The sequence below is a fragment of the Oreochromis aureus genome, linkage group 10 (genome assembly GCF_013358895.1).
Source record: "Oreochromis aureus strain Israel breed Guangdong linkage group 10, ZZ_aureus, whole genome shotgun sequence".
In the NCBI taxonomy this organism is placed as follows: Eukaryota; Metazoa; Chordata; class Actinopteri; order Cichliformes; family Cichlidae; genus Oreochromis; species Oreochromis aureus.
The window spans coordinates 24,837,768-24,909,215 of record NC_052951.1 but is presented as its reverse complement, the minus strand read 5'-3'; the positions used below and the strand labels follow the sequence as shown (position 1 = coordinate 24,909,215).

General features: G+C 38.6%; 4 protein-coding genes across 5 annotated transcripts in view; 1 reads left to right on the top strand and 3 right to left on the bottom strand.

Moving 5' to 3' along the window:
* ddx46 (DEAD (Asp-Glu-Ala-Asp) box polypeptide 46) overlaps nucleotides 1-3,509 on the bottom strand; it is a 14,749-nt gene extending 11,240 nt beyond the window's left edge. The window contains exons 1-8 of the mRNA XM_039617996.1: nucleotides 3,350-3,509; nucleotides 3,019-3,177; nucleotides 2,094-2,216; nucleotides 1,609-1,696; nucleotides 1,261-1,429; nucleotides 813-1,054; nucleotides 203-313; nucleotides 1-38 (exon numbers count right to left, since the gene is read on the bottom strand). The exon at nucleotides 1-38 is cut by the window's left edge and continues 128 nt beyond it. Of these exons, the coding sequence (XP_039473930.1) occupies nucleotides 1-38; nucleotides 203-313; nucleotides 813-1,054; nucleotides 1,261-1,429; nucleotides 1,609-1,696; nucleotides 2,094-2,216; nucleotides 3,019-3,177; nucleotides 3,350-3,366 (947 nt within the window). The 5' untranslated portion in view covers nucleotides 3,367-3,509. The remainder of the gene's footprint in view (nucleotides 39-202; nucleotides 314-812; nucleotides 1,055-1,260; nucleotides 1,430-1,608; nucleotides 1,697-2,093; nucleotides 2,217-3,018; nucleotides 3,178-3,349) is intronic.
* A 2,730-nt stretch (nucleotides 3,510-6,239) lies between these two features.
* camlg (calcium modulating ligand) lies at nucleotides 6,240-13,023 on the bottom strand. Its single transcript, XM_031730158.2, has 4 exons — nucleotides 12,697-13,023; nucleotides 10,746-11,188; nucleotides 10,553-10,618; nucleotides 6,240-8,768 (listed from the first exon to the last, which is right to left on the bottom strand). The coding sequence occupies exons 1-4, from the start codon at nucleotides 12,845-12,847 to the stop codon at nucleotides 8,577-8,579; spliced, it is 852 nt and encodes a 283-aa protein (XP_031586018.1). The 5' UTR covers nucleotides 12,848-13,023; the 3' UTR covers nucleotides 6,240-8,576.
* Nucleotides 13,024-15,445: 2,422 nt separating this feature from the next.
* On the bottom strand, nucleotides 15,446-41,116 carry sec24a (SEC24 homolog A, COPII coat complex component). Of its 2 annotated transcripts, none has more exons than XM_031730155.2 (23): nucleotides 40,731-41,116; nucleotides 37,261-37,881; nucleotides 31,013-31,213; nucleotides 30,131-30,193; nucleotides 29,353-29,516; nucleotides 28,755-28,942; nucleotides 28,411-28,513; nucleotides 26,696-26,822; nucleotides 26,418-26,527; nucleotides 26,003-26,115; nucleotides 24,754-24,872; nucleotides 24,371-24,426; nucleotides 23,953-24,159; nucleotides 23,374-23,497; nucleotides 22,889-23,047; nucleotides 21,943-22,116; nucleotides 21,591-21,701; nucleotides 19,836-20,011; nucleotides 19,449-19,586; nucleotides 19,178-19,282; nucleotides 18,533-18,625; nucleotides 18,293-18,396; nucleotides 15,446-17,192 (listed from the first exon to the last, which is right to left on the bottom strand). In XM_031730155.2, the coding sequence occupies exons 1-23, from the start codon at nucleotides 40,789-40,791 to the stop codon at nucleotides 17,078-17,080; spliced, it is 3,432 nt and encodes a 1,143-aa protein (XP_031586015.2). In that variant the 5' UTR covers nucleotides 40,792-41,116; the 3' UTR covers nucleotides 15,446-17,077. The 2 variants fall into 2 exon arrangements, with proteins under 2 accessions (XP_031586015.2, XP_031586017.2); XM_031730157.2 differs by having other exon boundaries at nucleotides 26,696-26,819.
* Nucleotides 41,117-42,967: 1,851 nt separating this feature from the next.
* sar1b (secretion associated, Ras related GTPase 1B) lies at nucleotides 42,968-54,030 on the top strand. The gene is made up of 7 exons (XM_039618354.1): nucleotides 42,968-43,142; nucleotides 46,443-46,518; nucleotides 49,441-49,560; nucleotides 49,856-49,921; nucleotides 50,104-50,207; nucleotides 51,798-51,929; nucleotides 52,249-54,030. The coding sequence occupies exons 2-7, from the start codon at nucleotides 46,461-46,463 to the stop codon at nucleotides 52,363-52,365; spliced, it is 597 nt and encodes a 198-aa protein (XP_039474288.1). The 5' UTR covers nucleotides 42,968-43,142; nucleotides 46,443-46,460; the 3' UTR covers nucleotides 52,366-54,030.
* The last annotated feature ends 17,418 nt before the right edge of the window (nucleotides 54,031-71,448 follow it).

Below are 71,448 nucleotides of genomic sequence, written 5' to 3'. Positions count from 1 at the left end.
GCCGTCTGGAGATCAACCTCTTCCTCCTCTGATGAGTACTGTCAAACACATGAGCATCATTTTAGATTGTTAAAAGATGATCCCATAAGCAGAAAGCAGATTATTTACTGAGGATCTCTGTTTCATTCATCTCAGCTTCTCAAGCACAGAGAGAAGAGGTTTAACCTTTATTATACAATCAAAGCAAGCACTAAAATCTCACCTCCATGGCATCCTGGTCATTCTCCATCAGCTCTCCCTTCTTTTTGTGTGTGTGAGGTCCTTTTTTGGTTTTAACGACTGTCACCACTTTGGTCACTGTCATTGCACCTTTCTGCAGAAGAAGAGAAGACACACATATCCATCAGCAGAAGAACAAACATCCATAAAGGCAGCATCTGGTCTGACACTAGTAGATGAAACAGATGACAGGAGATCCTTTCCAGTCTATTTTTCACAATGTTTAATGGACCTTCCCAGAATATGCAGTGAAAAAACCCCAAAGCCACACGCTTCCAGTGATGAACACCTAAAGACAAAATGATAGCAACTACGCAAACATCAGGAAAATGTTGACAAACTTCAATTGCATTTGTCTATTTTTTCTAAGATTTTTAGTTCAGGTGTGTTTTTAGAGCTGATCCTAATGGCTTTGGGGAGGGTTGGGCAATAAGGATAACACTGCAAAAGATGCAAAAATCCGATCTTCAGATCAGATATTATATCTCAAAACACTAGATATCGGAGAAAACTACCTGGTCTTTGGGCCACATTATTCAATTTTAAGCCTTCTGTTTTACCTAACTAATGCGGTATTTTGTCCTCACACTCACCTTATCATTTCCTTTCATGGCTCCAATGTTGAACTTCTTCACTTCCTGTTTCACCTCCTCCATGTAGGCATCCAGGGGATCTATATCATCCTCCTCTGTCTGCTGCTCCATGGGAGTCTCCTTGTCCTTATCGTCATTACCCTCTTTTTTACCATCATTTAACTCCTCTTTCCTTTCCCCTTTCCCGTCCGCCTCCTCGTCATCATCTCCCTCCATTACAGCAGAACCCTCCTCGTCATCGTCTGAAATGAAGAGTTAATTAAGGTGCTGGACAAAGATAAAGCTACAGCAAGTATTGGTCAGTTAGCTGATAAAATTAAAGCAAATAAAGGGTGACTGATTGGTTTATCACACAGATAAAGTTTTGTTAGACACAGTTTAAACCATTTAAACTACTCGTGAAGTCCAAAGTAAAATTCAACAGTGTTTCCTTCAGTTACTTCCTCACCATCATCGTCCTCCAGGCTCCATTTCTTGCCCTGCTTCATCTCCTCCAATTCTTTCTTGATCTCTCCGATGTTTTCGATGGCCTTCTTCCTCTGCTCTTCCCTCCACTTCTCCACTCGCTCCTTCCGCTTCCTCATCTCCTCCTCCAGTTTGTTCTGGTCAAAGTCTTGCTGCATGAAAACAAAGGAAAAGCACAAATATTTTACTTCTCGTTATGTTCTTTACTTACTTGCTTGCTTATTATTTCAAACAAAGAAGCACTTTAAAGTTCTTTCTATGGGCAAAGAAAAACATGAAGAAAGGACAATGGCATTCAAGCTAGCAGAAATAAACATATCAACCAACTTACATCCTCAACCTTTTCATCTTCTTTCTCCTCTTTAATCTTTTTCTTTTCAGATATAGGCTCCAGGGTGTCCTTCTCTTTGCTTTTAGCCCTGCAAGGGAAAAAGAAAATAAGACAAAGTGTAATAGATGGGATTATGGAATTGCTCAGATTAAGCAAATCATCCATCCAATTTACAAGGTTTTATACTGTTCACCACTTCTAGAGGACGGTTTAATCTTTATAAAAATGGAATGCTCCATATATTATATGGTGTTTTTTTAACTGTGGCCAAGCTCTGAAAATAAGCCTCACATCCTGGCTGCTGATAGCAATCACAGCATCTTTACATGACATGTAAAAGAGCTACAATACTCTAACCCTAAACGCAGCCCCTTTCACAACATAATTATTTATCACTCTGCATGCCAGCAAAAGAACACAGAGGAAGTACAGAGTAGAAGACTCTGGGTGTTTTCAGTTTCAAAGATGGGAATTTAAAGCCTCACTTTTCATCCTTTTTACTGCTCTTGCTGGGGCTACCAGAGCGGGACCTCCGGGCTCGGCTTCTGCTGCCCGACCGCCTCCTGTCTCGGCTTCTCGACCTCCTCCTCTCCCTGCTCCTGGAGCGCCTGGAAGCCAAAGGCAAACATATCACATGTAAAAGGAAAAATAAAGATGGAAATAACAGTTTTGTCAGTTTCAGCTTTTTAAGTGTGCTGATGCGCATCTGAAAGTAAACCTAACAATAGCTTAATCATGATAAAATTGCATCATTAAAAAAGTGCATGAGAGTTTTGATTGTCTTGAATCAAAATGATTCTTCGCCATCACTTTGATTTTTATCCACTGTCCTACATAATAAGACAAAGTCTGACATTTCCACTGGATTTGCAAAATTCAACACATGTGAAAGTTTTAGTTCAAAAGAATGTTAAAATCTATGGATGCAATTCTACTGAAATTAAAGATAATTACCAGACAGAGCAACAGCAGTAAACAGTTTTGTTAAAAACAAAATTTGGCTTCTGTTCATCACAGACCTGAGCACTGTATGGCTTGGACATATAGCCTGTTGTTTTTTTTTCCCCTATTAAAGCATGCTATTGTCTGACAGAGAGTTTCTCAGAAAGTTTTTGGTGGACTCTGTTGTCCTAATGTCTCTGAGGGGAGAAAAAAAAAATTGAGAATGTGCCCCTCTCCAACCAGACAATTGACCTTTTCTCGTTGGCTCTGGACAACAGCTGTAATGTCTGCGACACAGTCAAGTTACTCATCTTTGCAAGTGGGAAGGACAGTATTGTTACACCGGATAAAAAAAGTGGCCAGAAACTTCAATCTGTGTTCAGGCTGTAAACACCAGAAGACTTCAGTCCACTTCAAAATGTATTTATTTACGTGCACACTTAAACTTAAGTTCAAACCACCACACACCTGGCTCGTTTTCTGTCTCTGGAGCGCGACCTGCGGCGATCCCGGCTCCGTGACCTCTCCCTCCGGCTCCGCTCGTCTTTCTTGGAGCGCTTGTCCGGGGAGCGACTCTTTGATCGGCTACCCGACCGTCCCCGAGATGCGGAACGTTTCCGGTAATGCCTGTTGATTAAAAAAAACACATGATATGAGAGATTAGCTCTTGGTTAACGTGCATAAACACCAGGACGCTATTAGCCAGCATGCTAACGCTAATCTAAAATCGCTTCCTCAAACAGAAGTTAGTCACACTCGATTCACCAGCACCAGACTAACCGGAAAAGTTCAGACATACCTTGACTCACGTCCCATCTCGAACCCACGCAGATAAGTCTCGTAAAAAAGTGAAATTAGTTCTCAGAAAATAAACGAGTCTTATGCGTTGAGTGGATGTTTGTGTGTCTGAACCCGCACGTAAAAAAAGTGCGACTCTACAACTCCTGAACTCCACGGGTAAAAGCGTGCTGCGCCACCCAGTGGTGGGAGGTCAGAATACCCTAGCCTTATCACAGGCTGTGTCGCAGGGCTTTTCATTTCAATTCAATTCAATTCAATTCAATTCAATTTTATTTATATAGCGCCAAATCACAACAATATTGTATATATATATTGTACAATAGATCGCACAATAATAAATACAGAGAAAACCCCAACAATCATATCATATGACCCCCTATGAGCAAGCACTTTGGCGACAGTGGGAAGGAAAAACTCCCTTTTAACAGGAAGAAACCTCCGGCAGAACCAGGCTCAGGGAGGGCGGGGCCATCTGCTGCGACCGGCTGGGGTGAAAGAAGGAAAACAGGATGAAAGACATGCTGTGGAAGAGACAGAGATTAATAACAGATATGATTCGATGCAAAAGAGGTCTATTAACACATAGTGAGTGAGAAAGGTGACTGGAAAGGAAAAACTCAATGCATCATGGGAATCCCGGCAGCCTCGTCTATTGCAGCATAACTAAGGGAGGATTCAGGGTCACCTGGTCCAGCCCTAACTATATGCTTTAGCAAAAGGAAAGTTTTAAGCCTAATCTTGAAAGTAGAGATAGTGTCTGTCTCCCGAATCCAAACTGGAAGCTGGTTCCACAGAAGAGTGGCCTGAAAACTGAAGGCTCTCCCTCCCATTCTACTTTTAAATACTCTAGGAACAACAAGTAAGCCTGCAGTGTGAGAGCGAAGTGCTCTAATAGGGTGATATGGTACTACAAGGTCATTAAGATAAGATGGGGCCTGATTATTTAAGACCTTGTATGTGAGGAGCAGGATTTTGAATTCAATTCTGGATTTAACAGGAAGCCAATGAAGGGAAGCCAAAACAGGAGAAATATGCTCTCTCTTTCTAGTCCCTGTCAGTACCCTTGCTGCAGCATTTTGGATCAGCTGAAGACTTTTCAGCGAGTTTTTAGGACATCCTGATAATAAAGAATTACAGTAGTCCAGCCTGGAAGTAATGAATGCATGAACTAGTTTTTCAGCGTCACTCTGAGACAGGATATTTCTAATTTTAGAGATGTTGCGCAAATGGAAGAAAGCAGTCTTACATATTTGTTTAATATGTGCGCTGAAGGACATGTCCTGGTCAAAAATGACTCCAAGGTTCCTCACAGCATTACTGGAGGCCAAGGTAATGCCATCCAGAGTAAGAATCTGGTTAGATACCATATTTCTAAGATTTTCAGGGCCAAGTACAATAGCCTCAGTTTTATCTGAATTAAGAAGCAGAAAGTTAGCGGCCATCCAGGTCTTTATGTCTTTAAGACATTCCTGCAGTTAAACTAATTGGTGTGTGTTACCTGGCTTCATGGATAGATAGAGCTGCGTGTCATCTGCATAGCAGTGAAAATTTATGCTATGTCTTCTAATGATGCTGCCTAAGGGAAGCATGTATAATGTAAACAGAATTGGTCCTAGCACCGAACAGTGTGGAACACCATTTGTGAGCGGTTCCCGAACTTTATGAAGATAATTTCATTTTCATTTATTTCACCTTATTCATCTCTTTATCTTTCGTGGAACTGAAACATTTTAAAATTTTCTCATTCTTAAATATATGATGTATTAATTGGAGGATGAGTGTTTTATTGGTTCCACCCAATGACTGTAGAACAGTCAATGGTTCCACCACAGAGTTATAAATTAAAAACCTATTTATCTTTCTTGTTTTCCACATTTTAAAGCTGAGGCTTACATGAGAGATCGCACTGGATTTGAAAAGAAAATATTTTTTTAAAAATCATCCAATGGCAGCTTTTTGTCACTACTGGGGTGAATCTGAATGCAAAATGTTCAACATAGAAAATACTTGCCAGATGATTGCTTAAATTTCAATATGAACCATAAATAGCAAAGTGAAAGAAAAGTAGTTACCATAAAGACAAGTACATATAACAGCAGATCAAATGACTCCAATAAGTTTTGGGGGGTGGGGGTTGCATATTTGTCACATGTGCATGTTTCAGATCATCAAACAAATTTTAACATTAGACAAAGATAACCCGAGCAAATACAAAATGCACTTTTTAAACGATTTCCTGTATTAAGGGAAAAAAAGCTAACCAAACTTACCTGGCCCCTACTAAGTACTACACCATTACAACCACAGCAGCATGAGCTTTTGATACAAGGCAGAATGGATCCATGCTTTCATGTTGTTTACATCGCATTCTGACCCTACACTTTCACTGTGCAAGAGTTTATTGGTTTGATTCCAGCTACAGACACAAATACCCTTTAGGGTTGCATCCAGTCTAAAACGCTGCCAAACCAAACATGCGGCGCAATCCACTGTGGCAACCCCTTGTGAGCACCTGAAAGTATTTTCTGACCCTACAATCCAAATGTTCCAGCAGAAATCAAGACTCATCTGACCAGGTGATGTTTTTCCAGTCTTCTGTTGTCTAATTTTGATGGTCCTCTGTAACCTGTAGCCTCAGTTTCCTGTCAGCTGACAGAAGTAACACAAGTAACGAGTATTGCGATTGTCACTTAAATCACATTTCTACTTCAGCAGAGGGTCTTGACCATGCTTACATGGCTATACAGGCATTTAGTTACTGCCCTGTTATTGGCTGATTAGATTAGATACATATTTTTAATAAACTGAACTTAGTAATTTCAGTTCCCTTGATCTTTCAAATTAAGGCTTTTTAAAGTGTGGCTTAATAACTGACTGCCAAAAAAAAAGAGGTGAGTCACACAAGTAGTATTTATTTGGTATGAATTGTTCGGTTGCTCGTTCATCTTTTGGAGCAGAGACTGTTTACATCACATCAACACTACGTTTGTTACTCACGTTCAAATATGTAAGATACCGCAAGAGCCATTAAAAACAGTATCTGCAAATTTACGTTATCAAAAAACAATCAAGTAGGTCAGACAAGTTGTAGGATAAATTACACCAAGTCATTCACATGGAAACCAATATTCACATTTATAAATTAATCAGGTTAAAATTACAAATATGAAACAAGGACAGCACAGAAGTAGAGAGAGCATACTGTATATTTATGCAAGTATGTATGAGAGAGGCTTTAACAAAGCAAAGCAGGATATGTCACCAGAATTACTCAACACAAATAAGCATACAAAGTCCCACTGCCTCACACAAAACTGCAGTGACAGCACTTTCTAGTAAAAACCCCCAAAACACTCTCAGCGTGTATAAAGTTCACCGCGGTTTTAAGCTCATGACCGAGCGTAATAACATACACTAAACATACAAGGGCTAAATTCTTCATCAGACGTAAACAAAGAAGGAAATTGTTCGTAACGTAAGTGGACCCTTCCCAAAGATCAGAGAAAATGTGATTTTTAAAGCACTGCTATGAGGAAAAGAAAATCCCTCAGAAATGGGAAGGTCCTCAACACTCGAATATCTTTAAAATCTCTAACTGAAGGTTGGAGGGCCATCTATGTAAAAGTTTGTTTTGTAGAAAAATCAAAGAAGCTCACAGTTTGAGGCAATCCAGAAATTCTGTCATTCTTCCTCAGTCCATTTATGCCAGAGTACTTTTGTTCTTCCCGGCCTCCTCTTCTACCTCTATCTAAGATCTCCTCCTTTTTAAGCCAGCTCTTTCCGATGGACAGAAATGTTTGATACGGCTCTTTCTACAACAGATCATTAGTGTGGTACAATGATGTCTAACTGCTGGCCTCTTTCTCTCCTTCTTACTATTTGTTCTAAATAGGCTGTGCAGCAGTGTCGGAGGTCATCCGAACGTCTCCACTCAGAGAGGAGAAACGCAACTGTGAGATCTCTGAGATTAATCACAGTATTCACAAAAAAGCTGAATTAATAAACCTGAGAATAAAAGTCAGAAAGCAAATTTCTGAATCTTGTCATTAATCTCAGGGCGAGTATTTTTTCCAACGCTGCTCGAGTTAAAAGTTTCTCACACTTTTGTTCGCGGGAGATTTTTCTACTGGGCTGCGATGATGTGTGACACAGCTGTCACGTCTCCATCTGGTCTACAGCCTGAGGTGCGGACACTGCAATCAGCAGGGGTGGTGACGTACCGTATGAGAAGGAACAGAAAACTGCTGCTTCTGTCAATGTCATTCATAGTGTCAATTGTAACGGATCAAGAAACTTCTTCAATCTTTCCTTGCAAGGTTGGACCAACGTCACTTTCATTTCACCTCATTCATGACGTACAAATGAAGCACTTCAGCCTAAATGGCCAGCAGTGTTCTGCGTTTGATTTGAGGGTCTTGAACTGAAAGTAAGTTGACCCTGTGTGATGCCCTAAGTTGACAAAAAGATTACTATAGTGTTGTAGACTAGCTACCTCCAAAATTCTCCAGCAGTTTTCATCGGTTTGACAGCAGATTTTGGTTTTACAGAAGAGTTAGAACCCTGCTGAGGAATCTGGCTGTGGCATTAGCTGAAAATATGACACCCTGCTCAGACTAAGCATCACCTTTGGAGGTTATTACTCCGCAGAATGACTCAAGTGCTTTGCGATAATTCAAAGCGTTCTGACTCAACATCTTGTTCAGCAAACAATTGTTCCTATCAGGTGTCAGATTTAGAATTATGACCCAGCCTTTGAGGAGACTCCAGTGTTTCCCCTTCATAAGTTAAATGCAATCTGTGGCTGCCCACTGGGATGTCAGACTGATGACTGTACAGTAATCCAATCTTCGGCGTGATACTTCCCATTTTCAGTACTAATAAATATCCTTCGGCGCAATAAATGGCAGTACATTCTTTACACACAGGTAACACAGGCTTCACAGCTTCTGTTCAGAGAATAATTAACCTGCAAGTCTGTAACAAACACCGAACTTTGTGGTCGGGTGTAGCTTTAGCGTTAGTGAAACCCCGAAGAGCTCAAATGACGAGTACTCGTCCAGCTGGCGTGTGCGGGCCTGATCATAAGGCAGCAGGGGTTCACCTCCAGACTGTCAATGATAAACAAGCACCTGAGGGTGCAAATGAGCATGCCTATGTTGCTATGAGAGATGGGAGGGGAATGCAAAAAACGAGGGGTGGGGGTTTACAGAGGTCCTTGTAACCTATCAGGGAGTCTCTGAGCCAATGAGGAGCAGTATCTCATGTGAGAGGATGAAGGTGAAGAAGTAGACACAGAGGTCAGCGAAGACGTCACCCATCCTCCTGTAGGTGTCCATGGAGCGATTAATGACCTCGGCAGGGATGCCGGACAGTAACAGGGCAGCAGTTAGCACAGTGGTCTGGGTCTTCTTCTCTACCTGCAGAAACAGGAGAACCCAAAGCACATTATATGCAAATATATGTGCTTACTTCTCATTATTAATTAATCTATTTTTGCACTAAATAAATCAAGATTAAAATGTACAAAAACTAAAACTCTATTAGAAATTTGTGTCAAAAGTTCCTTTAGTGGCCACTTGAGGCTGGCTCAAAGAGCAAGTCAATCCCCATAGACTCCCATGTTAAAATGTCCAGCTTTGCAGCAGAAAGAAACATGTTTACAACCTGCTTTGGTTCCTAAATTAAGTGGAGTCACCGAACTGGACCTGTCCAACCTCTCCATCTATTCCTCTGGTGATGACTTAACAATCCACCATCTTTTCCAAAGATGGTCACTTCTTGTTTAAAAACAAGAACAGCAGCTGTTAAAATGCAAACCCTGAGCCTTCAAAATGAGTCCAAAACTAGTGGGTGATCTCACAGTGCGTACGTCCATGTTTTATAATATCACTGGACACTTTGTTTAGTACCAGTTTGGACCCTTTTAAATATCTTTTGCATAGATTCAATGCGGTCCTGGAGATATTCCTCACATATATTGGTCCATACTGACATTAAAGCACCACACAGTCGCTGTGGATTTGTCAGCTGAACATCCATTATGCAAATCTCCAACTCCACCACATCATAAATGAGTACAGTGAACTCAATGTCATGTTCATGAAACCAGTTCAAGAAGATGGGTATACTGTAGTGATAATGGGATGGGCATGGTCAGCAACAGTACACCAAAATCTGACCCTACTATCTGAATGTCACAGCAGAAATCCAGACTCATCAGACCAGGCAGCATTTTTCCAAACTTCTATTGTCCAATTTTTGACACCCTGTATGAGCTGTAGCCTCAGATTTCCTTTCTTAGCTGACAGAAGAAGCATCCGGTGTGGTTTTCTGCTGCTATAGCCCATCTGCTTCAAGGTTCAGGGTATTTTGCATTTAAAGATGCTCCTCTGTATACCTTAGTTTTAACAAGTTCTTTGAGTTACTGTTGCCTTCCTATCAGCTCAAACCCTCAAAATGGGATTTTCACGCAGAGAGTTGCTGATCATCAGATATTTTCTCTTTTTTCAACCATTCTCTGTAAACCCAAAAGATGATTGTCTGGGAAAATCTCAGTAGATCAGCAGTTTCTGAAATACTCAGACTGCCTAACTGGCACCAGAAACCATGCTATGTTACATTTAAATCATCTTTCATTCCCAGATTTTCTGATGCTCGGTTTCAGCAGGTTGTTTTAATCTAATTGTTGAACAGGTATTTGTCTTTTCCTTATTAACAAATAGTTTTTTATCTTTTTTTTTAAAAAAGGGGGGGTGATGGGTGTGGCAACTTCCATCCCCCGGATACAATGTCCAGTAGATTTGAAATCCCGTTTAACCAATAATTCATTGAGAAGTGTAAACATGATCTTGGTTAGCTATAACTGGTTAGTCCACTCTGACTGGTTAGTCCTCTCTGAAGACACAGCAGTGTAGCAGAATTAAGGATGTGAATTCATAGGCGTGCTCCAGGACCTCATGTCCATTTTAATATTGAACTTTGTATGAACTTGGCGTTGGTTGGTTGAGAAGATTGCGGCTAAAAAGACTGGGCTGTCAGAAACAGCACAACTACATCGGCGAAACCGCAATAGGTCATTGTATTTGATTTTCCATTTATACAGAGGAAAAACAAAAGTAAAATATTATTTGTAGTGCTGTCCGCAGCTGTTACACAATGTGTGCATGCAGACTGATGAGAGTCTTAAAAAGTAAAAACTCACCTTTGGAAAGTATTTGGACAACCCCATGTAGGCCAGTTCAAGTGTCAGAAATGGAGCAAATATTGACTAAAATAAAACAAGATAAATGTAGCATTAACAAATAAATACATATTTGGTACTGATACTGGCATAAAATGTAAAAATGAACTCCTTACTAGTGCACTAACAAGTCTGTTAAAAGCTACAGGCTCACCAGATACTTGCAGACAAAAACCCTGACAAAAACAGCAAGGAGGACGCTGCCGATGAGCCTGAAGACCCTGAAGGGATCAAACTCCTCTGAGTCTGACCCTCCGTCCTCGGCCGGCTTTTCATTGGCCAGCTGACCCCGAAGCTTCATGGCATCATCAAAACGAGACAGGTAGGATGCAGAGAGAAAGCCTGGACGAGGAGAGCCACTGACATCATCTGACGGCCGCTCGCCCCTCGGTCTCCGCCGGACTCCTCCGATATCATCTTCCGAGGATCCTCCAGGTGGCTCACTGGAGAGCTCTGGCAGGGGTGAGCCTCTCCTCTCCGGTGTGGAGCTGTGGGAGTGACTGCCAATCCCTGGAGACGGTCTGGGAGAAGATGAGGCAGTGGACCATGGCTCTAGAGGCAGATGGAACCGGGGTTCTGCGGGACGCCGTGACGCTCCTGACAATGAGAAGACAATAATCAGTAATATGACATTAGCTAGTGCTAAAATGATTAGTCAGCTATGCAGAAGTCCCCACCCCCCCAAAAAAAAACAAATCCAGGTGTCATGTAACTGCAGAGTTTTAGCTTTAATTCAAAAGGATTTAACAAATTAACTAATGATCTTTATAAACAAATTGCAAGCAGTTTAGATTTTGTACAGGGGACGATGGTTTTACTTCAGTTCAGAGACAGCATAATATGGATAACAGATTGTAGTACCAGTAAGTTTCCAGTAAGCTTCTTTTTGCTGGGTTTGATGGAGTGAAGACACTCTGATGACTTCCAGCTTGTCTGTGTTGTTGAAGTTAAACTGGGAAGTTAATGTCAGCATAATTTTTTTAAACAGCCATTTCCCGTGCCTCACAGTGTTCAAGAGCACAGGAGTGAGTGAGAACAGCGAGGTCTGAGCAAAAACAATCAGGACTTGTCAAAACTCATAGTATGTTCCACAGAATTGAGGATTTCAACACATTCAAGTCTGGGAAGATTGATTTTGGATATTTAGAGTAGGATAACTTCAGCAAGGGCACTCATGATGAAGGAGGAGAGCCTGGGGCTCAGTAGATATGGCCACACTGAAGAAGAGGACTTGAAGAAGTCACTGAAGAAGAGAACAGTGACTGCTGATGATGGTCACTTTTTGAAACTCGATAACTATTATGTGTCGCCAAAGAAAGGTAATGACATCTGTACTGTGAGGAGCTGATCATAGACAGTAATGCTGGTGTTGTGCCATAGAGTGCTTGTCTGCCACTTCTGATTTTTCTATGCATTTTCAATGTATAATATCTTTGCTTATTGTACCTACATTATAATAAATCCAGTCATTTTGGGCCACTTAAAATATCTCAATAATTATTTGTTGCAATTTCAGCTAACCTTTTGGCTATATCTCTCTATTCTGCATGCCAATTACACTTTTTACCCTGATAAATAAAGGATATATAAAAGTCACAGCCAAAAACCAACTGCAGCGTTTACCTTGTCACTCACTCCTGTGCTTTCTGGTTCCAAATGACTAGATATTTGTTACGAGAGATATGCTTGGCATGTATTTTTTGTTTACTTATGTCCTGACTACTGCAGCTTCTCTGCAGGTGTCTTAAAGCCTGTGTGCAATAGGACAGGTTGGCTGAGGTACCTTCTATCTACACTGCTGTATTGTTGTGTATTAATTATTCTGTTTAAGGGAGCTGAGCAGCCTGTGAGCCACCCTCTGATCCGCACCTGCTAATGCTAACAGCATTTAGCATGATTTGAATCCCAAGCTGCTGCCATTTTCCTCTTCTAGTTAATATATCTGTAGTGAGCCCGATTATTTACATAGTAAGTTATGGTCCTAAAAGACAGCACTAACGTCCTGACTGCAGCAGCAGGATGAGGCGGTTCTCTGTCACGACAACGTGTTTCAATAGGAAAGACACGCCCAGGAGAAATTCAGAGGATCGTTTGTTACCGATTACCGTTATTTTCAGGCTCGTTTTTGGTGATTCCCACGATCCTGTTCATCCTGTCCTCTGAATTCATGAGCAGCCTTTTCCTCCGGATCTCCGCTCTCTTCTGCGCCGCCGACATGGAGCCCGTCTTCTCCTCGCTGGCCTCCCCGGACTCCATGTCGATAATTAAGTAAATTAGCCTTTAATGCAAATTCAGCCCACAGTACATAAAGCTAGCGCTTCAGTAGCTCACGGTACACGACACAGAAGCCTCAGACCACTGAATTAAACGCTTAACACGAACGAGCGACGAGCGTTAACTGTGGCGCACGGTGATGATGTCAGCAAGTGACAAAGACGTTTTTTAGATTACGTCAATGATTTGTGATGATTGATTACGACCAATAATAATAAAATAATAATAAAAAGGCAAATTTACAACAAAAACGGAAGGGGCTGGATGGGTATATATTTATGAAAAATTATACTGCAAAATTTAATCGGCAAATTTACAACAAAATGCATTTCAGGGTCTAATACGCCTTCATGAAACTGTGCATAAATTTTCAAGCAAAGAAAGGAAAACAAAAACGAGGATAAAAATCAATATTCTACGATAGAAATGGCAAGTTTACAAGAAAAAAGGATTCTGGGAACTTGGTTAGCGCAAAAAAAAAGAAACTCGCTATATTTATGAAAAAAGCCATATATATGTCGTTTTTTAAGCCATGTTTCAAGTAAGAGCCAACGGATGGTCTAGATATGGTAATCTATAACAAATATAACGTCTCAGAACACTCCAATCGTTTCGTTCTTTATTTATTTTATTCTTAGTTTATTTGAATCTTCAACCTCTTTATGCATTTCAGTGGCTCTAATACGCCTTCATGAAACTGTGCATAAAAATGTAAAAAATATTAGCATTTAACGAGCGTATAAAAGTACAAAGAAACACACTAAGGAAACAGTGTTTTCTGAGTGGCAAAGCATAATATCTCACAGTAAATTCTAAACAGAAATGTTTAAAATGCTTGCATTTGATGCGAAACAAAAAATGCGCGAAAGTCACGTCATCTGTCAATCGGGATAATTTCATAAAACAACTTTTGTTTTCCTCCCTAATCACCATATCACAAGAATCACCATATCAGTACAAATGTCCACTGATCAATATTCTACGATAGAGTATTAGCACTGTAGAGAACGGTGGGATTGAACCTCTCACTACATTGGAGACGGGGTAAAAGGTCTTAACATCCAGCCTTTATGATTACAGTGAAACAAAGTTCTAGAAAAGAGCTTATCAATGTGTGTTTTTCGTTTGTATCAAAGTTATAATCAAAGTATATGTCTAAGTAATATGATGAATGAGAAATCAATTTGAGTAATGAAACTGATTTAATATTTAATCTCCTGACCTTTTACTGTGATTTGGTGTGTGTGCGCGCTTTTGTGCTGAGGTTGATTGTACCAGCGGGGAATCTAAATATGGCACACAGCCTAGAGCTTGTCTGAGGTCTGTAGTGCTTGGTCAGAATGACTAAGCAAATACTCAGAGAAAGTTTGATTTTTAACATTTATGATTTAATTAATTTAATTGATAAAACAAAATTAAATGAAGTAAATTGTGGTTGACAAACTGAGTTTTGAAGAGTAAAGATTAGAGAAAGTACTTCTATATAATGAGCTGTTTGGAAGATTGGATCTAAGCGTTCACATAAAATTCCAGGGGAGATACCAGAGGGATCGATCGCTGAGGCGGGGACATAGGCTAACAACATTTTATTCTTTGTTGACAAAAAACAAACAAACAAAAAAAGTCTGGTGCTAAGAAACAAATATTTTATGGTAAATATCTTATACCAACTGTAAAGCATGATGGCAGAGGCATGATGATTTCGCCTTGCTGTCATTGAGTTGACCATGAACTCTTAATACATACTAAAGTATTCTAAGGTGAAATGTGAGGTAAAACCTTACTGGAATTGGGTCACACAACAGGACAATGACCCCCAAGAACAAATTTCCAACTGAGTGCCTGAAAAAGAAGAGAATCAAGGGTTTGCAACGGCCCAGTCAAAGCCCAGGCCTCCACCTGACTGGAGTGAATGTCCACAGATGAATGACCACAAACCTCAATAATCTGAAACAACACTGGAAAGAAGAGTGGATCAGAAGTCATATGGAAAATAACTATTTCAAGTTATTTCATGTCACGCTGATGTTCATCTGAGGTTGTATTTAAATCATTTTAGAACCTGTAAGGACAAAATGATTTTTTGTTACATCCTGTTACATAAAGCCTAAGAATTATTATTAATGTGTACTTTAGTTTTTACAATGCCTGTACAATTAGGGGACACCCTTAACTGACAGAGTGGGCCCCCATCAGCCTGAAGAACCAGAGAAGCCTCTCAGATTAGAGAAAAAACCTAAAATGAAGTTTACTTTCCTTCAACATGAGTACTGAAACTGAGGTCTGAGGTCCTGTGCACAAACACCGATGATACAGAGGTAGAAATTCATCAGTGCTGCTACTGTTTTTGAACAGTATATAGATGTGGGACAAAGCCAACATTGAGGTTCCACTTTATACTCAAGACACAGCTAACAACTAACAGGTAAACCTCCACCCACCCTCCAACCAATTTTAAAGTTTCAAACTGAAACGACTTCTGTTGTGTAGAAAACGAAGAGTTGATTCATCGTAACATGTAGACGAGGTCTATTCATGTTGTCCATGTAAGTCAGAAGAGAAGTCACAGGTCAAGTCAAATTTGTATTATTTTCTACTTTATTTTTTGGGTGTTAAATTAATTCAATTTCTTGTTGAAAGGTGAGATCATTCTAAAATGCCAGTGGCTTTATATCTGTTTATTTACTCCACTCTCTCCACACACACGACTGGTGTTATTTTAGCTGTAGTCATGTGACTAACATCCAGTCCTCAGCAAGTTAACTCTGTACAAAAACAAAGCTGCTTTTTATTTTCATCAGTATTTTTTTATGAAAAACAAAATTTCTTGTGCATGAAGACCAAAACATATTTGTCTGTTCCTAAATACATTTTTGTTGATATAATACATAGATTACAAACTGTATGAAATCAGACCAAACCAAAAAAAAAAAAAAAAAAAAATCTCGATTCAAATGCATTCAAGAGAAATATTGACTGATTTGGTCCATGTTGTCTTTTGTAGTCTTTGTGTTCACAGAATAAACACTGTTCACCCACCAAAACACAAACTACACTTAAAAAGTCCCAACATTTTATTTTCTTAGCGTCATTTCAACTTATTTATACTAAAATCATCAGCATGTCTTTACCTTTATATAATGCAATCTTTTAATATACAAGTATCAATAAGCATGATTAAAAGATCACAATGGCTTTGTTATGTCTGTGTTAAAGAATTTCCCATATCCTATTATATTAAAATATTTCATATATAGAGTCTGTATTTAAACAGAGGTTTTAATAATAAAAAGTGAGTTCCCATACAAGGCAATTATAGAATTTAATCAGATTGGGAGTCTCATAAATTAAACAATCAGAAAAAGAAACAAACAAACAGAACAGCAATGTCGTCAGAGGTGTTCTGAATGTCCAGAGAGAAAGAGCGAAAAGATGAGCGACAGATCAGACCGATGAAACCACCTTCCGCTGCCAAATCCAAACATTCGAGGCAGCGACGGCAACGAGGCTGATCTGCCTTCAAACACCTTTAAAATTCAGGCTTTCAAACAACAGAGTCTACAGATTTGTTCAACACACAAGTATAATGACTGTCAAATAAAAAGCACACGCTCTCTCCTTCAGGTACAATATAAGAGTGTTGTTAGAGCTCAGCTGCTGTGTGTACAAATACTCCAGGTGACACCCAAAAAACAAAACAGTCTTTTTGCCGGTTCCTTCCTGTTTTATAAACTAGTCTTAAGCGTACGTACATATGTTTGACTCGTATTAATAAAGACTGTGCTTTTTCCAAACACTTCACACTTCACACATCTGTTTTCCTGCACTGTTTCTGAGCACTACCTCAGTTAGACAGCATTGTTCTGTGAGAATAAACACTGATTCATTCGATCATTGACACAATAATCATCCTGGATTTCTTGTTTCTTCAGCAGGGTTCAAAAGTGCCCAATAAGCATCAGAACCAATTATTTGTCACATCCTCGTCACATGACTTGATTGGGCTGATGCCTCGTGTTAAGTTCAGCTCGGGTTTTTCCCCCCCTCAGAGATATGGTGGACCACAGCTGAAGAAGGACCAAGAAGCGACCTTGAGTGTGGTCTCACTCACACGCATACACACTCTCACACCATATACATATATACTCGCACACGTACACTGACGCACATGCTCGCTTCAATGTTCCCTCGTCTCCGCAGCCACACTGAAGATTATTTGGAGATTTGCTGTTGGAGGTGAAGGAGGAACTCGTAGTACGACAGGGCCGACTCTGTTCGGTCCTCGATCATGTTTTGCATAAAGCTGGCTTTCAGCTGGCTCTCGTCCCTGAGTCACGTGATAATGGGTGGGAAATAAGAACACAATGAGAAGACATCAGTTGGGATTGCTCCTACATATTCAGGTACTACAGATGTGCAATTTAAGATACTTGTGTTCATTTTAACAGAGAAGAAGAGGAGATGCTTAAGTTTTTGAGAGCATTTCCTTCAACATAGCACAGTTGCAAAGCCTATATTTTACTATTTTGTTAACATAACCTGAAGTCTGTACTATAAAGGAGGGTTAGGAGACCTGTTGACGACCATCTGGGACTTTTCCATCAATAGTCATGAAAGAAAAATTGATTTTTGCTGACCAGTTGAAAAAGTGTGACGCAAACCAGAAACATAGACCATGGGCTTTCAAAGTAAAAGCTGCGCTTCAGCAGTACAACCAACACATTTCAAAAGGAGCAACTTTTACACTGAAGGCGAACAGTCTCTGATTGCGGTCTGCAACACACTTTTCAGTTTCTTAACTGCTCAGTGAGTAGTCAATATCTGCCCTGCAAACTAGAGGCAAACGCAGCAACTCCATACCCACCAAAGCTACTGTAAGGTGGTTTTCAATGCTGCTCCGTAAACCTCTTTGCTTGTTACACAGATAGCAAAAAGGTCTATAGGTTTAGGAGATCATCTACAGTTTTTGTCTTTACTTATCAGCCTCAATAGGAAATACAGACCCTCATAAGCCACTTGCCTGACATGATTTATTTATTTTTTGAGTACATTATAGTTAGTATTATAAGCGTTAAAGTGCTATAATCCTAAAGGCACAGGGTGGCTTGTATTTGTTGACCTTTTTAGACTCTTTTGTTTTGATGGATTCTGAAAGATCAAGTCTGAAACTGTCTTATATGCCCTGAGAAAACATTAAGTCAACACATCAGCCTATTAAAAACAGTTACTATAGTGAGATTTTAGCTTTTATACAGATAAAGCTATAAACTGATCTTGATCTTTTACCTGTGGAAGAGTGCGGGAAAAATTGACAGGACTACAAAAAGTATCGGTAGTTTATAACAGTTCTTAGCCAGACCACCAGGGAGCACACTTTTTACTTTTGCAACTTCATTCATTCTTTTCTAATACCCAGTGACGTCCCACCTGATGATATGCAGGGAGGGGAAGAATGGCCTCTGATCTCTCAGCCAACCAATGAAAGCTCTGGTTCTCTGAGACTCTGCGGTGTCCAGTTCAGGGAGCAGATACTGTGGGAGGAAAGCAACAATTTTTGTTATCAGCAAGTAGGGGAAGGCGTCAACATATGGAAATGTAGCTGTGCTGCATGTTTTGAGAAGTCTTGTTACAGAGACAGAGCAGTTGACCCAAAGTAAGAAATCCTACCAGATTATCAGGCACGGCAGCGTAGTTTGGAACTCCTAAGACCTGTGTGAGGAAGTTGGAGTGGCAGTTGCGTCCAATCCACAGATACATCACCTTTGGGAAGAGAATGAGGTTCATTTAAATATCTTTAAATGAAGAGCAAGAAGATTACAGTACTGAAAACTGTCACTGAAGAGCTAAACACCTCCTTTAAGTACAGCTCAGTAAAGCTCATAACTGATGTTTTTAATCTAGAACTGTGCTACATGATTATGTAAAATTTTGAGTGTACAAATTATTATCAGGCGTGGGGGGAGAATGATTAGTGTCATGGAGAGAGCTGTAGTAAGGCTTCATCACAGAGCTACACATTTGCATAAGTCACACAGAGAACAGGCACTAGTGATACAAAATGTGCAGTTCAGCGATTTCTCATTTTCTCGAAAAGGAAATCTCTCTCACTATGCCAATATTAGCACATTTTAACATACAGCCACAGAAAGAAGCTTCATCTAAAGAGTCTTTAGCACTGCTGTAAATAAGTGGGAGAAATGTAGGAAATAAATCAAATGAGACATTCAGTGTGGGAAATGCCAAGCTGTAATTTTGCCCAACATCAGCTTTTAAAATTGTTAGTTTGTTTTGAGAGCTCATCTTGAAACGTACAGTTCCAGCATCCATGAGGAAAGCTCCTTCCCTGCTGAGCTTCTCCACAGACAGCTGCAGCAGTCTGGGCTGAGGGATGGTCCGCTCGTTGATGTTTAATGCTCCCTGAAGATGCAGAAAAGAAAAGATCACTTAGTAACGAAGGAAACCTGAAAATAAATAAATTCCTTCCTAAAATGGTTTTAGTCCAGTCATGTAATCTTAAAACTACACATCACGCATAAAAAGAAATAAAACACAGGGCTTTGAAACTTAAATTCATCCTCCTCACCTCGTCAGTCAGGTCGTCGACACGGTACAGAGCAGGATGGATCATCAGCATGGCGTAGGCCAGTGGCTGGTACTTCAGCTGAAGCATGGCAAACACCCGGTCATCCAGCCTGGTGCTGGTGCCTGTCCTGAAGGCTTTCTGCAAAGCGCACATATCAACACACCAAAAACCTTCAATAACGACTCAATGGTGGGGTATTCAAGAAATGCCTCTGAAAGTAGAGCCAGCTTGTGTTAATGTTCATAAAAATTAGTGAATTTAGCAAAGAGAGGATATAGTAGATCGATCTTTACACAAAACAAACGTACGTTCAAACACAGGGAAAGGTTGAAAATCAGTCAGTGGAAAAGATTAATGGCAGTGTAACTGTTGTGTAAACCAGCCAACCTGTTTGAGCAGCGCAAGAATGTAGAGCGGGAAGAGTCTGAGGCAGGCCGGGACCAGCAGGCCAGGCTGCTGGATTGTCAACACAGACTGCCGGTAAGACATCAGCGAGTCGATAGCAGCGTTGGTCATTGCGTCTCTTGCATCGCTCAGACTTGCCGTCACCGAACGGTCCACAGCTGTCGAGAGGGACATTAAGAACCTTTAGGCAGATATTTGTGGGATTAAACAGAAGGGCTGTCCCTACAAACAACAAAGACTACCAGAGTAGTTTAAAAAAAGGCTCCAGTCTCACACCAGTTATGAGACAATCATGCATTTTAGGTCTGATACTGTAAAATAAGGGGCGCTGTCCCTACACCATTTTCAAAATTAAAAAATCTGTGATCAAGACCTCCATAATTAAATTTTTTTAAGATAAACAATATATTTTAAAATCAGAATTTTATGAACATTTCTTACCTAATTTAACTGAAACAGAAAAATAATGCTTCTCTTTACCAGAATATGGTAAACGAAATATTTGTGTGATTAAAAGATGAACTTTATAAAACAGATTCATTAAATTATATTATCAGATGAGGGTTTTATCTGCTAATCTAATTCAACTAAGAGCAAAATTGTTCCTGGTAAAATTCACAATATTTCTGACATTTCAAAAACTTATTTTCCTTCATAGTAACATTCTTCTAATAACCCCCAAAATCTTGCATAAGTTAGGAAGAAATAACATTTCAATGGAGACTATGAAGTCAGTGTGAGGAAAATAAATAAATAAATTTGTGTTTGTATAAACTTGTGTTTGACAGAATGAATGACCTAATAACCTGTGGCTGTATTAGCACTTGTGGGTAAGCGACAGTTTTCTTGGTGGGCCAGTAAAAGTCTGATCTACTTACCCAGAGGGGGAAAAGAAATGCATGCTGAACACTGCTAAGTGACCGGATTTTATGCAGTAGGACATTTAACTACCAAATTAATTTTCTGTGAATTTAAAATGAAAAATATTGATGTCCATCTTTGAGATGTTAATATTTGTGACATGACCTGTAAAAAATGCTTATATTTCCCAGCAGAGCTTAGCATAAGGATTAGTGTGTATAAATCTTTTTGAGTATTACCCTTGTGTATATTACAGTTGCCATTACATGGCATGGCTGAGCCTTACTATGCATTTGAAGTCACAGTGCTAAAACAGCCACGCTCCACCTGATCGTTATAAGATTAAAATGAAATAAACTCCTCTGAAACATAATATCAGTATCTGTTCTCCAAGTTAACATCAGATGAGCCAGCACAGATTCGAATGCTCAGTATAGAATGGTCGCTAGGCAACCGCAGCTGTCACCACTCATCACTATCTGTCAGTGCTTATAACAGCGAAGACGATGAAAACCCTGTGAGGATTTAGGATCCAGCCAATTAAAACAGTATTAACTGTGACAATGAAGAATAATCGCCTAGTTATGCTTTCCACAAATCCAAGTTTATCCATATTTTACAAACACACAATCACAAATCCAGAAATTTACAACTGGTGAAGACAAAATTCTCACACTGTTACTTCACTTTCACATTTCTGTCTACAATTATTATACACAAGTTTCAAAACAAACATAACTGGTAATAACTATTAAGTATGCAAAAGAGATGTGCAAACTGACCAAATAAAATTAAGTATGAGTGGTAACAAATAACAAAATAATTGTAAAACTTTATTATCTCATGTTAAATTTTAGAAAACAGTTTAGCACGTACCCATGCAAGCCAGCAGCCCAGTGATGGCTTGAACATCAGCCCCAGCAAAGATATCCGACAGAGAATTAACCACAGGGAGACACAAAGTGTGCACGCGGATCCTCCTCTCTCCTGTAAGGGACCATTCATGTTATTTAAACATATTTCTGTTCTACCCATTTATTGCACTATAAAAATGTTTTAAAAAGGACATCTGCTCCTCATTTGATAAAATTACACTAAGTAGTTCCATCTTATGTAATAATAATAATCATAAGCTACTATTTGCATGGATGTTTTTTTCCATTTATCACCACTATTCTGCAAAAAGATAAGGAACCGAACAGGCTCGTCTAAGTGAGCGTGTGCGTACCTTTGCTGGAGGTGTAAAGCAGTGCAGCCTGGAAAGAGACAACCTGCATGTCATCAAGGTTTTCCTCGATGGACATCTGAACTGCGAAGCCGGCGTCTGGGTTGACGTTGGGGAGGGACAACAGATCTGTGGAGCGCACAAAGAAGTTTCCGTGGAACGTGTGGATGGACAGACCTGCATAGGAACACAGAGAGAAAAATCAATCAGACTGGACTGCAGTATCTTAAAAGGTAGCCAAAAAACAGAAACCATGAATGTGTCCAGACTCTAGAAATGTGTTTTTCTTTCTATAATGACTCAGAGTTTAAGCTTTTATGTCCAATTTCCATGATGAGCAAAATTCAGGGCTACAAAGGCTGGACTGTTTGTAAATACAGCAAAAACCGAACACTATTGGGCAAGAGAATTTGTAAAGCATATTTCTGGTTCATTCAACCTGCTGCAATTTCCATTGTCAGTTTTGGCTCTGTAAGTCATGCTAACTTTACACTTCCCACCAAAGCTGGAGAGATTTGGGAAAAATACAACCCCTCACACTTGCCTTGAGAGGTAAACATTAAACTTTACCCCCCAAAGCAGACCTTGGTGTTAGCAACAGTAAGCATATACTACTACTACTTTTACTAATAAATCAAACATGTAAAGAGAATTTGAAGTTCTATGACTCATATTTGGGAATTTGTAGCTGTAAGGAAGAGTTTTGAACCAATTACCAGGATTTCTGAAAATGATTTCAGAGTGAAAATCAAAACTATTTGTATTATTATTACTACTATCAGCCCAAGTGTATTTATCTAATTGTGCCTTGGATGCTGATTAGACCACATTTTATGCCTAATCAGTGCAGAGTTGGTAATTCCAAACAGTTTATAAACAACATCTTGCAACGGTAACCTTCACGTCTATTCAACACTCATTCATCTCTAGCTCTTTTGTGCCCACAGACCTTTGGTGCAGCGTATCCTCATGACAGCCTCAAAGCCAATTTTCCTGGTTAAATATCTCTTCAGATCCTTCTGGAAGCGCTCAACCTGAGCTGGGTTATGCTGGTGGTGGTAGGATGGGTAGTAGTAAACACTCCCTGCTGAATATCTGGATATGCATCCTGCAATAAAGAGAGAACGCACAGAAGTGGAGAGAAAAAGCTTTAAAGTTTTGAAAAAAACAGACTGGTTAATTTCTCTCAATTTCCATCTCGCTAGGGAATGAATAAAATCTGATAGCATCATTTCGGGAATCAGATTTTCCCTCATTAATGACAAATATTTTTGTGCTTAACGTTTTTACCACTCAAGAGTTTTAAAATCTAGGAATATGAGGGGATTTTTTTAAGCAAGAGGTTATGTCAGCATGATAAAAAATAGCAAAAGGTCCACTGCATCTTCCTTTTCCCTCCATTGTCTCCCGCCAATCCATTGAGATGAGACTTACCAAGAGATGCCAGGTCACAGTACTGAGCGCTGAGCAGGAACAAGTCTACAGCCACCTGCTGGCTGGAACAGTCCAGAGCCAGTTTCTTGTAGAAGTCTGTCGCCGGCGCTAAGTGCTGGATGTCCTGAAAGGAATGCACATCAGATAGCACCATGAACATAAAGTGTAAATGTAAAGTAACAACTCAAAAGTCGTCCAAAGTAAAACAAATTTTTACAGTTTGTGGAAAAGCTGACATTTTTTTAATCCTGATTTAATCCTCTGGTTTAAGATTACCAAAATCAAAGAACTATAAACATAAAAATTTAAATCTTCTCTTTCTGAAAAGTTATAGTTTTTCTATAATAAATCTGATCTTATTCCAAAAAATGTGCTTTTATTTTGCATTTATTAGAAAAGTTTAAAACTAGCTATCAAATATTAGTCATGTCCATTTTTGTTCCATGACTGACTTGAAACACTAGTCATTAAGACTTTGTTTAATATAGTTATGGCAACTGGTGCCTACATTTAACACAATGGCTCTGTTGGTTATATTTAAATCCCGCTGTATACCATTCAGCACACTTCTCTCATTACCTTGGCAGATGCCCGCTGGTTGGGGTCCTCTCTCGACTGCAGTGCCCCAACACCGAGGTTAGGCAGCTGCGTCTGAAACACCGACATGCGCCCTCCAGTGGGGGACAACAACTTAAAGGCTGCTTGCAGAGCTGAACCCAGGGCGGACTGCGTCTCCATCGTCTTCTCAAATAAATTTGGCAGGCTCTTCAGCAGATCCTGCACAAGCTGCAAAGCAAATCGGTGGACGTGAGTCATATTTTTATGGCGTGTTATCGCTATTAATCAGAGAAAACGGATATGAATATAAAGCAGCAATCAATTTTACTTCCTACACAGTGTGAACACATAGTAAACTGTTACATTTAATCTCAGTTTCAAAATACAGTCATTTATAAATTAAACAACACAGGACTTTAACAAAACGAGCATTTCTGACCTCTTTGCATTCATTGAGGTTTACTAGAAGGCTGTCTGGTGTTGGTAAAAAGATATCTGTGGAGAGCAAAATGTAATTATTTAAACAAATATAACAGTAGGTAATGACAACCATAAATCAAACAGGGGAACCATAAAGTGATTTCATTAAGAAATAGAGTCGCTGCATGTGGTGCAACAGCTTTTTACAAAGTTTCACTTAAAATAAAGGGGACAAAACATGGCTGTACTAATTTACCAACATGGCATTCATGTTTAGTGAGCCAGTCAGTCTGTGACCTTATATGTTTGCTGGTTCTCGATTCCTGCAGTAAGTTGGCGCACAGCTGATGTCAAGTTACTGTGATAATGAAAGTGTGGCCTTTGCCGTCAGCTACGTCTCACCTTCTATGTCAGACACGATTAGCATCTGAGGCTGGGAAAGTCCCTCCTGGAGGTTGTAGAAGTGGATGGTGCTGTCAAAGGTGATGAAGCCTACCTTTGTCCGTGAGTCTCCAGGAAGTCTAGGACACATAAACACACACACTTCAGTAAAGCTTGCCCTTATGTGTCAGGGATAACCTATTTTCATCGTAGTTTGCAAGGACCCAAATTAAGATCCTTCCATTAAGGTATTATGTTGGATCGTGTTACTACACATAACAGAAAATAACCATCTGTTGATCAAATATGTGGACAGGTGGTCAGAGTCAGCCTACCAGAGGGTCCAATTTGTCCCACTGGGTAGTTTTGTAAAGAAAACCCCTTACTTCAAAGAAATAAGAATCTATGGAGATTTTTTAGGTCTACACAAATTATTTGAACCATCTGAACAGATCTCTGTTCTTTAGTCACAGTGGCTCTATAAAAAGGGAACAACCTTCAGATGCAAATATTAACTGTACATGTTCAATGTGAGCATCCGCCAACAGTATATGACAGAAAATAAGGTACACTATATTGCCAAAATTATTCGCTCGTCTACCTTCACATGCATATGAACTTGGGTGACATCTTATTCATTTTATTTGAATCTATGGGTTTTCATATGATGTCAGCCAACCCTTTGCAGCTATAACAACTCTTAAACTCTTCTGGGAAGGCTTTCCTTAAGGTTTAGCAGTGTGTGTTTTTTATCATTCTTCCATTCCATGAAGCTCTCTACAAACTGTTCTTGAGCTAAGCTGAAGGCCAAATTAAGTCTGGAGATTTGTAGCGACTGACTGGAGAAAGTTGGTGACCTCTGTGCACTATACGCCTCATTGTTGCACAGGTGAGATCCTATCACAGTACCATGCTGGAACGGATGGAGTTCCTGAGAATGACCCATTTTTTCACAAATGTTTGTAGAAGCAGGCTGCATGCCTAAATGCTTGATGATTGGAACACTTCAATACAATAATTTGGATACTTTTGGCAATATAGTGTAGGCCAAATTTAAAAACGTGTGCCTACATTTATCCAGGGCCTAGAAAAAATTGTTACACTGACCCATTAAAAACATATCGGTATATCGGTTTCCATGCACTTTAGGTCTTAGCTGTGAATGTGCCTGAGCCCTATGTATATTTTAAAAGTACTCCGGAAAATTACTGTTAAAAAGGCTATTTTGTCGAAAGGACTCTAATGAATCAAAATTAAAGGTTGTACATACGAATTGATGTTGTCCAGCAGTGACTGACAGAACACATTTAGGTAGCCTGTCTCCACTGCATTGTGGGAAACGTCCAGAACGAAGAGGTAAACAGCAGGCTGGGGTGGTCTCAGCTGAACAAAATCAGGGCAAACACAAGCTAGTTAAAGCAGGGTTAATAAAAAGAGACAAAATTACTATCACGTACACAGAAGACTGCACAATTTCCAACACTCAGAATTTAATTTAGCAAGTTAAAATAGCAAGTTAAAAGCTTAAAATAACCACTAACTAACTTTGCCCCAAGACAGAGTTCTGGAAAGTAAATCTACCTCAGCTTTCAGATCATAATTCTTCAATTTTACATGACTTTGAAAATGCCAGTTTTATAATAACATGGATTTAACTGGTGACAGATACAATGTTAAACACCTACCATGTATTCTGAAGGAGCAATGAACTCAATGGTGGCATTCTGGACCTCAGGTCTTTTGTGTGGTTCTCCATATGATCTGCTAACAGGGTTGTACATGAACTCCTCTGGAACTACACACAAACACACAAAACTTCCAGTGAGATTTTAGTACTGAGTCAGATCTTCTACCTGAGGTGAAAACACATATGAACTCTAATAAAATCCTCTTTCCAAAGTAGGTGACATTATTCTCTCTTTATACTTAATCTGTGGGTGGAAAAAACCCTCCTGTTACTTACCATCATTAACCCGATAGCAAAGGTTGCACTTCCACCTTCTCTGGTCCAGGAAAGAGACAAAGGGATTGATGTAGGTTCTGCAGGACCGACACCTAACAATCGTGCTGGATGTCACAACAGGAAGCTGCTGTATTTATAAAAGCAGATGAGAAACAACTTCTGTGAGACGAGAGCCTCGAGGCAAACATCATCTGGTTTGCAGCTTATTTTAAATGGCATTTCAATAAAGACGTTTCTTGTTGCTGTCCAAGCTGTGAAATGTCTCTGGAATTTGTGTCCTCAATTAACAGGGAAACATAAACGTAGTCGCTGTGATAGATTTGCCCAGGGGTGTATTAAGTCAAACCCTACTGGGAAATAAACAGCTGTTAGGAAGACACTGTTTAACTAATACAAATTTGATGCAGCTCGTGCATCTTTATAAAGATAATATAGCTGTTATATGTTGCTGTTATATGAGGATGACACATTTTAAAAATGGCTCTGGGAATGCCTCGTTTTTAAAAGCACCACTGATGAGATTAGACAATTAGCTCCTGTAATATATATGATTTTTGTGGGGAATTCATTTAATGAACTAACCGTCACAGGTATATGTTTAAATAAGAAGCCAGAGGAATGAGGCACCTATTCCAGAAAGACATAGAACAAACTCATTCGCTCCGAGTTAAGCATGTGTGTGCCACTAAGTAAAGAGGAAAGTCTGTTCCACTGAAGGGAGGCATTATTGCACTTTTATCATTCAAACCAGACATGCAGCAGTAAAGGAACCCGAGTTAAAGCAGCAGAAAGAGTCAATATCCTAACTCTACATTTTATTCAATGCAGTCCTCTCATTTATAATTTAGTCTTTTGTCAATGTGTGATAAAGTGCCAAATGCAAGGTTTGACCCAATGATAATGATGACATAAAACTGCATGGAAGCGTTTAAGATAAACACAAATTCTTATCCACTTCAGATTAGAGAAAAACAAACAAAAACACAAGTTAATACATGCAACCTATATTCATAAACAAGTCTATAAATATTCTCACCATATGACATAGTAACATAGCGATATATGGAGAGAAATTCGTGTTAACGTGTGTTACGTGTGTCAAATGATTAATACATGTGCAAATGCATAATACTGCAACCCTTGCACTCATGTAAATAACCAAAATAAGTCACTGCTTCGAAAGAGATTTGAATGCTGGGAGAAAACTGAGACATCTGAGCTTTGGGTGTAGTCCAGTATCGTTTCAAATAGAGCAGACCTTTTTTCTAAACAGACAGAAATACCTCGCCACCCTCTGTCTAGAAACCATTAACCTACACACTCTAAAATTACCTCTAATTGTTGTTACATGATAATGACTACACACATTTGTGACTAGATTGTCTCCTATGTGTCACCAATATTATGTGTATAACAATTTAAATGTGAGGACAGAAATCAGTGCTGTCTCCTCACACTCAGGATTGATCATAAAAGTGACAATGGTAGTAAACATAGGCCCCGGGTAACAAATCTCCAGCTGGGATTGTGGTGATGTGTATGACATGTAATTAATGTTCTCTGCTTTGAGATAAACGAAAGATAGACTCAACATTTATTGCCGAAAACCTGCTGACTAGCAGGTGAGGTTCACAGTGGAAGCTGTTGGAGTAACTGACCCAGTTAAACTGACTGATGACTGAGAGTGAACGTTCAATATTAAATTGACAGGTTACCGAGAGGTCTTTGAAGGGGTGAAGCAGCAAGCCCAGTGGCATCTTGGCTTTATTGAGCAGAGACTGGGTCTGAGGGATGCTGGTCAGTGTAGAGCGAAAAACTCTGGAAGCACACAGAGTGACAAATTCAGCGTTTAGGCTGTGCGCACTTAACACTAAACAGTGATATGATTAAAGTCCCACGTTAAATGTAGCATTTCTTAATCATTTATAATTTTGAGTTTAAAAACAAAAACTAAACAGAGATCAGTTATAGTATTATTAGCTATATGAGATAGAAACACAATCAATTTAATGAAAGACAAAAATGTCACAACACGCAAAATTAGTTCATTATGACTCACTCTGGGCTGCAGTTGAGTTTCTGCAGGTCCTGGGTGAGGCAGGGTGTCGGGGCAGGGACTGGGGCCGGTGGCAGCAGGTTCCTCTCTTGCAGGAGGTTGACCACTCTCAGGGCCTCTGGGGTGCTGGACTGGAGGCTCATGGCTGCTAACGATGGGCTTAGCTGAGCCGGCCCTGGGCCACCAGGTGGCTGAAAGAAACAAACAAAAAAAAAAAATTACATTAAGCCTAATAGTCTAATAATATTTACTTGTCACAATAAATGTGAGAATTTTGAAGTCCACACGTGTTCAAGTGCTTTTTCCTAAATTTGTATCTTGAAATAAAATCAATTTAAAACTGATTTAAGCATTTGTTCCAAACTGTTCCCTCACAAGCCCTTTACTATAATGCACCTAAGTTTGTTTAGCCATTCCAGTTCTATAACCAGTTCAACCCTATGCAACAATGAAAAAAACAACCCAGTGTTGGTTATTCTCCTTTCCATATAACCAGCACGTGTTTTGCATTCATGTGCAAGTCAATGACAAGCGAACAAACAAACTGTGTATGCAAAGTGTTCTAAAATTATGTGGAACTGGGTTGTGACCTTAGGCTCACCTGCTGATATGGCTGAGGTGCTTGAGTGTAAGGCTGCGTGGCGGCTTGCATCGCAGGGTGGATGGGAGGGGTGGCGTGGGGAGCTGAGGTGTTCTGGTACCCGGGAGGGAGCGAAGGGTAGTGGCCCAAGTGCCGACCGGGTGGTCCAGGCTGAGTCGGGCCAGCTATGGAAGAAACAGTAACATGAAAAACATTTACACTTACAAAGGCTTAAATGAGAACTCAAATAGCAGACATCACTAAAAATGGGAAGCTCTGTGGCTGACAGGTATACACAGCAGCAGGCATATTAGTCAACGGCTTAAAATAAAACCCAGTGCCAATGTTTCGTGGTAATGAGGATTTGAATGGGTTTCCCTCATAAATGTGTTTTTAGAGGCCTAAGCTACTTAATGTTTGTCTACACAAACAATGACTGTTAACAGAAGTTGTTTATTGTGGATTTTGTTCTTTTTATGGGATTTGCTGATGATATGAAAAGTATATTACACATTCTGAGACGCCTGCTGGTATGGAACCAAAGGAAAAAAAGAAAACAAAAGACTGTTCACCAGAGCTCACAGTCACAGTGGGATTTGTGACAGTTAATATTTAGATATTTGTACTGAAAATGGAATCCAGTTGGGATTCAAGACATACATCACACAATTAAAGATTGTACAATAAAATGTAGAAATGCCTCATATTCGTCAAAAACTGCACGGACAGGCATTTGCAAAGACTGCAAATGTGACTGCTGTGTGCACAGAATCCAATATGTGGCAGAAAACCGCCTTACCCATTTTGTTGTCAAGATGATTATAGCTGTTTGATGCTTGCGGGCCATTGCCAGCCACAGCTCCTGTTTCAAAGCAAACACAGACATGATATGAATAATTTAAGCAACACTTTGCCAACCACAAACAACAGGGATGGAACAAAATGAACTATAAAAAGGGTCAAAACAATGACAATATTAATGATGACGAAAATTAAAGAGACACTAAACATATTTATGGGAAGTATTTTTACATTGGTGATTTTAATATTTAGAAGTTGAGTCACATGGGAGACATGGTGAGCCTGGATGACTGAAAAGGTAAAACACACCATCAAGAAATAATTGTTTCCATGGATGCTCAGTTTAGCACTAAAAAGATACAGAGTTACTATGAATGCCATTACAACATTACAATATCTCTAGATTATTTTCATTTTATATGCATTATTCTTTAAAACTATGAGATGAAACCTCTGTATATGCTCAATAGTACATCCACAGATACATGCAAGAACTGTACAGATGAGACAGGACTGGCAGCACAGCACTGACACAACATCTAAGAGCTGAAAACTGATTTTGCCACACCTGGACATTCAATATCTCCCTCCTGGCTGTCGGGCTCAGTTGGGGAAAGAGTGCTGTTAACAACGCCCCCACACTGAGCTGGCATGTAGTGGAAGGAGTGGAGGGAGGGAAACAATGGAAGGTGATCAGGAAAAAAAAAATATAAAGAGATGATAACACGTTGGCTTATACAAAGGATATGCAGTCATTAAATATCACGATTAGCACATCTGTGGGAGTAAAATGTTTAATGTCTATTCTAATGTTTCCAAATGTGCTGAGATCTGGGCACTGTGTTTTTAAGAAAAGAAAAAAAAAAAAGATTACACTTACCATCTGCTTTAGGTGGTGGAGGTGTGGCATTAGCCACTAGAGGTCCAGTGGGAGGTGGTGTGGGTTTCATTGTTGGTGGTGGGCCTGCAGGTGGTGGACCTGTAGGTGGTGGACCTGTAGGTGGAGGCCCATAAGCAGGCCTGTTCGACTGGCCTTGGTATGTATGGGGCGCCATGGGATTCATTGGTGGAGGTGCCACACCTGCAGAGAAACAAAGACCGTAATTCATCATGATTTCCTCTATTCAATGTATAATGAGCTAATTACTCTGCAAACAAGATGTGAAAAATTTGTGATGAATGATTTTCCCAGTTTCTTTGACACGAGACCTGGAAATCTTTAAAATTAAAAAGCTTGAATCAATGACTATGTTTATCTTTTCTTCTCTTTAATAAATGACTAATTCATCAGAAACCAGTGTAGCTTGTTTCTCTGGCACACAGCCGTGACTTTAGCAACATCTTCTATCATCCCTGTGAAACTGGTGACATCATGATACAGCTTTCAGCTGGTCAGTTATCACTTCTAAAATTATGTCAAGGTTGCAGTCTATGTAAAACAACTCCAACATGCTATCATGTACAAGACATTAGAGCAGGGGTAGGCAACCTTTCTGATGGCGAGTGCCATTTAAAATTTCCTCAGAAGTCAGTGTGCCATATGATTGCATTAGCAATAAATTTAATAACGCTCTATATTAACAGTTACACACTATATAGAACCACTTTATAGAATTATATTTGCAGATGCTGGCAGCTATCAGCGAATAGTTATCAGCTATTTTGAAACAAACAAAAAAAGACACTTTTTATCCATAACAAGAACTCCAGAACAGCAAATACAGAAAATACAAATGCTATTTATGGTCTCCTCACAACAATGATAAGAAAAATAAACTGGGCCAATATGGTATGTTTGCTAATACAGAGATACACATGTTAATGTGATCTCTGGTCTCCCACTCAGAGACACAGGTCTCCGAGTGTCCAGCATTCAGACGGCTACCTGAGGACACTCATGTGATAGAAAATCTGCTCACACAGATATGTAGAGCCAAATACTGTCAATAAGGCCTCTGCAATGTTCTGAAGACAGTTAAACTTGTCAGGTAGTGATGTCCAGCAGGTGAAAATGCAAGCTCCATGAACATGCACATCTATGGATTCCAGCTATTTCGATGTTATATGTATGATTTCTATACATTTTATGTCAGATAAAAACTTTGGTTGTAAGCTTCAGATAATTATTTAATAACAGCCAGACATTTTAAATGAGAATAAGAAAGTATTTCTTTGTGCCTCCCTCTCCCTGTTAATGCCCTACCTGGCCCCCTGGCAAAACTTTGCTAGATCCGCCCCTGCACAGTTACCAGCTGTCAGCTACATAGAAAAGGATCCTGGTGTTATTTGTCTCTCAGAAACAGCTCATAACTGCCCTTCAACTCATTCATGTCACCTAAAAGGTAAACCTGTTTCTCCATCACCTGTTCAGCTCTGATGATTCAGTAAGGACATCTCCTGGTTTCATCTTCATGTTTCCCTCTCACCAGATATACAAACCATCATGACCAGCAGCTTTACAGCTGTGGCTCCAGCAAACATCAGCTGATACTAGAAAGTAATATTAAATAAATTCTAACAACAGCTGATCAAGCTTAAACGTGCTGCTGTTGTTTAGCGCGACATCCGCTGGTTTCCTCTTTCTGGCGCAAAGTGGGAGATAAACAAACACAAGAGAAAAGCCGATCAGCTGATCATTGATCGTTTCATGATTGAGCAACAGGACAGGGAGGGGGAGAATGAGAGAAGAAGAAACAGCTGAAAGCGTAATGACAGAATAACTCCAGCTTTGTGTCTTTTTTTCATTCTAGCTGAAGTCCGGGACAAACTGTGTTCCTTTTCACCTCAATACGAAACGCGTAATATTTACTCTGAATACGAGACAATTCCGTCTTTTTACAGGCAACTCTACTAACTAACCTTATGAATAAAATACAGTTCACTATGGTATCACTAACATCAAAGCACCCACCCAGCTGTATAGAAACTCCGTCATGCTAGCTAGCATGCAGTACGAGTTATTGTAACTGACTGTAAAAAGTCAGCACAACGAAAATAAACTCCACCTAAACTTGGTTTATATTTGACCCAGACAGACTGCAGGTCATAACTTCTTACCTGAAGTTCAGTTCACCTGAGACTCGGACCGGCGGCTGCCTCGGGTCGCTCCTCCTACTGCCTCCCCTTTCTCTCATCCACCTGAGGCCTCCACCACTTGCTAATTTTACTGAATCTGAGGAAGCTTCGCCATAGCCACCACCAAACCACTGAGTTATTTTTACACACCGACCAGCATCTGGCCAATCGACCACCTTTCATTGTTTATACCGTTACAAAGGAAAAAGAAGTCACCCGGCCACCGAGCAAAAGCCCGATGGCCAGTCCAGCATTGGTCGTGCTATCAGTTAACCCTTCGCGTGCCTAGGGTTGCCGACCCCTGCATTAGAGTGTACTGTACCACACTAAGCTCCAGGCTGTGGTGACAACAGCTGGTGGCACTACTAACCTACAGCAAGTTAACCTCAGAGCACAAGTGAATTTATCTGTACTAACACACCAGCTAGTTCAGGACTGTCTGTGCCCAAACAAACACTTCTTGATGAACTTAGTGATGACTGAAGACAGCAAGTATGTTTACTCTTTTACTATGTTAATAACGCAATTTCCTAAGCTTGTATGCTAAGAGTGGGCAACATTTGCTTTCTGTCTTGAAGAGAGAGTCCCATTTTACCTTCTTAAGTTAAACTCCATCAATTTGCTAGACAGCATTACCTCCTTTACAACAGGTCTGGCCAAGATGTTTCTATAAGAAACAATTTTTGTTTGTTTATTTGTTTGTTTTTTGCATTAATATGAGACACTCCAAACTAAAACAATCCACCTAAAAACTTATTATTTAATTTTTGTAATATTTACTGCTGTAGAGCAGGTGCTTGCAGCAATGAACTAAGAAATTATAAAGGTTCACAAACACAAATTAGGAGCAAATATTTAGCCAGAAGAATGACTAGTGAGAATTCAATCATTTTGTCTATGACTTGGACAGGTATCTGAAACTTTAAAACCGCTGCAGTACAGACCTGTATCACCAAATTAGAGTGAATTAAGACATCGACAAAGATTACTAAATACATTAAGTTATTAGTAATTATGATGTATGTCAAATGATAGCTAGGACCAAATCCAATCCACTGGAGTTATATGCCTGATCATCTCAATTCCTTTCATTAACACTGCAGTGGTTTTCTAACAGTTCACAATGCAAAGCAAAGATTTCGTTCCACACTGTGGGAGATAACACAATAGTTGCACTGATGCTGGAAACCTATGTCCTCCTACTTTTCTCCACCCAAAAAACACAAAAACAAAAAACGACCTGACCTATATGAAGAAAATCTTAATAATATTCATCCTTAATGAAGTTTTAAAATGCAGTTTGGCAGGTTCATTATGTATATAGACATAAAATGGCTTCAAGTATGCTTTTGCAGACTGGAGCAACTCAACAGAACAAAATCCTATTTTATGATCACAAGCATTTTTTTTTACCACTTAAACTAAATACAGGCCTAAATAATGCCCTTTGTGCCCACACAGCGTTCATTAAAAAATGATTTATGTAGTAAAAGCATAACTAGACAAAGAACTTAAAAAAAAAAACCTTTCCTTTACAGTTTTCAAATGTTACAGAAAATGTTTTACTAATAATAATAATAATAATGATAATATTATTAACAGGAAGAAGAAGACACATAGTTCTGATGGTGCAATTTTCAATCAAAGTTGACTGTAAAATTAAAGACTAAAGCAACCATTTGACCTCTGCAAAGACTGCACTAAAACAAACAAATGAAAAAAAATCTAACTTAAATTACAGAAATGCTTTGTGAAATCACTTTGCCTCTGTGGTTACATATTACACAACCAATTTGTGTCAAGCTAAAATCATGTAACAAAGCCACTTCCTGTTACTAAGATTCTTTATGAGTGTTTTTTGTTACCGCTGTGAGCTAACTGAAGGCTACCCTTAACCCTCACAGGAAATTAAAAAATAACCAATATCCTTGAGATACAAATGAGTGCAACTGGTTAATATCAACAGCAGAAACCATTAATCTGTGCATTTTTCTACCACCAGAGGCTGTGCCAGAAAGTAAAAGTGGTCCAAAAAGCCAAATTATATTCAATGTAAGAAACAATATAGTTTGTATTTGAACTTTGTATTCAGACTAAATGAGTTTCTGTGCTTGGGAGGGAGCCAGAGGCCACAGCAGGCCAACATGATCAGTGTAGGAACAGAGGGCAATGTCCAGCTCCAACATATCAGCATTCTAGATATGCATATCTCCAACACATATCAATCAAAGAAGACAATGACAGGGAAAAATTAAAGCAATCACGCCAAAGAAAAGATACCAGAAAGGAACAGCGTCAAACTTAACACACACTACAGTATGTATTTTCAAATAATTAAATAGGCAATAATTGCATGATAATAATTGGTTAAAGTTCAGTGCTTTCAGTGAAACCCGACAGGATGATTCATCTTTTTACTGTTTTGACCCCAGGACAGGGGGCATCATTATGGTTTCATTTGCAATAACTAAGAATTGTTGCCTCACCACTGTGTAATTACATCTTTTTTTAAAAATGAAATTGCATTGGGTTAGTGCAGTGGCCTCTGGAAGTTCAGTGTTTTACACAGAATTCAACTGAACAGTGCATACAGTGGTGTGAAAAAAATGTTTGCCCTCTTCCAGATTTCCAAGTGTTTTGCACATTTGTCACACTTGTTTCAGATAATCAAACAAATTTTAATATTGGACAAAAATAACCCGAGTAAATACAAACTGCATTTTTTAAATGACGATTTCACTGATGAAGGGAGAAAAGTTATCCAAACCTACCCCGGTCCTATGTGAAAAAGTAATTTCTCTTCTTGTTAAACATAAATTAACTGTCACTAAACCAATTTTTTGAAAAGCTGAATTCAGTTTCACTAAACACACTCAGGCCTGATTACTGACAGACCTGTTGAAACAAGAAATCACTTAAATAGAACCTGTCTGACAAAGTGAAGCAGGCTAAAAGACCTCAAAAACAACACATCATGCCAAGATGACCAAAAAGAACAAAAAGGCTCATGTCACATTTGCCAAAGAACATCTTCATGATCCTCAAGACTTTTGGGAAATTACTAAGATGAACAGTTATGACTGACGAGACAAAAGGTGAACTTTTTGGAAGGCATAAGTCCCATTACATCTGAACTAAACTGACACAGCATTTCAAAAAAGGAACATCATACCACCGGTAAAATATGGTGGTGGTAGTGGGATGGTCTGGGGCTGTTTTGCTGCCTCAGAACCTGGAAGACTTGCTGTGGTATATGGAACCATGATTTCTGCTGTCTACTAAAGCATCCTGAAGGAGAATGTCCAGCCATCTGTTCGTGATCTCAAACTAAAGTGCACTTGGGTTTTGCAGCAGAACAATGATCCAAAACACACCAGCAAGTCCACTTCTGAATGACAAAATGAAGGCTTTAGAGTGGCCTAGTCAAAGTCCTGACCTGAATCTGACTGAGATGCTGTGACATGACCTTAAAAAGATGGTTCGTGCTTGAAAACCCTCCAATGTGGCTGAATTACAACAATTCTGTAAAAACAAGTGGCCAAAATTCTTTCACAGCACTTTTAAGGACTAACTGCCAGTTATTGCAAACACTTGATTGCAGTTTTTGCTGCTAAGGGTGGCCCGACCAGTTATTAGGTTTAGGGGGGTAATCACTTTACTTTTTTCCCCTTAATAACAAACACCTTCATTTAAAAAGTGCATTTTATGTTTACTTGTGTTATCTTTGTTTTGTGATCGGAAACAAAGTGTGACAAACATACAAAAGAACAGGAAATCAGGAAGAGTGCAAAAACTTTTTCACACCACTGTATATGCCCTTTCCAATAACATAATAAATAATACCATATGTATTTGGTTACATGAAATAACAGTAACAATCAGTTCCATCGCAAGGACAGACTCCAGCTATAGGTGGAGAAAGGCCTTGTTATGCTCTTTATCCTCATGAGTTTAGCTTTCCACTTGTCAATACGCCCAGGCTTCCCAGCCTAGTAAAGTCTATATATGGGGAAACACTGAGTATCTCTTTGTTATATGCCTTGATGTACTTACCAGGCTGTGTATAGCCGTGCAGAGAGGTGGGAGGCATTCCTGGGCCCGGGGGTTGGGTGGTGCTGTGAGACATGTTGGGAGGTGGTGGTCGTGGTGCTGAGCTGTAAGGTGCTAATGATGGCAGTGATGGCCCTGCTAAGGTTGCGGCTGGATTCACATGATTTGCCACAGGGCCCATTGGAGGCGCACTAATGGAGGTTGCTGGCCCCAGTGGTGGTGTAGATGTGTTGTACTGCCATGCTGGAGTCATGGGCTGCTGAGGGTTGGGGTAGTAGCTACTAGAAGACACAGCAGGAGGAGGTGGTGTTGCCTGTGCAGGAGGCATTGACATCCTAGGACCAGGACTGGGGCTGGCAGACTGAGGAGGGGTATGTGATGGATGACCTCCCATTGGAGGCCTGGGCAACAGTGGCTGGCCTGCAGAGGATGGGTAAGAGGTGGGTGGTGGGCCTGGCTGATATGAGCTAACTGGGGGAATAGGCTGGTATAGCCCAGCTGGGTAAAGTCCAGGGCCAGGGGGTGCAGGAGCTTTGCCCTGCACTGGATTGTATGGTGGTTGATTAGTCATCCCATAACTAACCCCTGGTAGCTGCTGGAGGGCAACAGGATTCTGTGATGGACCTGGAGACCAGAGGAGGATAAATACAGACATGTTAATACATTTTTCTCAAAGTTCCCTCTTTGAGTAATTAAAATCAAACATGAAAATCATTTAATTCTCAGGTAATTTTATGTCAATTTTATTTTTTATGAAAGCTCTTATTTCAATCCCTTTGTTTAGGGGAAAACATCTGCCCGACTACTCTTTCTGTACCAGATGCCAACATTTTTACAACGGCTGCAGCTCTTTAAATAACAGTATTGTCATGTATGATAAGAGTTATATCTGAAATTTAGCCTTAGGTTCAAAAGCAATAAAGCCTTTAGCGTTACAGAGAGATGTAACCAGCAGTGTTATAGATTTCAAACCAGGGGCTATTGTTTGAGATTCAAGTGCGTTTTAATTAAGGCAATCCACTTGCTTTAAATGTTTTTATATGAAAAACAGATGGCACAGTGCTGGCAGTGAAAACCACACGGATGCATCAAATGACCAATGAACCGACAGCCAGAGGAGTAATCTCTTTACTTGGATTTAATTTGCTGTGATTTGCCCTCAGTGACAGTGGGTTTCGGGCTTACTTACTGAACACAGCAGTGATAAAAGCTGACACTTGTGTACCATTAAAATGCTGAGTTTACTGTGCAGATACTAGGCTAAAAATGTGACACAAACATCTCAGTTTCAAGAGTGTCAAACATTAATAACATTAGGTGATGTAAGACCTTGTTATGAACAGGAAACAGATGTCAAATTCTAAATGAACAGTTATGAGGAAGAAGGAAGGAAAGCAGGACAAAAATTACCTCAAGAAAGATCTAATCGGCACACTTTAAATTGCAGCATCAATGTGATGCCGTTTGTGGCCTAAACGATTATGTAATGCAAGCATTTCACTACTATGCACTTATTCCTTTACTTTATAACTGACGGCAGGGCTAAATCAGCAGAGTGAAAAGGGATTAGAAAACTTTTCTCAACATGCAAAGATAGATGGCAGAACATAATCCAGTAATCTTTGCCCTTTCTAAATTCTGAGAAAGTCAGAAATCATAAAGTCCCGAATGTGATATCAGACCTTTCACTCCATTTAAAAAAAAGAAGAAAAAAAAAAGAAGCATCTAATGGTAAAATTAGAAAAACTTTCCTTCAGAGTAGAAAAATAAAACCCATGTGAATCTAGATGTGAGGGTGTAAATGTGCATTACAATGATTAAAATAATGAAAGCAGCTGAAAGACCACTTTATGACAGCAAGTTCAAATAGTGAGGCTGTTAATGTACTGGAGCTGTTTAACTCCAAAGACAAAACTAATAATTTCAGTTTAAATGGGAGAATGACCCAGGGGTAAGTGCTGTAATGAAATTATTACTAAATTGTCTTCAAAAGTTCAACCCTGTGCTGCCAGCAATACTAATACTCAAGACAAGAAAATGAACCTAACAATAACTGGGTATATGATAATGATACCAAAGAAAACATAAATCAGTCAAGGAAAAAACAACAACAACAACAACAACAACAACAACAAAAAAAAAAAAAAAAAAAAAAAAACTCTCTCTCACACACACACACACACACAAAAACCACACCCTCACCTTAGAGCGTATGCAGGGGTTTGTAATGGACAGGTTCCTTATAACTGTCTTTAGTCTTTATACATGAAGCTTAGCATTATAATATGACATTTCTGTCCATTCATAAGTGATGGGAATTACACCTGATATATGGGAACATTTTCTTAAACAATGATCCATATTCTCACATTAAAATTTCATTCGCATAAAGACAACCCAGGATAACAAATATTATTCAAGTCATGCCATCCATGATTGGTAATTGGCATTGTTTATTTTGCACTGTTGTATTTTTAACTGAACTGCAATTAGAAAAAAGAAAAAGAAAGAAAAAGCAATGGTATTTTAAAATGACCAAGACCACATGTACTCATTTACAACTTTTGAATTGGACCTGAGGTATTATGACCTTGGGATGCTGTTGTCTGCACAGAACAAGAAAGCTATTTCAGGTGCAGACTAATTTGATTGTGAAATATCACTGCTTCACTGGAAAACCATAAAAAGATATGAATAACCTGAAATTAAGACATTTATCTGTTTCAGGCTGGGGAACGCTTTGCTTTAACATATTTGGATGGTCCCCAACGTGCCACATGTACAGAAAAACGCAGGACGCAGACAAGCCGGAGCTTTTAAGCCAGCTGAAAATCCGTACTGCACAACAGTGAAAGAACTAGTAAACAAGCAAATGTAATTATTCACTGCCACTAAAACTACATCGGGAGTTTAAAAAACAACAACAACTAAGCGATACACTGTGAATACACGAGTTACGCTGGGCAGAAAAGGTTCAGGCAAATCCAGCAGCATGAAAGGAAAAAAACAATTACTTTTCAAGTTATCGACGAGCTCGCATTATATCTACGTGTATTATATTACGTTGTGTGGAGAAAGGTAGGACAACTGAACACCTGTCTCTATAATTTTATGGTGCCTGATGAGTCCTATAATCAACCTGTTGGGCTGCCACCTCGACACAGGAAAAGTAGCAAACATTCAAACACTAACTAAATGTGTATATATAGCGTAACTTAAAGACAGAAACTATTTTGGTCATGTTAAGTCATCGAGGTAACATAGATCAAGATTAACCTCAGCTCTACACCTGACAGGTCGCCCCTACTTAGCTACCTATCGTTACAGCGTTACTAAGCAAGTCAGTTAGCTAACAGCTAGCATCAGACACAAGATCCAAGAAGTGCCGCTAGTGCTCGTTTGTGACTACCGAAAGCCAGTTAGCTGTTAGCTACTTCGCCTTGAAGTAAATATATTTAATAAAAGTTACTCACCATTTGCGTATGTCTGCCCTGTCCCAGTCCCGTTCTGAGAATTGAACCCCGCAGTTGACATCTTGAAACAGACACCAGGATCTAATTTAGAGGTGCTTAGTTGGCGAAAAGCTAGCTGCGACTTTAGCTGGCTAACTAGCTGGCTGACAGTCGCGGGTAACGTTTAAACCTGTAGCTCTGACGGTGCGTAGCCTGCTCAAAGCGGCGTCCGCGGCGACGTCTCCTATTATCTCAAAAAAAAAAGTTGATTAGGTGACTTGTTGACGATTACAAGCCCATCGCTATTATCAAAAAAACCCGTTCGGCTATCTACGGGTGAGTAACGATGGGCCTGGTCAGAGTAATCGTGTCAGACACTTCTCCCCTTTCACCGGAAGCTGGGATCACCCAGCAGGATCAACGTAGAAACTGTCGGGCATGCGCAGTATGTACACGTGGCATTTCCTCCGGTGCACAGGATTTTCCAGTGTACTAGAAACATCATCGAGTTCATGGACAATCACTATGCATTTTTTGAGAAGCTGCTCATTTAATAGGACGTGAAATACAACCTGCGATACTTTTTCTAACGTATGGTGGAATCTTCTAATCTAAGTTAAAGCACTAAAAGAATATGCTATAGTTTGTCCCCAGGTGAATTCTTTTGGACATAACTGTATGGAAAAACAACCACACATAAACCTTGGTTAGTTGGGAATAAGCCTTAACTTTATAATAGGGTTAGTGTAGTTTAATTTATCATTTTTTTGCATTTGATTAAACAGTCAAACACTGGAAACATTTAGACTTGACATTGAGTTTTCTTACAACTTCTATGAATTCCGAGCCATTTGTTTTGTCCTTGTATGCAACTGGGAAAAATCCAGCATCATTGTTTTGAAAGTGATAAGAAAGACAAAGGGAATACATTTGTACATTACTGTTTTTAATCACTGGGTAAATTCCATATTAATGAGAACAGGTGGACAAACTCCAAATCAGATGTTTGACCATTTTTGTCAAGAAATGCAGAAATGTGACAACAAAACTTGAAGAATAAGAAGTCAGTTAACTATAATTTGTTAATTTTCTTATTCGTTTTTGCCTGGAGTTTATCCTTCTAGTCATATGCACGTAATATGATGTGACCTATACATTTTGTGCTTATAATATAAAATGAAATAAGAATTGCTGAAAGGAAAAATGGTCTACAAGTCCTATACATTTCAAATAATCTGCAAAATAATTAAAACCTACATGACCTGTGCCTATCCTGGGATAGGATGTTAGTGTTGTGGGTGTCTGACCTGAAAGACCAACACAAAAGCTGTGTACAAAAATGAAATGAGCAGACTCTGTTTCATAAGAAAAATTAGATCCTTCAGTGTGTGCAGATACATGATGGAGATTCTCTATTACTCAGTTGTGCAAGCGCAATTACTTTGCAGTGGTCTGCTGGACGGTGGCTGGCACTGTGATTGGCTACAAATTTAACACTTTTGAAGCTGGAGAGCAGATCATTGAATAAACTGTTCCCATCATGGATTAATCCAGACCACCCTCCGCACCGGTTACTGTTGAGAGAGAGCAAGAGAAAGCACCTTCTCTAACAGAGTGATTAAGCTCTCCTGACATAAGTACAGCTACAGGGTATCTTTCATACCACATCACCCTCTATAATACAATACACCTGCCTCGTAGAGAAAGTATCTGACAGGTATTATTATTAATATTAATATTTTATCATCCTTAAAATCCTGTTCTGTTCACTCATGATATTGAGTTTATTTCTTCAACTTAGAGCTACTATGAGATATCATGTGATGATTCACTTGATGGATAAAGTCCTCCTCAGAATGTGACCAGTGCCCAGGAGGACTATCTTCTGCACCTCCTGAATGGAGTGCAAGATTTTATTAATATAGTTTTCCATTTCTTTCTTTGTTATTATTATTTTACTATTAATTTGAACTGCTTTAAACAAATGATTTCCTAAATATGAGATAAACAAAGTATTTCTCGTCATTTCAGAGCTGACATTGACTTGCCTAACGAGATTATTTGACTATAATAATATGAAAACTTGGAGCAAACCATCACACACGCGTTAATACACCGATGAAATTATTTAATTTAAAAAATGAGCAAAATATGTCTATGTTGGCTGTGAAACAAAAAGAAATCCAGAGCGGAGCTAGATTTTAGTTCCCCTGCCGGAAAGATGACTGTGAAACATAAACAGGAAGCGGCAGGGCAGAGTTTTCGGGGAGTTGCTGGACAGCCATTGCAGTGTCGTGGCTCAGTAACAAAACACGAAGGAGGAGAGAAGGACCTGGCATTTTGCAGGCTCTCTGATTTTTTTGAGCGAGTGACCAATTTACATGAGTATTAGAGCGAACATACTCGTTATATTAATCTACACCTAGATAACGGGTAAGTTTTTTTTGCTTAATGTACTTGATATCTGAAAAGAGTCCCGTAAACGTTCGGCATCTAGGCTAGCAATTTCTCCCGGCTGCTAATGTTGCTACGTTAGCATTTCTTACACCAAGTTTACTGTTCCGGCGCTGGGAGTGGGGTGTACATTTAACTTGACCCGTTGTCATATTTATTTAAACATCGGTGCTTATTTCAGAGTTGAAAAGCAGTCGTAGTATTGCACATATTTCATGGTTTTAGCACGTCAAAGAGCCTCTTCTGTAGCTAACTGCTAGTTAGCTAACGTAGCCATCGATGCAACGTCGCCTAAGTGATAGAGAATATGACACGTAGCTAGAAGCTTCCTGCTAGCCGGTTAGCCGGCCTCGCCTTCTCTTTTCAAACTATACTTAACCAATATATATATAAGCTTGGTATGATTTGTTGGTATTCTTCCTCGTTGTAGTTTTTTGGCTGAAGTGTAACGTGGCAGAGACCATCAATTGCTGTAACATTAGCCGTCATATTGAAGGTTAGCTCACTTCACTGCTACGTTGATACTGGCTGTTATAACCCGGGGATTTTGACATCCGAGTCAAACCGCATTCGTTGTCTTCGCAGTGTTATGTTAGTTGACAGGTACTGCCTGAAACCTAAATGTGATAATAATTCATATCTTCTCAGAGGAGAAAATGTGCCCCATCTTAATTTGGTAACACACTGCTCTGATAGGCGTTATCTAAGACATGAGCACTTTGCTACTAACACGCTGAACTAGGAGTTCAGGAGGTAGATCACGTTAGTGTTTGAGGTAAGCGGTCTACATGGGTGACGATTTTTGATAAGACACCCCTCTTACCCATTTAATGTTGACTCAGCGTTATTGCAGTGTATTTAAATGTCAGATTTAATTATAACAGACATCTTAGTGATAACGGGTTTATCTTTGAGGGCACGTTTGAGTCCCTGAAGTCATCTTTTTTTTGTCACAAGTTAAAGGTTCAAGGCAAACGAGACGAATAGATAAAGAGAAAATCTAGTGGCCAATGAAATAAATTGCCTTGTTGTTTCACCTAACTTTGCATAAGCGAACATTTGTAGCATAACTATTTTAATATATGTAACAACTTATTTCAAAACATAATTTCTCAAAGTACTGAGCAATTGAGCACAAAGTTTTACTGAGCATATTTAAAAGTCAAAAAAAAAAAAAAAAAAACTAACAAAAAAAACTTACTGTATATGAAAAGCTTGGGGCCCACCTAATAGTTTTTGCCTTTTCCTCAATCATATGACATGAGAATGGAATTTTAAGAAGTTGTTTGTTAGGGGGTTTTCCTTTATCGAAACTTGTTGTTTATTAGATGGCCAGGAAAATTCATAAATTTCTGTTAAGATAACACAGGTAACGCTGACATCTTAAGTGGGGACCATTCGTCCTAGAGCCCCTTTATGAGGGGAAAAAAAAGGCTGTAATGGTTCGGAAACCTTCTTGATGGATAATTATTTTGATCAGAGTAATTCACCTTCATCTTTGCATTGCATTTTATTTGTTTTCTCTAAAGACCAATTTCTATTTTCCCTTTATTTTGACAGTGTCTGTGTCTTTCTTAGGGCTACCGTTTGGTTTGGGTGAGCTCTTGTCAGAATATTGTTATTGTTCATTGAACTCTGAGACAGACGACAAATGACAGAGCAAGTCAACAACAAAATGTAGTAGAGCCTCAGCATGGTCTTTTACAGTTGTTCATGTGTATTTTTTAGGGCAAATATTTACCCGTCAGTGTGTCAGAAAGTCTTCTGAGATTTACCAACCAAACAGAAGATCTGTTGGCATTTGGCTTTTAATATCAGACCCTAGTAGTAGCAGTTGGTCATGCTTGATGATCAGTTTGCACATCTTGTAAACGACACCGCCAGATCCAGTTGAAACAGGGTAAGGCAGCAGCCTTCAGGCAAGCTTTTTATGGCCACATGCATCTTCTGCTTGCAGAATATTTTACAGTCACTGAGGCAGGCATGGGAGTATATCGGTCCACAGTGTGGCACCAGCTGACGTGTAGTTCAGCTGTATTTGCATGATCTTGACCTTTGTCAACCTTATACTTTAGCCCTAGAGTTGTTTTCATGTTACATAATTGGGGCCAGAGGTCTGTACCAGCTTACCTTGCTGTGATGCTGTGATCAGTGTGCAGAGGATTGAAAAATGAGATGAAGTTGTAAATGGAGTGCAAAAACTTCTTATTGCAGAGAGGATGTTTGCTTTTTCTGCCCTCCCTTTTATTGAACGTCATAAGCGTAGCACTCACATATTTGATTGGGTCACTTAAATGGGGGACAAAGAAGCTTGTGTGAAGTAGAAATAAAAAATGAAGACTGTAAGAATGTTTCTTACCCAGAAAAAAAGAAGAAAAAAACATCTGTTACATAACAGAAACAGGTGCCTATTGATTTCATACTTATAGCAATTATCTGAGTCTGTTTGTTTTTTTGTTTTTTTAATTGGACAAACAATTATGCTACCCCCTTTTGAAAGTCTTAGATGGCATAATTGTCAGATTATAGCTCATGTTGTCTGTCAATAAACTGTCAAATGGTATGTGATCAGGGTTCTGAATCTCCTGTCCTGCTGGAACAAGATAATCATTGGCTGTAGAAAGGCACTCACTGTTCTTATCAGCAGTTGCTAGTATCTGTGTGATAGGTTGATGCAACTGGCATATTTAGTTCTTAAGTTATGTGTTGCCATTTAATTGTGTTTGTCACTTAATGTTTTCAGATACTTTTGCAAGTTGGCTTTTGCCCTGTTTAAAAAAAAAAAAAAAAAAAATCACAATTTTACAACTTGTAAAATTTGAAAAGTACTGTTGAATCAGATAAGATATTTTCTTTAACTTAGCAGAAATAATTTCATTTGGTGAGGTAAGACACAATTACCAAAGGTTCTAAAAAGTGTAGTATAAATTTCAAACCTGAGTACCATATATTTATCCCTCAAAAAAGGACACACACACACACACACACACACACACACACACACACACACACACACACACACACACACACACACACACAGAGAGAGAGAGAGAGAGAGAGAGAGAGAGAGAGAGAGAGAGAGAGAGAGGCCAAATCCTCTTCCAGGGCCAGTAAAATCTTCTTTATGCAGAAGGAAAATAAAAGGGAGGACTGAATTTTGCTTCACTTTACAGCACTTAGCAGTCCAAGGGGGAAAAAAAAATACCCTTCTCTGTGAATTCATTTGTTCTTTCCTTTGTTTTGAATCCTCTTTTTTTGGGGGGGGGGGTTGTTTTTCAGGATTCAACAGCTCCGGATATGTCATTCCTATTGGAGTGGATTTCTAGCGGTTTCAATAGCGTACTACAGTTTTTAGGTGAGTACCAACTAGGGATGGGAATCAACCGGTTCCCAGTTGTCCAATTCCTTGGACAACTGGGAATTGTTAGTCTCGTTGGTCTGCTTGTCTATCGATCCGGTTATCGTTTCTTGCACTTGCAAATAGTGGCGCAGTCTATATTGTGTATATGACTTTACTTTTATTGTTATTGCACAATAGGATGAGAATGCAATGGCAAACTGGAAACTGCATCTAGGACATAAACAGCTGCATTATGTTGCTAACACAGCTTCAACTCTTTGCAAGCATCTAGTCAGACAGCATGCTAACGCTAAGCTAGCCAAGAACGCAGGGTGATGTTAAAGCTGAGTGACTGCTGCCCCCAACCCAGACAGACAGACCCTAAACTTCAAAGGTAACAAACTGATGAGCAGACAGGCTGCAGCCTCTGTTTCAACAATAGAATTACTGTATTGATCGCTTTGAAGTGTCTTTGTGCTGGTTTTCATCTTTGCTTTGTGTTGTCAGGTTTGTGTTCATACCTAAACACATGTAATTTAAAAATAAAAAATAAAGGGAACATGTTAAAAAAAGTGTGTTTGTATGAAAGCGTCACCACAATGTTATTGATCACAATATTTTGCCCAATGGGTACCAATATTATGGGAATTATGCTAGATTACACAAAACAGTATGGCAATTTTTCTTTATTCAAACCTTTTTTAAGGGTTTCAGTTTGTGTAGGGTTCATTTCTCTTCCCTACATTTGCTAGGTGGTTTCAGAATCTCATCACTGCTTTTCACAGATGATGTGGTTCTGTTGCCTTCATCGGGTGATGGCCTCCAGCTCGCACTGGAGCAGTTCACAGCTGAGTGTGAAGCGGTGTGAAGAGAATCAGCACCTCCAAATTTGAGGCTATGGTCCTCAGTCGGAAAAGGGTGGAATGCCCACTCCGGGTCAGGGAGGAGTTTCTGCCCCAAGTGGAGATTCAAGTGTCTTGATACCTTACCTTCAGTTATATGTGCTCTTCAAGTATCTTGTTCACGAGTGATGGGAGAAGGGAGCAGGAGATCGACAGATGGATTGGTGCTGTGGCTGCATTGATGCAGATGCTGTACCGGTCCGTCGTGGCTGGCCTCTCCCTTAGAGATAGGGTAAGAAGTTCAGCCATCCAGGAGGGGCTCAGAGTAGAGCTGCTGCTCCTCCCTAATTGAAAGGAGCCAGTTGAGGTGGTTCAGGCATCTGACAAGGATGCCTCCTGGGCACCTCCTGGGTGAGGTAGTGGGTTAGTCTTCACATGGCCTAGAAACTACACACATAGAATCTCCAGGAAAATACAACTTAACCCCACCCCCCCCCCAAAAAAGAAGTTTTTACTGAAAATTTTCTGGGAAAGCAAAGTCTAAAGGGGCCATTATGGTTGCCACATTGGTTGTTTCACAAGTCAGCTGTGACGTGAGGACTATATATACTGGCTGAGAGTGCTTGAGACTCGCTGCAATATCCACCTAAACAAATAGGTGTTGTCCCTCAGGCAAAACCTTCCCAAAGCTTCACACAGAAAGTCTGATCTTTCCAGGCTGTTGCAGGATCTCCCTCTGTGTAATATGGATATCTCTGAGCTTCTGACAGCTTCTGACACATGCATGTCTTCAACCTGTCTGCACCTCCATGCAAGGTAACAAAAATTGAGAGGTGCATGACCAGGAAAAATGACACCAAAGCGTCTGCCGCCATTTGCTAGGGCGACATCAGGTATAATGGGCCATTTATTCAATCCTGACCCTGTTGACATAAGAGGGACACAGTGGGTATTACAGCTTCAGTTGAGATCTGATATCAAATATAACTGAAGGTAAGGTATCAAGTTAGAAATAGAATAAGTTGGATTGGTGCATCCTCACTCATCATCTCCTAATCCACGCTGCAAAATTTTATTGTTGTTGTTCATAAAATATTTTTCAGCTGCAGCCCTTGTCAGAAAAATGCTTTGGTTTGTTTCACATTCTAACACATCCATTTGTACACTCTTACACTTGATTGAGTGTATCACCATTTTTTGGAGTGGTCATCATCTTTCAAATTCTTTCTATTGCTTCAGTGTATTTCTTTAGTTCCTGGTTAGAGCTCTAACACACGGTAGCCTATGTGTTATGCAGCCCCAATTCCCATTGGGGCTGCATGTGCCATTTTGTTCCCTCAAAGTTGCTCAGCTTAAAGCTTTCAGTGATGTCCACATGCTGCGTAAACATGAAAGCCTCATAAAGGATACATCTCTCAGAAACATGACAGAATTTTCCACCCTTCTTTTTTTTCCCTCTTTTCTTTTTCTCTCTGAGTGTCCATTTGAAATGTGTACCAGCAGCTCTTTCCCCCAGGCTGTGCTGTTCTAGTTTCTGTGTTAGAACTGCTTATATGAAACGGGCGTTCCTGTTCTCCCAGTTAGACAGGTCACATAGTGCTGCTGTGAGTAATGACGTCATCCAGCTGACTGACTCAGAAATGTCATAAATCCACCAAGTATCACTATGCTGACTCAGAGTTGTAATCACAAAGGCTTGTAATCTTGTTAGGAAAGTTAATCAAGGAGTGGCATCACTTTGCACCTTTTACCTTCTTTTTTTTTTTTTTTTTTTTTTTTTTTTTTTTTTTTAATAAATGTAAAAAAGAAAAAAGAAAAGAAGAAGTCAAATCAGTCCATTAAATTGGAAACTAACTACTTCTTTTTAAATGATCATTGTGTGAATTTGAGAAAACCATAATGGTGTTCTGATTTATATTAACTTATGTAGATTAAATATCCCTTGCAGTTCTAAGAACAGGTCTGAGCTTGACAGCCTTTGTTTAGTGTCACTGATTTGCTTTAAAGATAAAAAAAATATATAATGTGATTCAGCAACTTAAAAGAATAGTAGCGTACAGGCTTGTGTTCTGAAATACTTTTGGCTTTCTTTCAGGACTGTATAAGAAATCCGGCAAGTTAGTATTTCTTGGCCTGGACAATGCTGGCAAAACAACGCTACTGCACATGCTCAAAGATGACAGATTGGGACAGCATGTGCCAACTTTACACCCAAGTGAGTTGGTGCTTACTCTGTCACACACACACACATGCACGTCCACACATGCTCATTCGGTTATGTGTCAAAAGACTATCAATACAAAGAAATGGAGGCAGCTTTCACAGACATTTATATCTGTTTTCTTGTTAACAGACACTTTTAAAGCAGATGCTGTTGATTGGATATAATATCATAAATGTGATGTACCTATGTGTAAAATGTGCTTGGATATTCCATATGGAATTGCATTAAACTGATGTTTTTTCAGTATCTTTTGAGGTGCTTGACTAATTAATTTCCTCCCCTCCAGCCTCAGAAGAGCTGACGATTGCTGGTATGACTTTCACCACCTTTGACCTTGGAGGCCACGCACAAGGTGTGTCTGTGTGTGTGTTCTGATAGTTTTTGTATTTTACTGATTGCATTTTGTTTTTAAGGGAACAACAATAGTCATTTGTATGGCTAATGTACTTCAGTTTTCAGTCTGGTTAGCCCAATGTTAAAACAGAGGAGAAGTTGACAAATAAGATTTTAAAATTTTTTTGTTTGTTCACTCAGCCCGCAGGGTGTGGAAAAACTACCTCCCTGCCATCAATGGCATTGTCTTCCTTGTGGATTGTGCAGACCACGGGAGATTGGGTGAATCAAAAGCAGAACTTGATGTAAGTACCCGCAACACACGTGGTCACCATCACACCGTTAAGCGTTGTTTTTGACAGCTTTTAGTATAACAACAAAGATAGAAATAATTGAAGTTTTGGTTATTCATTGTGCATGTTACCTTTTATCACACGTATTTGATAATTATGCATAATTATGAGAAAAAAATGAGAGGAGATAATAGTTTGTTTGTTTTTCCCCAGTAAGTCCTTATAAAGATACAAAGACCAGCCAACAAAGGGACCATTAAAGGACTACTCATAAAAAGGATTATTTCTTTCATAAAAACACGTAATCATGTAGAAAAAAGAACAAAATATAATTAATAATTTAAAAATAAGAGAAAAAGGAAACATGTTGAAAAAAGTGTGTTTGTATGAAAGCGTCACCACAATATTATTGATCACAATTGTTTGCCCAATGTGTACCAATATTATGGGAATTATGCTAGATTACACAAAACAGTATGGCAGTTTTTCTTTATTCAAACGCTTTTTTAAGGGTTTCAGTTTGTGGTGCATTAATTCAATATGTTTTGGATGTTTCTGAAAAATCTGCTTCTAGCCCCACTTCTTAAAAGAGAGGGGTTCATTTCTCTTCCCTACATGTGCTAATCTACTTTTCAACTAGCAGACCAATGGGATATTTCTGGTAACTAATTTACCAGTTTTAGAATAGTCTGAAAGGCAAAAGCTGCTCACAGAACATCCAAAACTGAGATAATTCTAAATGACAAAGTGTAACATTGGCCAGTCAAATGTTTTGTTTGTGTTTTAGGAGTTACAGGAAAATGTTAATCACACTCTTTATTTTTCTAATTGTGTTTCACAAAAGCATGTTTTTTGCTGGCTTTTTTAAATTTAATTTTTAAATGGACTTATCTGGGTGAATGATCAATGACCTGGCATGGCTGTAAGAATCACTCCTCCTCCTTGTATTGGAAAGAATTTAACCAAACTTGTGTGCAAGTTTGGTTAAATTCACACCAGCTGTGTTCAAGGTCACATTTTAGTTTTACAGGCAGTAACCTATGAACAGTGATGGTTCATAAGCCAAATGAGCTACTACATCATTGTTAGTGTGATCTCCTGTCTGACTTCAAGTCACTAAAAACTCATGCTATTCAAAGGCTACTACTGTCTACTAGTTATGTATAACGTAGTCAGTCAGAGGACAATCAAAGCAATAACTGTGAGAACTTACTAGAAAAAAATTGTAATAGTTATAAACTCGTCATTCAAACACCGCATTTTTAAAAAAAATTTTTTTAAATACATCCGCTCGTGAATAATTTTTTTTCCTTTAATTTAGAAGGGACAGTGCATATTATTGAAGATATCAATGTAAATATACCAGAGTTAGCCAAAAGGCTGCTTCTCATCTGTGGTCTCTGACAGGTCAGACAAAAACAGTGAATAAGAAATTTACCCACACTGTCAGATAATGTACAACAATTTATTAGCCATTGTTTGAGATGAATTTTAAATGTGTTGAAAGTAGTGCACTGTCTTACTTTTTGGAATGATTCCAAATCTACCTTTACCTACCAATAAGAATTAAAATCATGTTGTCACTCTCATTGACCCACCCAGGCATTAATGACAGATGAGACCATCGGAAATGTGCCTATTCTGATTCTGGGCAACAAGATTGACAGGTCAGAAGCCATCAGCGAGGAGAGGCTGAGGGAAATTTTCGGATTGTACGGACAGACGACAGGAAAGGTGAGACCCCGTCCAAGTGAACCAAGGCTTTAAAGCTCTAAATGTTGAAGAACAGAAAAATATATATATAAGTTCATATATCAAAATATGAAAGGACCAGCAGTCCTAGATAAATCCCTGCCTGATTCTTTTGCATAACATGATCAGATGTTGAGTTTTAGATTTCATCAGTGTAAAAGACATAGGGGATCATGTGCAGTAAATGAGCCTTGTACCCATGTGTTGTGGTCCCAAAGTGGATTTGGTTTAATTTTTCTTCCTGCTTTTTTCTTTTTTTTTTCCTTTTTCTTTTTTTTTTCCTTTCTTCTTCCCTCCTAAGGGCAACATTCCCTTGAAGGAGCTGAACACAAGACCACTGGAGGTGTTCATGTGCAGTGTGTTGAAGAGGCAGGGCTACGGCGAGGGCTTCCGCTGGCTCTCCCAGTACATCGACTAAAGAAGCCAAGCCCCGTGACACACTGACACCACCACCGCCACCACGATTATCAGGGCGAGCGCTAAATCCAACCATTCGAGTCGCCCACCGTTGCCACCAGTACCATCATGCTCAGCCCCACTCTCGGTTAATCAAGTCTACATCCACCTTCAGAGAAACCAGTACAACTTGATCCCAATAGACTTTTATTGGTCGAACATTTGGTTCTGCACTTACAACATTCATACCTGTACGCGAACACAGTTGTTTCCATCGCTCGCTTTTTTTTTTTTCTTCCCCTCTCTTTGAAAGAGTAACATAGCATTGGTTCCACAGCAAAGGGTGTTCAAATTCAAGCGGATGAATCTTTTCTATGTTGTCTGTCCTTTGCTGCCCCTTTCTCCCTCGCTTCCTGCCATCTGTTGATAATGATGATAGATGCATTATAAGTGTAAAACTGTACATGATTCCATTTATATAATCAACAATCCAATGCCTCTCCCCCACCCCCCTCTTCAACAACATATGTTGAGCAATGAGAGAGAGCAACATAGTTGTATACATTGCAGTACACTTTTTTAACAGTAAAGACATTCAACATCGTATTTAATCGCAGTGTTTTTGTTTGTCTTTTTTTTTTTGTTTGTTTTGTTTTTTTTGTTTGCTTTCCCCACATGGTTTCAATAAATAAATGAATTGGCCACATGTACACCCCCCACTCTATACATGTGGCTGTTTTACCCATTTATTAAAATGGAACAGTGCATTGATCTTGGTGTATCAGAAATGTGATGAGGTTCTTTAGGATATTTGGAAGTTAAAATACTCTTGTCCCAGGCTTTGTGGGCACAGTCACATTATAGTGAGTCAAAATAGTCACACACACCCCACCCACCCCTTGTTTTTGTTTTTGTTTTTGTTTGTAATTTACATAAGAGAAGTACGGGGTGGTAACATAACTAACGGGAGGAACTTTTTAATAAAAGTAATACTGGCTGTAACTCTGATAAGGTTTGAAATTGTGTAGGTAGCACAATGGTCAGTTGATGCAAGGAAGACTATTTAAATAAATTAAATGAACTTTGCAATAAATATCTTTATAATAACATGCAGTAAGAAATGAAGCGAGGAATAAAATAAACAGCCAGATGTAACGTCTAGTAGTCATCACTGTTAGAAGTTCATACTACAGATGTACGTTCCTGCTCAGACCTTTTCACAGGGTTAACCTAGTGACCAAGCAGAAGACACGTCCCACAGTGGGAACAGGTAGATAGGCTTAAGGCACCTAAGAAAGGGACCATATATATAAAATGTACACAAACATCGTACATGGATTTTGTATTTGTAAGTGGTATCCTTTGATCTATGTGCATTACCAGAAACTATTATGCATGCCTTGTTCTTTTGAGTTTTTTGTTTTATTTACCATTACTCCACAATACAATAGGAGAGAAGGAGATGCCAAAATTCACTATGAGATGATTGTTATGTTTTTGTTTTTATTTTGTAAGGAAACAATGGAATTGCGCATAATACATACTTTTTTCTGTCCCTGTCCCTTTGTGTCTCTTTAATTCCCTCATGACAACATGATGAGCTATTCCAGCAAGGGTGGGACTTACTGTTGTTTGCATCATATGAAATGTAATAAATGTTTGCAATGAATAACAGGCTAAACCTTGATCCCCAATGTAGACTCCTTTTTTTCCCCCCAACTTTTCTTTAACATTAATGTTTTTTCTATTAGCAATCAATTGGTGCTTCACACCCAAGCTCCTCATAAATCAATGGATTTTTTTTTTGTCAACATTTTCTAAGTTTCAAGCGGGTGAGATGTGGTTCTTTTCAATTCACATATTTTTGTGAATTAATAACATTTGAGAGCCTTCATAACTTTAGTTCAGGGGAGACGCACAAGAAATTTCCAGGGGCTGAAAAACACATTGAGGCCCTGCAACCTAGTCAGTCAAATCTCTCCAAGTGTCATGTTCTAAAAGATAAATTAAATAATATACAGGGATAAATCTAGTCTTGTTTTTGTTTATTTTTTTCTGTAACCAGTATTGGTGTCAGTCATAACGGCACCAAATTAATGTCTGATGTAGAATAATAGAAACTAACATTGGTACCCTGGATGTTTTATCCCTTTTCTGATAATTCACTGGAGAAAATCTAATTTGAGGTAAACTTTCAAGGGCCAGTATCACTTTGTGAGACGAGTAGTTTGTCAAAACGAGTTATAGTTCATAAAAGGTCTACATTTTTATACTAAACTTATCTCTTAGGTAATTTAAGACACTTGATTCTGAGAGGGTCAGGTGGGAAGTTTTTGGGGGCTTTTTTGTTCCTTTTTTTTTAATGTAATGGTCCAGTTTACTCCCTTTTATTTAAGTAAAAGTGTCAGTCCAATAATATTAACTGAACTAAGAATATAAGAATATGTAATAAAAATCTTAATTTTAAAAGTAACAGTATCAAAAATTAATTTAGGATACAAATTCAAAAACAATGCTGATGAATTACTGTTTTAATAGTCAAGGTCAATGATCTCTAAGCTAGTGATCCCTTCAGGAAAACACAAAGTTGATGTATGGGATCATGAGATGACAAATGGTGCAGGGGAAAAAATCATGTATTGAGGTTACCGTTTAAAAATGCTTTACAAGCAAGAAGGGTAAGAACATTCAACAACTCAAAGAAATTCTGAATGTGATGAAGAGTGTGAAATGAAAATGACTTATTATTAATAGGTCACAAGACAGGTTGATTGGCAATGACCGTCACAATGAGCTTTTCTTTGATGACTCCACATATGCACATACAATGTTCTCGACAAGTTAATATTATTATGATTCATGACCATCTGATAAAATAAATGAGCATTAAACATGCAAAAAAAAAAAAAAAAAAACCTAAACAAAACTCCAATTTATAAGCATTGTTAAAAATTTTAAAAAGATGTTGCAATGCTGGTGATTTTCCTCTGACTAAAATACCTCTGGGTAGGTTTTGACAAATATGACAAATATGTAGGCTGCTTGCAATATAATGTGCCCTGTGATAGCTGTTGTTGCTACCTAAAAATGCAATGATTTGATTTTGTAACTACAGTCCAAAATTCCCAGATAAAGTAACAAGTAAAAGAAGATGAAAAAATAACATTAAAAAACAAAACAACCTATTCACCTAAAATGTATCCTCCACATAACCCTTATGGGTGGAAGAAGAATCCCATCCCAATAATAAACAGTATACATCAACATGTTGTGCTACTTGAGTTATTAAGCTATCTTGATTTACATTATGAAGTTTGTGGGAGCATTATGTAACTGTGGACGTAAAAAAAAAGATGTTGCCTTTATGTGTATTATTTAGTTTCAGCACAAGCGTTGTACTGTGTAATGCCACTAGATGGTGCAGTCAACGTGGGAGAGTATAGTTGAAGGAATACCAATGTGGATCTCAGTAAATCATACTTAGTATAAATAACAGTAGAGTCAGTAGAGTCTACAATAGAGTCTACTGGAGGGTACAATAGAGTCTTTGAAGGAAAGTGGACTCATTGCCTCATAAGCACTTTATTACTAATAAATTTCTTTTAAATCGTTTAAGAAAAATAAAATAACATTTTGTCAAAAGATTTAAAAGGTACATTCAAAAGAAGGAACATAACTGTACAGATCTTTAAAAAATTTTTAGTTAATAAATAGCACATCCAATGCAAATTCAGTGGTTTTAAATAATTTTCTTAAATAGCTGTGATGACTGTCATTATTATATAATACATGTTTTAAAGCAGTACCTCTTAGCCTAAACAATCTTCCTTTCAGTTTTTAAACAAAATACAGGTACATTTTCTAAATACATTATAATTTATAATTGTTTTTTCCCCATCCAGTCATCAGGCTTAGTGTAAAGACATAAATAATACAAAATCACAATCTTCTCACAGTTCAGCTCTTTTTGTCACTGTCTTTGAGCTTCGCTTTTCCAGCTAGAGAAGCAGTACTTGAATACTGGAGGTTTCTTGAATGAACCACAGGACACTTTTTTCCGGTGCTGTTCCCACCCTCAACTACTGTATGACTTCAGATCACATAAACCTAACTGAACATAAAGTATGTAAGATTCTCAATGCAATAGAGTGCTTGAGTCTATTTTCATATAGTGACAAAGTAACTAATATGCAATGGAAATATTGTAAACCAGTCTAAAAAGTCTAACAAAAATGTTGTTTTTCTCTGTTAGGGTCACAATTTGTGATAAATACAAATCCCTATACAGTAGATTATCTAGGGACTGTATTTCTAAGCAGTCTATGGGTCATCCATTTCTTTCCCATTTACATTACAACACTCTCCAGAATAAATATCAGCGATACAGACTCCCACAGCAAAAAGAGGGGGGAATACAAACAGGACTACAGCGATTATCAGGTGTGCACACACCCCACAGTGATGCTTAATTCCCTTCAGTGTCCCTTCACCTTTTCCTCGCTTTCCTCGTTCTAGGTTTGCACTCTCAGTGATTGGAGCTGACGTTACAAGTTTGGGCTGAGGTCCGACACAGGTTTGTGCACCTGGTAATGGTCCTGGTTGAAGTACAGTCGCGGTAAAATGCACGTCTGTTTTTTTGTGTGGTTGACTTGATGTATCTGAGGGGGTTATTGAACAATGGGCACCCAAAGAAGGAACTGCCTGGCCTGAATGCGATGCCTCGGATAATCCTGGGCAAGCTGCCTCAGCGCAGGACAAGTTGTCTGTTCCCGATTCAAGTGGCATCTGATGTGGCCTGGAGCAGGAATGTGTGGGGAGGATTATTAGCTTGTGAGATTGTTCAGAAGGAAGAGGAAAAAAATATCAAACAATGCTTTTATGATGATAAAAAAAAAGAAGCTTAAATACAAAATTACAACAACAAAATCGAGTTTGTGCATGTGATGATACTGTTCACAGAACCCACGGTATATTTATATAATATACTATAACATACAAATATAAAGCACTGGTTCTGACACAGTTATCATCCTAAATAATAAATTATTAAGGAGAACAGAAATAATACAATCACTAGCACTATTTAACTTACTTTAAATAATATACTGTATATAGACAGGCAGTTAGCTGTCTGTCGTCTTACCTCAGTCTGTGTCAGTACAGGATGTTACACGTTGTTCTGCCTAAGAAACTGATGCCACCAGTCTTCCTTTACCATGATTTAAGGATACAAGACACCAGGGGAGGAGATTTGGTATCACTGGGAACTTTTACCCTGTCTTCTCTCCTTTCACACCTCAACCCAGTCACAACAAACCATCAGCAATTAACAAGAAGTGTAGGCTATTCCAGTCATGGGGAAATGCTATTCTATAAAAGACATAATTCCTTTTAAAGTGCTGGACAGCTCATAAATTCAACTGAAGTGAGGTTTGTCTTTTGATTGATTGATTGATTGATTGATTGATTGATTGATTGATTGATTGATTGATTGATTGATTGATTGATTGATTGATTGATTGATTGATTGATTGATATACCTTTATTAGTCCCACAAGGGGACAAGCTGTTTGTACAGAAAAAATAGCTTTATGTACAATCAGGAGCACAATCGAGAGTGACAGTGTGTCTCTGAGCAGGGACGTCAATTAAATAATATACAGGGTTTTGTTATATCATTAAGGAGATCCAATACCTGATATTAATAGTACAAAGAAAAAATGTAAAGGCAGGGCATGTAAGTGCATACACATTTGTGAAATAGTAGCGCAGCCACACGAAGGTAAGAGGAAATATTCTGTGTCAGCTTGATTTGTGAGCTCAAGATGAGATGGGGAAATTTTCTTCTTTCACTGGAAACTTTGATGTAATCTTTGATATCATTTTTGAAGCTCACATCAAACACTGACGAACTCTTTCACAAAGAAACCTTTGTTTTTGCTCGACCCAGAGGGATTTTCTTACTCTCTGTCTTTAAACCTCAAATCCACATCATTAAATCTATTGAAGAGTTTCCTTTAAGACAGACACTATCTACAGCTAAAAAGGGAGATAGAGCAAATACACACATACAAAACGTGTATGTGATGAAACTGATAAAGGGCAGAAGCTTTCACTTATAATGTTGGTTCATATGACTGGTCACCTGACAAATTCTTCAGTTTTTGGGATATAGCTTTCTGCTCCTGATGCTGTCATGTGTACCAGAGAGGAGAAAAGCACATTTCTTATTTGTTTCTCTGCTTGCAATGTCACCGGTTTTGAGTTTAACCCTCAAGAGACAGACTGGGATAATTTATGACCCCAGCAAGTAACAATGGATGAACCAAAACACCCTGACTATTATTACTGATGACTACACTGTAATTTTCTGTTAATCAAAGTCTCAAAGAGTCACCAGTCCGTCTGTGCTTTAGTGTTAAATAACAACATGCTGTAATATAGATAAAAACCTATATTACTGAAGAACATCTGCTGTGTGAGAAGAATAAGAAATTAGTAACAGGTACATTTCTGCCTCTATTTCTCTCCCTAATTTCCTCTCTCTCTCTCTCTAACACACTGCTGAAATCCAATAAAGGCAAAATGCAATCTGTACATACACTGTGGTAATATATTGAAATGTAGGAGGGAATAGTTCCTGGAAATGTGAGTAAGCAGAAATCTGAATCACTTTCTGTATTCGCAGAGCTTAAAGATTAAGAATTTTCCCCCTCACAGAGCTGAAATGTGTACACTCCTGAAGCACTTCCAATTTATTTTAAAATGTTCAGAGCACAGCTATGGTATGTTCAACGTGAAGCCCTTCTTATCAATCGACCAAATGTATGAATTTGAAAAATGATCTTGAAATGAAGTATCAAATTCAATCACAGGACATTTTAGCACATAAAGCCCATGGGTTTTCTCAGAGCACGAGCACTGATTTAAGAATATTCGCCACAGCCGACTCTCAGCCATACAAGATGGAAAGATGGGAGGCATCGCATATCTTTATTATGGGTTTTTAAGATGAATGTTTTACAATTTAGTTGATTTGTAACTGCTAATATGTGCAGAAGCTTGGCAGGCCTTGTCAGTTGGTAGAATCTTCAAAATCTCTAAAGACATCGAAGCTAATCACAGTGGCAATGTTCAACTTTGTGCTGAACATTGGGGAGGTCAAGATCTCTGTCTAAATAAATAAATAAATCTGGGTAAATTCCCAGATGATTAAACATGCAACTATTTTGCTGGTAATAACTGAAACGAGTAAAGAAAATCAACAGCCTATTTATGCAAGATAATTCATCATTTTTACTGGGGGGGTTATATTGGTTGGGTCTGATTATTGGAGGGGGGTCATAACCCCCTAACCCCTGAAATTACGCCTCTGCACAGTGGACATCGAAGTAATGTATCCAGTGTCATCGGACTGCTGACCTGTCACCTCTCACTGTATATACTGTACAATCACTTGACACTTTCTAAGGAGAATGAATGCCTCTATGAAACATTTCGAAACAACTGCAGATTTCAAGATCATCACTTCAAGTAAGCAGAAGTTCTTTGGATGAGTCACAGTTTTGCCACAGTCTGGAAGATTCAAACTGTCACCCTCATATGACAGGACATTGGTTAGCATGTTCTGGAACCACCAACGCCCAAGTCTGCCGTGAACTGGAAACTGGAACACCACCGTCACTTTCCACAGTGAAGCCAGTTTTACATCAACATGGACTGAGAGTGGGTGACCAAGAACGCCCCAGCTTCAAAATTAACACCTTCAAACTCAACTGAAATTTGCAGCTGCCCACATGGTCAGATGAGATAAAGAACTATTTGGCCACAATGACAAGAAGTATGTAGGAGTAAATGTAAGGCTTTCAAACGTAGCATCATTCTCTGGGGCTGTTTTGCTGCCAGTGCACAAAGTGGATGGAATAATGAAGAAGGAGGTCTACCTCAAAATTCTTCAACTTCACATCAAATCAATAGTTAGATGGTTGAGTGTTGAGTGTTCCAACAGAACAATAACCACAAACAGAAAACCAGAAACTAGTTTTTAAAAGCAGGCTAAAATTAAGCTTCTGGAAGAGTCTTCCCAAAGCTTTGACCTTAATCCTGCCTCGAATTTGTGGACTATGCCAGGAAACCAACCAGTTTAAATGAACTTTACCAATTCTGCCAAGAAGAGTGTTCAGAAATCTGGCAGACAGAAGCTTGTCGATGAGGTGCAACTTCCACATTTAACCAAATATTCGCAGAGGTGTATATTTATATTTATAACTTTGACCCTGTGCACATTGGAGAAACTCTAACAAACTTGTGAACCCAGTTTAAAAAAAAAAAATCATTCAAGATATATTTACACCATTTAAAACATTCCTCATGATGAGTGTATGACCACAACTGCATAGGTCAGTAAACTGAAAAGAGTGATAACAGGCATAACTGTGCCAGTGCAAATATTCATTATTACCAGCAGAAGTTGTTGTTGTTGTTGTTGTTGTTGTTGTTGTTGTTGTTGTTGTTGTTGTTGTTGTTGTTGTTGTTGTTGTTGTTGTTGTTGTTGTTGTTGTTGTTGTTGTTGTTGTTGTTGTTGTTGTTGTCGTCGTCGTCATAAGGGCGATTGTGGCTCAAGAGTTGGGAGTTCGCCTTCTAATCGGAAGGTTGCCGGTTCGAGCCCCGGCTCGGACAGTCTCGGTCGTTTGTGTCCTTGGGCAAGGCACTTCACCTACACTGAAAAAATGGGAATTGGCAGGCTTTTGAATTTCCACAAATGAATTTAGTTAATGCTACACAAGCCTTTCATGTTTCTCTTATTTACATGATTTAATAAAGTACCATTTACTTGATTATAAACAATACTGAGACTACTCATTTTTCTTGCATTGATTTAAAGTGACTAAATTAGAATACTAAAACCATTGTAATCATGTTTGACCACAACCGGAAATGATGCAATATATTCAAAGACAACAACTAAATATGATTGGATAATAAGACCTAGAGTCTTATCCAATAAGACAACAACATAATTTAAGAAGAGCGCAATTGACCGCCAGATTCTGGAAGACTGTTTAGCCACATGCAACCTTTGGCACTGAGTCAGGCATACTGAGAAGGTAAGTAATTTAAATACATTTGTTTTAGTTGGGTACGTTTTCACAGAATTGTTGTAGTGCATGCTATATGAAAAGTAATCTGTAATGCATCTACATGTTGTTTTTACAGTGCTAGCTAAGGTTGGTATTAGCTTTGTGGCTAAAGCTGAAAAATAGTAACAAATTGCACATAGTCGGGAGAAAGCAGCTGTTGTCGGTCAGATATGGAATTTATGTATGTGACACAGAGCACTGGTGTTTTTGATGGCTTAGCAAGTTAAAAAGTCACTGAGAGAGCGCAATAGTGTTTGTGTTACTCGTGCTAGTTATGGCTACAGTGGCTAATTAGTCTGGCTGTAACCGTCAGAGTTTAAGAAGCTGGGCGCCACAGTGCCATAGCTTAATTCTTGCTGCTGATACGCACTCAAGTTATAATAAGGATCCTGCCACCTTAGACGTGGGTTTAAGAACCTGTGCCCATAAATGCCAAATCATTTTTCCATTTAGTCATTGTTTTAGGTGAAGTGTCACTTATTGACTATTTGTCAAGCCCAAATAATACAGCAGATATCTACAAGGAGATAAGTTCGTTCAACAGAGTATGTCTTATTAAGTGATGTATTGTGAATTTTCCAACATTGTCCTAACAAAAGTTAGGACCCTTTTTCCCCTTTTTTCTACTTTGTGTGGAACATATGCGAGCTGCTTCTCAAAACATTATGTATAAATGAGGGAAAGATTGGTACTTTAAAGAAACCATTAATGCTCTTCTGGACTGGAATACCTTTTTTCAATTAAAATTAATTTTTTTTGTGATGGTGGAATTTTTACCTTTATTATCACAGAAGTCAAAACATCAGATAATGATAGCTTACCATCTAAACTCCCCATCTCTTGGCAAGTCTGAATTAGAGGTCTCAGCTGTATCGGCCTTTCTAGTGGATTTGCTTAAAGAGGAGATAACTTAAGTCATTAGGTACATATTCCCTGACATTCTAGAGGTCAACCTTGCACAGTGTGTGACATTAAAGGGCATAACGTGGGCGATCGTGGGCTCAAGAGTTGGGAGTTCGCCTTGTAATCGGAAGGTTACCAGTTCGAGCCCTGGTTCCGACAGTCTCGGCCGTTGTGTCCTTGGGCAAGACACTTCACCCGTTGCCTACTGGTGGTGGTCAGAGGGCCCGGTGGCGCCAGTGTCCGCAGCCTCGCCTCTGTCAGTGCGCCCAGGGTGGCTGTGGCTACAACGTAGCTTGCCATCACCAGTGTGTGAATGTGCGCAGTGAACGGGTGGATGACTGGATATGTAAAGCGCTTTGGGGTCCTTAGGGACTAGAAAAGCGCTATATAAATACAGGCCATTTACCATTTTATAACTTATAGAAAGGGAATGGTACTGTCCCACAGGGCAGCAGGTGGATTGCCAGAATACTGAAAAATCATATCTGCCTTGTACCGCAGCATATTCTACATTGTCAGAGAGCTTGGTGGCTGGTACAGAGAGCACGACAGAGCTTTTGAGCTCAGCCCAGTATCCACAAGAATATTCACTCTCATTTCACTCTGTGAACTCCTTGATACTTATCCATTGGTTGACTATAAGATTGGATCAGTCCACATTGTGACTTTAAAAAGGCATATAGAAATAAAAGGTGTTCAGATAAGTGTAATAGGTTCAGTCACATGTATTTCATTAGATAAATTCTTCTTTTTTTTATGTCTGATCTTTATAACTTTGACTATTGGGTATGGATAGCTGTATGAAAACTAAACTGAAATGATTCTTTCTGAATGTCTGATATGTAATTCTTTTTTGCCTACAGAATCCTATGGGGAGTCCTATGGTCCTAAAGACTGTCTTGGCTGACGGAACCTGTCGAAGGCTCACTCTCTAATGGAGCGCCTGAATCAACTGAGGATCTCATCGTTGAAGTCAAGAGACAGTGTGGTCTTCAGGGCAGTTTCAGACTTCAGTTTATGGATTCCTTATTTGGGAATGAGTTTCTTAACCTTACCTCAGTTTCAGAAGTAGCAGACAAAGGGACTCTTAAAGGTATTGACATGTCAAAGCCCACCACATGGACATAAAAAAGAGTAACAGAGATGGTGAAACTGAAGATGGAAAAGACTTTTTCATACAGAAGACATGAAGTTGTTCGTGATGCACCAATGGTGGAGGCTTTCATGGCAAGATGGCCTGCTCTATTTGACTTCCATGAGGTAAGGTTTGCCTCATACACGGTGTTCTGGTGGTATTAGCCTAAAATGGTTAAGGCACAGTTGTTATTTGACAGCCCATTTCTTCAGCATGAGTGATTGCAGCCTTCTTCCAGGTATTAAACCTTTGAAGCTCATTCCTCTGTGCTCATGTTTTCAGATCAACGCTGAGTTTAAGAGAATTGCCACCATCCCTCCTCAAACAAAGTTCCTGGCTCAGCTGGATCTCCACTTGGGCAACCTGGTGAAGTTGGTCAACAGAAGAGGAGAGCTTGGACTAATACCGAAAAGAATTGTGGCACAAATGGATAATGTAAGTGATAAAGCCTCAACACTCACTTAATATGATCCTCTTTGGATGAAACTTTATAATTGTGGAAGATTTCAGATGTTTTCCCATGATAAATTCTCTCATTTTGTATTTTTACATCTGCTTGTTTTTTTAACCTTCACTTTGTCAACTTATTAATTGCCAGTAAACCTATTATTAATTTGTGTGCCTTTACTTTAAAAACATTCATGTAAAGTACACTATTAAAACTTAAATGAAGGACAGGGGCTGAATGAAGATGCTAATTACATACATTTCATTTCAGTGTGAAGATGTTGATGCTGGACGTGAGTGTGTCAAGGGAGTGTGTATCTACATGGGTGAAGACCCTGGCATGCTTATCCGGGAGTATGTGGTATGTACTTCTTTTTTTTTTTTTTTTTTTTTTGGACTTTCCACAGTGTGTCATATTACTTACTTGGCATGAAATGACTAACATGGCTTCTTTTTTACAGGGCATGGAAGAACGTGCCATCAATGAGACTGTTGAAGACACCACTGTTGGAATTTATCTTAAAGAGCAAGCTTCAGCAGAAGAACAAGAGTTGTTCTTGCAGGCATCAGGGTGGCGAAGAATTTGGATAATGTAGCGTTTGCTGTGATAATGCTATTTGGACTCATGTATGCATTAAACCTTGCCTACCCTGCTGACCTCCGCTACAACTTTGACATTTTCCAGAAGGTTTTCATGGAACTGGATGGAGCTAAACTCTCTAAAGTTCTTGCTTTCAAAAACCATCTGTTTCATTGAGAAGTCAAAGACTGCACTTCTGCAATTCTTTGCAGTTTTCATTTTTTGTTCAGTAACGTTATACAGCTTGTGTTTTTATTGCTTTCCCTCATGTGACTGCAATGCAGGATGATTTTTCCTTCTGGTATCATGTTGTAAGAAATTTTTACTGACGATTTTTAGCAATATGTTCTGAGTCAACCTTAATGTCCTGCTTATATGTTTAAAAGGAAGATTAAGATTCATGTAGGTGTTTGGTGTTAGTTATGTAACAATGTCATTTAAGGCTCAACTTAGTTGAAATCTTGTACAGGTAAATACTTGTACAGAAGCTGAAACTGTTGTCAAATAATACACAAGTTATATTTGTGTAAATCTGTTTATTCATAAAAGCGTGTTGCTTTTTTCAGGTAGTTTTAATTTAGTTTAAATTTTCAATTGTGTAATTAATACAAATGTTATATGTAAGAGATGACAGGATCATCTATAAGCACTTTCTTTTATTTGCTGCTAAGTTCAGTTTTTTGTGAAATATTTCAAATGTTTTAAATTTTTCTTTTAGTTATTTCTGCAGGCTATCTTTAAAAATGTGTTAACAATTTTTTTTTATTGATGTGATTTTGGACTTGTTCATGGCAGCTTGCTGCTTTCACTGCTGTTACACTTTAATAAAGGTGAATTGTTCAGCAGCACTCACGGTCTTTGCCTTTTTTGTCAATAACGATCAGTTAATATTTCAATTGAAAAAAATAAGTAGGATTTAAAGCCATAATTTGTGTTGCAGGAACATAATTGCAATGTGTTTACATTACACAATATCATTGCGTACCACTGGCAATCAAAAATAAGTTGGTGTTAAACATTAAAATATATTGACATTATGCAATACATTGATATTATGGTAACAGATTAATATTAGTACATCAAACATGATTTTTTAAAGTAATCTGATGTAAATAAAATACTTTGATTTGACAAGCATTAATTACTTGAGGGAAAGTGGAAAATTAAGTCAGTCATACTTATTCATATTGTGTGGGACCGATGTACACAATAAAATCAAGTAAATTGAAAGAACTTTTTTTTTCAGTGTACCGCCTACTGGTGTTGGCCAGAAGGGCTGATGGTGCGATATGGCAGCCTCGCTTCTGTCAGCCTGCCCCAGGGTAGCTGTGGCTACAACTGTAGCTTGCCTCCACCAGTGTGTGAATGGGTGGATGACTGGATGTGTAAAGCGCTTTGGGGTCCCTAGGCGGGACTAGTAAAGCGCTATACAAATACAGGCCATTTACCATTTGTTATTATTATTATCCATAGTAACAGCTCAAGCAGAAAAAACACTATGTTTTATAATTAAATGTTTGAAAGCATCAAATAAATTCTTCGAAAGAGTTTGCCACTTTCTGTCTCCTGGCTTCCACCCTGATTGTCTTCAGTTCCTTTCTTTATGTAAAACTTATTTTTAGTTGCAGCTTACGTGTGGCCTTTGTGCAGCCTCAAGCTGGACTGTGGCCACAGTAAGAGAATGACAGCGACCTTGTTGATTCAAACAGAAACAAAACAAAAGAGTCAAGATACAAAAACACAGATATGATACGATAAACACTGTCATTGTTTGGGACCTTCTAAATATAACCTTTTTTTTTGTGAAGGATTACATCAGAGATAAAGCACGGAGTTCTGGTTCCTTTTTATAGCTAAAATAGTCTGTCCCCGAACACAGCCATGGTTGTTTGACAACAGGCAAAATGATGGAAACTATTTAAGCTAATTTTGTTTATCATATTAACATTACTAAAACTAGTCTGGATTCCAGTGGTGGGAAGCTGCCTAAATAAAAATACAGCTGGTATTTATATTTATTGGTAGAGCAAGTATTCAGGCTGCTTTCTTATATCATTAAAATACGTCAACATAGTAAATTTCTAAAGAAAAATAAATGTATAAAATTATCATGTAAAGTCTGCCTGTTCTGACCAGCTTTTAAACTTTTGTATTGTTTATATTGTATTATTTTTCTTGATACAACTAGTTTGACTTTTTCCTTCCATGTAACATGTAAAAATGTAAATAATTTATGTAATAAATGTATATAATCATTTATATCATCTGATTTAAATGAGTATATGTACAAAATTTCTGTCTAAATATAGATGTAGTTGAATGACAAGAAATAAAACACCACCAGTGTCAGTTATCATTTACACCTTTCCCCAGATTGAATGCAATCAGATATTTGTCCAACCAACAGTCCAAAACTCCCTAAATCGTTACTTAAAAATTAAAATTAAAAGCTTTTTAAATATAAAAAAAAAAAACCATTTTCTGATGATATAGAGTTTAATTGCATTTGAATACAATGAGACCACTTACATCTATTTATCGAACAGAACACTGAGTTGAACATCAGACTCAGCGTTTTCATTCACAGAGAAGGTGTATTTGTTTCATTTGCATAAATAAAATAAACAGTTTACAATATTGGCTAACTCCCAATTTTTTCTTTTAAACATCTTTGTTTCCAAGAATAAAACAAATGTAAGAATTACTTACAAGCTTAAAGCTACAGATTTACCTTTAATTTAATGTATAAGTAATAAAATAGTGCAGATAAAAAAACTGTTGCAGAGGAACTTTCTACTGTAAAAATGTAAGAGAGGGCATTATTTCATTGGAACAACAGAGATTACAAAGACATCTGAAGTTCTATTCTAAGAGCATTTCTAAGAAACTTCTACGAAAGTTTTGTCCTCATATAGCGACACAGTTTCCTTGGTGTGAAGGAAAATATATATATATATATACATATATACATATATATATATGTATATATAAATTTCCTTCACACCAAGGAAAGTGTGTTGCTATATAAGAAGAACACTAAGGGCCTGTAGCTGTAAAACCTTGCTGCACTTTCTTGACTAAAAAAGCACAAACGCTGGTTTAATAATGCAAGAAAATTACAATAGAATCACACAACTCTATGTTATTGAAGACAAAACTGAACATTTTCTATTCATGGATCAGCTGCATATCTGGCCTAAGTCTGAAAATCATACCGGTAATCAAGCATGGCTGTGACTTTTGAGTGGCATCATTCATTCTGAAGCATATGGGTTTTCAAATGAGACACTGATCTCCCGAGATTGATACAAGAATTATTCCCCAAAAAGCCTTGAGAGGTTATTCCCTACATTGGCTTTTAATTCCAATCTGAGTCATTGGACTATGATGTTTGGAGATGATATTGTAATATATTGACACTACAGAGAAAATAGAAGAGAGCCTGGAGAGGTGGATGTAAGCTCTGAAGAGCAAAGGAATGAAAGTTGGATTACATGTGTGAAAATGTGAGGGAGACAGTAACAGTGAAGCTAGAAGGAGTAGAGATAGTAAGGGTAGATGGGTTAAAATACCTGGGGTCACCCAACCATGGAAATGGGCAGTGCATAAGAAAAGTCAAGAAGAGGGTAAAGGAAGGGCGGGGCAGATGGAGATGAGTGTCAGGTGGAAAAGAGGAAGACCAGTGAGAAGATTCAGAGATGTAGTGTAGGAGCATGCTGGATAGGGTGAGATAGAAGCAGATGATCCACTGTGGTGACCCGTAAAGACACCTGCTGGAAGAAAAAGAAGAAATCTTTGGTATAATTTTGGCAAACATATTAAATATGGACTAAAATGCGTGTTAGTTGGGCAAAATTTTCTACTTTAAAATATTTGAGGTGATACGGCTCATAGCATATTTTTGACTTTGGCAGCTGAACATTTTATCCATTTTGCTCCGACATTGTTCTTCCGCTTTTGTGTCACCTTTTTCTAGCCAACAGTCTTGTTAATGTTTCTGAAAGTGAGGGCTAAGCAAACACTGAAACACTGAAGGCTATTTATAGTAGGTGTCTGTGAGTGTGGGGGTGTATACAAGCCATGGGGATGTGTCCTTCACCACTGCTGTGAACAATGCTCTGTGCCAGACTCACAAACACTTATTTGCAAGAGGGAACTCAGTTAGTGTGGAGAACAGTATACATGCATATAGACTAACACTTAAGCACATGGCACATGTGCATGAAAACACACAGGGAAACACAATTTCACTGCAAAGTCAAAGAGAAGAGGGAGCTTTGCAGTTGCAGCCTCTATTTTCTGCAACTGCAAAGTTAAACTCACATCATTGGATGTTATTTGGAAACTAAAAGACTTGTAAAATAAAGTAAGTACACTAAAACTGGGCTACTGTTAACAGATATGAATTTTTAAATGTGTACCTGAAACAGTGGCATTGACCTCTTCATTGATTTTAAATATGGAAAATGTAGCAGTTAGCTAACAGCCAGTGATAAAGAGGTAAGACAAGCTGCAAGTGATGTCGAGGGTTCAAGGATTAGTGGTATACAGTGTGGGAAATAATTTTTTGATATCCTGCTGAATTTGTAAGTTTGCTCATGTACAAAGAAATGAACAGTCTTAGTTTTACCGTACTTTCATTTTAATGGAGAGAGACAGAATATCTACCCAAAATCCTGAAAACACATGTTACATCAAAGTTATAAATTGAAGTGCACGTCACTGAGTGTTTCAATGAAACCACCCAGAAACCATAGGTGTGGATCCTATGAGGTAGAGAGGCGGAGTAATTAGTAAGCTTAAAAAGGTTCATAACTGAGTGAAGTGATGCAGAAGTATCCACATGGCAGCCATGAAAGAAGCTGGTCAAATTCTCCAAAGAATGCAGTTCAGTGCTTTCTTTATTATCTTACCAATACATAGGATACACTGGACCATCTTTTATGGAAGCAGAGATGTCTTTGCACAACAGACCATTCAGAATAATGTCAAAGGTAATTTTTACATAACCAGTTAATAGAATCAGGTTCTTCTGAAGTTGTCACCTTGTATTAAGAGCATTTTTTAAAACTCTAGAAATAAGATTAAGATTTAAGTTTAAAATGATGAACCTCATTTCTGTATATATAATTTATATCCTCAGTTTAAAGGCTGCTGTATAGCAGACTTTGGGATTATCATTCATGAATTTTATCTCTGTCACAGAAAGCCTTAAGAAAGGCAAAACTCCAATTCCAGCCTCAGTAATGAAGTAATATTTTTCACCAGTGGTTCTTTTTTATAAGAGCTCCATGAAACAACATTTTAGGAACACCTTAGGTAAAATACCCAAGGTACAGTATGTCTATGTAGGCTTTCAGTTATCCAGATCGTGGTCGTTTTAAATGCTTAAGTTGAAGGCAACTGGACTTTTTTTTAAACAATATTTATTTAAACAGCACTTACAAAATTATAGCAATCACAAAACTGCACAATTATCATAATGTGAACAGAGCAGCACAAGAATCAAAGACAAAGTTTACACTGAACAAAGCACTGAAATCCCAAAATAAACAGATATCTCAATATTTCATTTCAGGATCATCTGAGGATGATCTTCAGTTTAGAACAGAGGGGATACAGCTTCAAGAACCAAAAAAAGAAGTCCAGTAGCCTTCAGCTCGAGCGCTTCAGACCGTGTAAGGTATGCCTTTTGTAGTCTATTCTCAGGACGTTTCACGCCCATGTCAACAAATTCCACATTATTAAGGAGCCTCATGTGCAGTTGAATTCTCTGAACACTGTACTTCTCTTTTTCTGACTTGTTATTAATCCTCCTTAATATCTTTACTTAACTCCATGATGTTTTCTACCAGCTTCATTGAAAAATTAATTAGGAAAGAGATCTCTTTCTTTCTTTCTTTCTTTCTTTCTTTCTTTCTTTCTTTCTTTCTTTCTTTCTTTCTTTCTTCAAATAATTGCCCAGATAACCTTAAACTAAATCAACAAATCCAAATCAACCTTATAGCCCCCGACCCCCGAGAAAATGTACTATAAAGCATAATTAATCTGGAGCAGTAATGAATCTTTGTAAATATCCAATAAGCATGATTTACTAAAGAGCCATATGTAGATATAGATGTGGACAAAGGTCAAAACATAAGTACAAATAATAGTTTGGAGTGCAAGTATAGTGCAAGTAAATATATGTTTTTGGTAAGTTCTGCTTTGAAGATGACAGATATTTGTAGCTGTGAAAATATGGAAAATATGAAAAAAATATCTTTTTTTGGAGGAGATGTATGTATACAGCTGTCATGGTGCTTGGTGTATTATTATAAGTCAAGTTGTTTTATCAGCTTACAGTGTCTTAATATGCCCAATAGCATATTAAAAAAAAACACTACTATTAAGCCAGATCAAGAACACCAGCAGAGGGCAGTACAGGAAGGCAGCTGAGGGTCACAAGCTCTTCTAAGTCTTTTTTTGTTGTTGTTGCTGTAACTGGAGAAAACAGAAAGGCTCAGATTTTTACAATCTGATATCCTACTTTGATTATGATTATTATCAATACTAATGACTGGACAGTTTGTCTATAGGATCTCCTGCCTTTTCCCTTTGTCATCTGGTGCCAATGCTTTCATTCACTAAAGCTTAAAGGTTAATAAAAATGCTATAATATTTGTTAAGATTGTATCAGTTAGATAAGATAAGGTTCAATGGAAATTTAAAAGACTACCTGATACGTTTCTTCTGCTGGTTTACAACAATTGCACTCATTCATTATCAGATAGGAACATGATTTTAGAAAATCATTTTAAAAGTTATTCAAAAAAAATAAACAAAAAAGAAAATTGTATTTTATGTAATTTATGTATTTATTTGGTTTTACTGTCATGTTCATGATGTCAGTACAAGCAA

Bases quoted from the DNA above. Each gene is read 5' to 3' on its own strand.
- sar1b (XM_039618354.1), top strand. From the start codon at position 46,461: ATGTCATTCCTATTGGAGTGGATTTCTAGCGGTTTCAATAGCGTACTA. The intron at 46,519-49,440 runs GTGAGTACCAAC...GCTTTCTTTCAG, and splicing joins TAGCGTACTACAGTTTTTAG to GACTGTATAAGAAATCCGGC. The intron at 49,922-50,103 runs GTGTGTCTGTGT...TTGTTCACTCAG, and splicing joins CCTTGGAGGCCACGCACAAG to CCCGCAGGGTGTGGAAAAAC.
- camlg (XM_031730158.2), bottom strand. From the start codon at position 12,847: ATGGAGTCCGGGGAGGCCAGCGAGGAGAAGACGGGCTCCATGTCGGCG. The intron at 11,189-12,696 runs GTAATCGGTAAC...TCTCATTGTCAG, and splicing joins AAACGAGCCTGAAAATAACG to GAGCGTCACGGCGTCCCGCA. The intron at 8,769-10,552 runs GTGAGTTTTTAC...CTGTTTCTGCAG, and splicing joins TGTCCAAATACTTTCCAAAG to GTAGAGAAGAAGACCCAGAC.
- sec24a (XM_031730155.2), bottom strand. From the start codon at position 40,791: ATGTCAACTGCGGGGTTCAATTCTCAGAACGGGACTGGGACAGGGCAG. The intron at 18,626-19,177 runs GTACGTTTCAAG...CTCTTCCCAAAG, and splicing joins TCCTCATGGATGCTGGAACT to GTGATGTATCTGTGGATTGG. The intron at 18,397-18,532 runs GTAGGATTTCTT...TTCCTCCCACAG, and splicing joins CTGCCGTGCCTGATAATCTG to TATCTGCTCCCTGAACTGGA.